We start from the raw sequence: 72,089 nt of genomic DNA on the forward strand, positions 1-72,089 counted from the left end.
CTCCTCTGTGCAAGGGGATGGAATTTCAGGATGAAAACAGGAGGGGCAAAAGTTACTCCACCCTTCTGGAACACCATTTTCCTGATCTCAGTTGAGGCCATGTACTCCTACGCTGAGATAAATAATCAGTCAATTAATTTAAAGAATGTGTATCTCCTGAACCATTGAGAAGATACAAGATAGCAGAATGTACAATTGGTAATGGAAATGCTCAGTTAAGTAAACTGACTTTTAAAAACTCATTAATTGATTTACACATAGGAATATAAATTTTGTTAAATCCATTCTGTCTGTGCTTCATGACTTGTCAGGCACCTTTTGTTCCTTTGTCACTTCATTGGAAGACTCTAACTTTTCCCTTTACCTGAATTATTTTCTCCTTGTTTATTAGCACCAGTGCAAATTTGGCACTAATGTGAATTAGTGTAATTCCCCCTGCCTCCCAAAGGGGGGAAACTTTTCACAGGTCAGTGGAATCTACATGATTCAGAAAAAGCTGGACCTTACTGCAAAATCTGGAATCCAGAGGTTGGATTCATAGAAATCTGAAGTAATTTGAATCTATTAAATCTTCAACAGCAGTTCTTTGCATGGCACCTTGTTGTCCACAAGCTGGGACTCCCAAGCACAACAGAGGGCAAAACATTTTCTAAACCAAGAAATGTTAATACATTACAATGGAGAATGACAAGCAAAAGCCATGATTTCCAGATATAGACACACTTAATTTGTATCTACAATTTACATGACTGCTTGTAGTTTCAATCAGGCCCCCAGGAAGATAGTTACTTTACATGCATCTAAATGGAAGGTCCTGTTTGAGACCATTGGCCATTTATAAGACAGACAGACAGACAGATTAATAGAAACACTCTTCGATTACATAAAGCCTTTTCTGTCTTTGCAAGTAGTTGCTTACTGCAAAGGAATTGGTCCTTATGACATTTGTCAACATGAGCAATTGAATAAGAGAGCGATCCTATGGCTCCTAGGACAGTGACTGGGGGACTATAGGATGCTAACACTTCCGCACTTCAAGGTTTAGACAATGCTAGAACCTTGGAGAGGCGTCTGTGCAGAGCTTTCCCCTTGGTGTTGTGGACAGCTCCACAGTGACTCGGTCTCCTGAGGTAGGTTGCATGATCTTGTGCAGGGTGGGAATGGATGTGTTGGAGGTAGGACAGTGGGCAGAGATGGGATGGTCATGGATCCATTAGATCCCCCACTTTCTTGGCTTTCATCCTTGCCCCTGTGAAAGTAAGCCAGTTAGACAGATTCAAAGGCTAATGTAAACTACAGATGAAAAAGAAATGGAAGCAGAAAGAGAGAGTGAATGACCAAGCTACTGACCCTCTGCTATTCCCATTTCTGTGCTCTAAGAGCGAAGGCCTCTATCCCATGAGAGTCTATCAAATAAGACCCTATTCTAAAATCCAGTTGCCAAGTCATCTGGATAAGAATGCAGATGGGCAGAGATGTCTTTTATCCTTTAGGTTGCAGCTCCTAACGATAAGAGACAAATGGCTGCACACTTGCTGAGAAGACTCCAGAACAAAGAACAACAGTGTGCCCACCCCAGCAGCTCTGCATTTAGTCACCTTATGTGGTGGGACAAACAGATTGCACATTTGTCAGATTTATATCCTCACTCTATAGAAGAGGGAATTTCAGGTCCCTTTTCTGCCACTTATGTGAGAACCGACATCTGCCAAAGTCCCTTCTTCTACACAGTCAGTAAAATGGTGAAATCCTTTCCTGCTTCTGCTTTTTTGGGGTGGGCAGGTGGGACAGAATGGGGGTGCACTTGGAACCCACTATGTCATCTGGTTCCCAGGTAGTTGTGGAGGGTGTTCTCCTATTTCCAGCAGGAGAGATGGGTCCAAATCTTTCTCTTCCCACCATAGGCTGTTCTCACCATCATCCCTGTATTAGTAACTTGCACACTGAAGTGCACTGGACCATTCTGGAGCTACCTTGGAGAATGATTTGGAATCTTTGTCCTGGGCAGAACTCTGTGGCTTGTTCGCTACAAAAGGGAAACTTGGAGAACATATTTCAGATTGCACTAGCTGAAGTGCATTTGTACTGGCATATGATTTAATGGGCTATTTAATTACTGCAAAGCTCCAAAAGGCTTGGTCTTCTCTGTCTTGAGGAAATCTCATCCTGTGCATTCCTAAGAACTGGATTCACACAATGCAACACACAATGGTGGTTTATAAGCCCAGGGTGGCTTGTCATTAACAACCCATGTTGATGGGTTCAGACAACGCAACAAACCACTCCTGGCTTATCATGCTGTGCAAACCTAGTCATATGTAAGTGCACCCATAATGGCAATGCATCATGGTAAATCACCAAGTGCCAAGCAGCCATGATCAATCCAAAAGACATTCAGTTTACTGTGGTCTGTTTCCTCCTTCCCCTGCTCCTTCTCTCCTCCTGGTAGCATCTCTGGGGACATTATGGGGACTAATGTGGCTCCCCTCTTTGACAGCCACTATTGAAAGCCTGTTTTGGCTTGCTGCGCTATGAAAGGGTCTCTGCTCTGTGAACAGGGCTCATACCTTGAAGTCCATGGGGAGGATGGGGAATTCATCATGCACAAGAGAGTGAACAGTAGGCTGGATGGAGCTGCTAAATAGGGCTGTGGTCCGCAACAGGTTTCCCAACTGCTTCCTGAGAGTAAGCCTTTCAGGTATGTAAGGGTGAGAAGGCAATCAGTGGGGTGGTCCTCCAGCTGACCCCTACAGAGCTGATGCCTCCCCATGCCTGAGACTCTTGCTCTCAGGCCCAAATGCGGGGGAGGCAGTCAATCAGCTGGGCAGTGCTGCTACTCCTACCTGAGTGACCTCTTTCAGGCCGGAGCAAGGAAAGGGAGGGCTGGGCTAGGCGAGGCAGCAATGAGGACACCTTTGCCTAGTCTAGGGCCCCCTTCTCTTGCTCATGTTTGAAACATAGAAACAGAGCGAGTCAGAAGGAGCCTTCCGGGCCATCTGGTCTGACCCCCAACTCTAGCCGGCTCCTCTCATTGAATCTGGAACCCGGTTTGTGCCTGCCTGTCAGACCCCTTCCAGTGCTTTCCCCTTTCTTTGGAGGTGATCCAAGCCCAGAAGATGTCTGTGAACATTTCTGGACCCCAAGCAGTGCAACCAGCAACCTCCCCCAGCCACCATTCCCAGCAGCCAACCTACTTCCCCACTTGCTGGGACTTTTGCCTTCTCATGATGTGCCCACAGTATGATAGCCTCAGAGAAGCCACAAGCAAGGCTGCCAGGAGGCTAAACTGTCTCCCCAAGCTGGTTTTCTAGTGCTTAATCAAGGTGGATAGTCAAAGCAGAGAAACCAGACTAAAGTGCACATACCCTCTTCAGGAGTTGGGCTCATACCAGCAGAAGAGAAAGGAAATGGTGATGGGTGCAGAGAAACGTCTGAAGGGCAGTGATGGAAGTTGAGGGTGATGCTGGCAGAGGTCCTTTTGCAAACCATGGCAGTGATGCACAAGTTAGTACTGTGCAGAAGAAGGCAATGGTGAACCACTTCTGAATCTCCTTACCTTGAAAACTGTATGATGAAATGTGAATGTGCACAAGTCTTCCCACAAGTAAAAGACAAACAGGCTGCAAGTCTGTAAAATCTGCTGTCCTCAGTAGAAGCTGGTCTGCTTCAAATGCATTGGACTGATCCATGGATCTGAATCTGCTGTGGATTTCTCCAACACCTCTAACCTGATGCAGCACCCGAATGGAATGAGCTTCGCACTGGAAATGAGAATCTGAAATGGATTTAGCCATCCTCAGTGACTCTCCTTCCTGGCACCCCTGCAAAGCTTTCATTCTCCACCTTTACAAAAGAACCTTTTCTCCCTTTGTCAGTTCACAGTCTAGTAGCTCACCTCCATTTGAAAAGCAAAGCATCCCAATTGCACCATTTCCTCCAAGACAAAAAGATGAAAATATATGATGTGTCAAATCATATATTTAAACTGCCATGCAAACTGTACCCTTCTGTAATTCTTTCATACGTTGTAATATTATTATGCATTTTAAAGCTGGTGCCGTATATTTCAGGGGCTGTCTTGTCTGCAGTGTAGTGTGTCACCACTGAAGAAGAGGGTTGCCTGGCTATTGTTCCCTTGCTAAGAGGAGGGCAATTGCAACACTTGAATTGCTCTGTAGAGCCGCTGGAAGCCTCTACAAGTGCAATGAGAGATCCATATCGGGAATGCAGAAAGGCAGCAGGATGTGGGAAGAATTATGTGTTTGGTTCCATATTCACAGAACCCCTCTCTAATGCTTATCATGGCCTCCACAGTCCTCTCCCCTCCCTCCCCCTCCCCACAGAATGCCCCTTTTACCCTCTCTCTGATGTTGAACTCCCAACCTTGGAGAGGCGGCTCACATGGTTCTTTCCATCCAGCTGTGTGTATCTCAGGTAATGAGTTTTGGGCACAGATTGCTAGCTCCAAGATTGGAGCTCTGTTTCTGACTTTGGCTCTGGGGATCTGAAGTCTCATTATCCCCTTCACCTCCAGTGATGTCTATGGGCAATAGGAATTGGGTTGCCTTAATTTTAGGCAACATGGCTGAGGGTTATTTTATTTTATTCTTTAAAAAGCCTCACAGTCACTACCATCGTGCAAGAAGTGCTTTATAGCATGGTTCCAGGTCCATTAAGCCCATGAGAATGATGCTATGCAGTCTAAAGTTATGGCAAACCAAACTTCTCCACCCCCTGCTATCACAAAACTGTATCGGAAAGGCATTCTACCTTGAGTAGATGTTTTCTTGTCAGCCCTTCCTACTGGAAAGGCCCATTCCAGATCTGTATGACAGCAGTTTAAAAGATGTCATGTAGATATGTCTTCTGTCATTCTTCCTTTCTAAATATTCCTTAAAGCCTTTTCTCTCTCTCTCCATCAAGCAACTCTTAGGCAGATGCATTTAGGCTTTGAGTTCATATTTAGACTGTTATTCAGGTACCTGAAAAATAAGAATCCAAATTGGAAGCATTTAGTCAATTTCAAAACACAAGCCCAGGAGGTAGTTCTTTATTTAGGGAAATCTGCCTAGAGGGAAAATAGCTATTCAGACACTCCAATATGGCTTCTGTGGATAGTGAACTGAATTAGATGGAAGAGAGATTAAAGGCAAAGCACAGAATCTAATTTTCTTCCACCTTTTATCATAACCAGAGCAACTAGCTGAATCTTTCTTTTCTTTGAAAGTGGATACAGCAGAGTTTAAATTAGCGTATGCTAAGTAAGTGTGGGGAACAGATGCTTCTGCATATGTAGCCTTGTAATGCAGTTCAACTTGATCCTCTTGGATGTAAATAAATTAAAGGTATAAATATTTATCTATATAATAGGCAGAGCTATTTATCATCGATGATTCCTCATGCATCTTGATTGGAGACAGGCCTTGTGCAGGCAGCATATTATGCTCCCTGAGCCTCATATTTGGCGCCACCCTTCACTGCTTAGTGGTGTGTGCTTCTGAATCCATTCTACTGCTTTTGGAAATATCAGGAGGATAGTGAGGGGGACCAACCGGAGTTCATGCCAGAATGGAGAGGTGCCTGCACAGACGGCTTTTCTTCCAAGCTGGCAGGAAAGTGAGTCTGGAGAGAACTGCCTTGCACATGTTTCATTTTGTATTTATTTTAATTATTTTAATTACAGTAATGTTTGAAGAAAAGGAAGAAGAGAGAATAGGAAAAAAAAAAGAAAAGAACAAGAAAAGTAACAAAGAAATATCAAGGGATCTTAAACAAGTATTATATAGATTATCAAATATAAAAGATTTTCAGTAAGTCAGTGGTTATAAATCCTTTTATTTCAATCACATTTTTGAAATGTAATTAAAATTCTTTGAAAATGTCTTCTGAATTGCAATTTTTAACTTATTCTCCATTCACTTTGACTCAGCCTACTATAACAATAATGTATGTCATGCACATTTTTGGGAGTGTGCAGGCGATTCTAGAATTGTAGGCAGGTAGGCAAAGCTGGATCTACCATTACAGTGGGATGGTGTAAACTGGTGACCTGCAACAGCAGAGGTTGGACCCAATGGCCTTCATGGCGCCGTCCAACTCTACGATCCTATGACCAGGCACAATGAAGCTCTCAGCAACAGCTAACAGATTTTATTTATTATTTATTTATTAAAACATTTTGAGATGTTGCCTGCAAGGTGCTGTTGGCCACATGGCCTGCTCTGCCCCCATTGGACATGTTGTCTTTAGGTGCAGTGGAGGATGTTGTGCAAGACAGGTTAATCCGCCAGTCAAGTTGATTTTTGTGCTTGGCATGGAATGGGGGGCATTTCCCTCTGTGCTTCTGTTCTGGGATCTCCTTGAAGTCTGGACTGGGCCGTGGGCAGCAGTCTGATGGGAGCTGGGGCCATGGCACCATCCAGGAATCAAGGCAGCAGAGAAATCAGAGCCATGGAAGAACCAGGAGACAACACCAAGCAGCAAGGCAGGGCTCTAGAATGAATGGGGACAGGAGAGCAGAGTGGGGCAGATGTCAGGCTCAAGGGACTGCTAAGGATGCGGAGCTCAGGAAGAGCTTTTTGCTCAAGCAGGGGCCTCACCTGGAATAGGTAGCATGCCTAGGCAGAGACGTCCTTGAGTGGGTGGAGTCAGTCTAGGACCTGAAGGACTTCACTAATACCCACCACTCAGTGGTTGGCCAAGACAGGACAGGTCTAGCCTCCCGACAGAGGAAGCCCTCCTTCCAACAAGGGAGGACTCATTGCATGAAGATTATTCTCTGTCACCTTCCATCATCTGATCCCAGAGGCTGTGCATACAGGGAACTTTGGGGGCTTACTCTCATTTGGGAACTTACTCTTACTCCCAGTGGGTGGCTGCCAGGATAAAACCCACAGATTCTGATTGGAACCTCACACAAGGGAGAGGGTGACCCTTGGATCGGTGACCCCAGCAGACACCAACTTTAGCGATTCCTGAAAAATGCCTAAGATTTTACTTAAAGGGTGCATTTCATGGCAATTTTAATGTAGGAGAGGAAATCATAATGATAACCATAATCAACAACAGCTATGGTGGTCTACAATGGGCAAGCAAATTATTCATTAATTGCATTTCTATCCCCACCTTTCCTCTAAGGAGCCCCACAGGAAAATCCCAGCTTTTGTTTGTTTTAGTTATTTATTAATTAAAACATTTCTATGCCACCCCTTGCCGAAACCTCAGGGCGGCTCACAGCACAAAATAAAATACAATAAAATACAAAAATAACAATATAAAATTAACAATATAAAATAAATAACAATATAAAAGAAGTCGCCCTGGCCAGATAAACAGCTTCTTATTCCAATGACTGTGTTTTGAAAACTGACTGGTGATGCCACTGAGGGAGTGGAAATTGCAAGGTTTGTGTCCTTTATGGCTACCTGTCCCTCCCCACTGGTTTCCTGTTATTCTTACACTCCATATAAAGTGGTGCAGTTAGGAGTGGACTTCAAAAGTCCAGCCCCCGGTCCCCATCCCAGAGGTCCCCTGAACCATCACCCAGAGAGCGGCAAGTGATGCACAACTGTATATTGAAGAAGGATGCTAGCCCAGGTCCCTTCCCTCGGGCCCTGATTGCTGGATCAAAAGCCACCAGAGCATGGAATGGTTCATCTCTTTAGCAGCCCTGGTGATGGTGAAACAAGTTTTGGACTTCTAAGGCACAGTACAACGCAATCTCTTGAGGGTTTTATATTGGACTAGTGATCTGCAGACATACTAGTGGGATAATGGCCAGGTTGCCATGAGAATGTGTAGCTCTGTAGGTAAACACGTGCTTTGATGGCAGAAGGTGGCAAGTTCAGTTCCTGGCATCTTCAGTGAAAAAGATCCAGCTAGTAGACTGTCAGAAAGATTTCTACCCAAGATGCATTGCTTGCCTGCATATTGTGTGAGATGGCTGGGACTCTGGCCTGGAGTTGGGCAGCTACCTCTCTTCTAGTTTAGCATGAGCTCCTTTCAGTACACCTCGATTGTACTACCTTTCCAGGAACCATCTCTCAATTCATCCTCCCAGCTTTGGTCTCCCTGATTAAGGACCCAGACTATCACATGGGAGGATTCCCTCCTATGACAGGTAGCAGTATTTGGATAGTGAAACTGATGGGTGGTTTGCTAGTGTGTCCCTGCGCTGCAGAGCACCCACATGGAGATTCCAGGTCATGCAAATGGTCTCCATAAAAGGAAAGGGCAGCTGTGAGCGGCTTCCACAGGGGCAGCTCTGTGGCTGACCCATGTGCAAAGTGACTGATGAACATTGCAGGGCAGCAGGAGAGAGCTAATGCTTCTGTCAGTGTGTTTTTCTCCTGGTACCACAATGCAAGTACGGTGGGAATTAAGAGTCGGTTTTGAGATCCTGTGAATCAAAATGCAAGCAAGGACCCAGGGGAACCTGAGCGACAATGCTTTTACAGCTCTCTGGTTTCTTTTGTGTGCATATTAAAATGTTCATTGAATCCCATTGCCTGCCTTGCACGACATTGTAAAGCTGTCTCTGGGTGCCAAGAATGTTCAACGTGATATTCTACCATTGTAATAATCATGGCAGAGTTGCAGATAGCAGGGAAAAATTTTAGGCTCCCTCTTTGGGCTGTTTTAAAGTAAACTTTTAAAACATTGAATCTTATGATACATTTCCCCCAGTCAAAGACTTCCTCCCAAGGACTGGAATCACAAGCTTCAGAAGAAAGGGATTGCGGATTTAATCTGTAGGATACTAATGTGTAGCTCTCATGACAGAACTATAGCAATTTGCTCTAGATTTATATGCATTTCTCTCTCTCTCTCTGTGATTGAAAGAAATATTTCTTGCAAATGAAACATTTTTACCCAAAAGAAATTTTTTTTAAAAACATTCATCGTGGTAGTTGCACTTGGAGGAGGTAAAGTCTGGAGAAGGGTTTTGGGAAAGGCTCAGATGACACCTCAAATATTAATTTCCTTAATGATCCCAGTGTGGTTGTTCAGCATATATTTTGTTGTCTCTTTCCCAGGCATCCTGCATAACAATGTGGCTCTCATTTTGGATGGCATTTCCTCCAATGTCTCCTTTTGTACCTTTAATGCTTGCTCCCCATCAGGATGACACCTCTGCAAGCTATCTATAATGTAGATTAAAGTGTTCTCATTTTCTGTACAGCAGTTTATGTGAACCCCCCCGCCCCACCTATGGAAAGGAAAACAAAAAAGAAAAAAGGGCACATGAATTAATTGCCAGAGAGACATATAAGTACTTGCCCTGAGCATTCTCCACTTGTTTTGTTCTCAGGCTATGAAGAAGGGACTTAAAGAAGGCTTTAATGTCCTGTGTTTTCTATGTTTTTTATTTTTAATTAAGTGCAGTGCATATACAAATGTCATATATCGTGTCCGCATAGAAGGAGGGACAGATGGCCGACACCTGTCCCTCCTTCTGGTTTTACCCCCAGCCAGAGGGTTCCAGGTAGTCTTGTCAACCGCCCCCCGGGCCTGATGGTGCTGCTGCTCAATGCCAGGTCGGTCCACAATAAATCTTCCCTCATCCATGACTTGATTGTGGATGAGGGGGCCGACCTGGCTTGCATAACGGAGACCTGGGCGGGAGGGGGGGATGTGTCCCTCTCTCAAATGTGCCTGCCTGGGTATCTGGTCCTGCACCATCCACGCCTGGAGGGGAGGGGGGGCCGCTTTGGTTTACCGAGCCTCCATCTCCCTCACGGGACTTCCAGTCCCTTCAAGGCCAGGGATAGAGTGCCTCTACATGGTGTGTTGGGCGACCGAGACAGATTGGGGATTCTGTTGGTGTACCGTGCACCCTTCTGCCCAACAGCCTCCCTGCCTGAGCTGACGGAGATCTCCTTGGACCTGGTGTTGAGGACCCCCAGGATGTTGGTCCTGGGGGACTTCAATTTCCATGCCGAGACTGGTCTGACCGGGGCAGTTCAGGACTTCATGGCCTCCATGACGGCCATGGGACTGTCTCAACATGTCACAGGCCCAACCCATGAATGTGGACACACTCTGGACTTGGTTTTCTCTACGGGGCAGGAAGAGGGCGGTCTGAGGGTGAGGAATTTATGTCTGACACCCCTGTCATGGTCAGATCACTTCCTCGTGAGGTTTGTGCTCAAGAGTGGCCTCTCCCTCTAAGGGTGCGGACTCAATTGTGTGGGTCCACCCATGGAGCCGGATGGATCCGGACAAATTCCTGAAGGCCCTGGGGGAGTTTCCGGCTGACAAGACGGGTGCTCCTGTCGAGGCTCTGGTCAAACTATGGAATGGGGAGATGACTAGGGCTGTTGACACGATCGCTCCTAAGCATCTTCTCCCACCAGGCAGAGCCCACTCTTCCCCTTGGTATACGTCTGAATTGTGGGCAATGAAGCAGGCTGGGAGACGGCTAGAGCGTAGGTGGAGGAGATCACTGGATGAATCTGACCGAACACACTTAAGAGCCCACTATCGGGCCTATGCTGTGGCGGTGAGGGCAACGAAAAAGAAATTCTTCTCCATTTCCATTGCCTCCTCAAAATGCTGTCCGGCAGAGCTTTTTCGGGTGGTGCAAGGGCTGGTCCGTCCTGGTGCTAAGAAAGATCTGGTTCCACCCTCGAAGGCCCGCTGTGATGACTTTGCCAAGCATTTCAGGGAGAAAATCGCTCAGATTTGTCACGAGCTAGACTCTACTAGTGATTCAGAGGCTTCTGGGGAGATACCAATGTCGCCGTCTGGTCCAAAATTAATGGATGAATTTCAGTTATTGCAGCCTGATGATGTGGACAAGGTGCTTGGACTAGTATGTCCCACTACTTGCCTATTGGACCCTTGCCCATCTTGGTTAATTAACAATGCCAAGCATGGGATTGGGACCTGGCTCTTGGAAGTGGTTAACGCTTCTCTGAGGGAGGGTTGGGTACCTGCCCCTTTAAAGGAGGCGGTAGTCCGACCAGTCCTATAGACCAGTGGCCAACATCCCATTTCTGGGCAAGGTGTTGGAGTGGGTGGTGGCGGGACAACTCCAAGCACTCTTGGATGAAACTGATTATCTGGACCCATTTCAGTCCGGCTTCAGACCCGGGTATGGTACTGAATCTGCCTTGGTTGCCCTGTACGATGACCTGTGCAGGGAGAAGGACAGGGGGAGTGCGTCCCTGTTGGTTCTCCTGGACCTCTCAGCGGCTTTTGATACAATCAACCATGGTATCCTTCTGGATAGGCTAGCTAGATTGGGGGTCGGAGGCACTGCTTTGCAGTGGTTCCGCTCCTATCTCAATGGCCGATTCCAGAAGGAGGTGCTGGGGGACTATGGCTCTACGCCATGGCAGCTATGCCATGGAGTACCGCAGGGATCCATTTTGTCCCCTTTGCTGTTTAACGTCTACATGAAACCGCTGGGAGAGGTCATCAGGAGGTGTGGGCTGAGGAATCATCAGTACGCTGATGATACCCAGCTCTACCTCTCATTCTCCACCAATCCAGGCGAGGCAGTGGCTGTGCTGAACCGGTGCCTGGCCGAGGTAATGGGCTGGATGAGGGCCAATAAACTGAAGCTCAATCCAGACAAGATGGAGGTCCTGTTGGTTGGTGGATCGGGCTTCGGGGAAGGTGAATTGAACCTAGTCCTGAATGGGGTTGCACTCCCTCTTAGGGACAAGGTCCGCAGCTTGGGAGTGCTCCTCAACCCAGAGCTTTCACTGGAAGCTCAGGTGATAGCGGTGGCGAGGAGCGCTTTCTTTCAGCTTCGGCTGATCCATCAGCTGTGCCCCTACCTGGAGAACGACTTCCTGGCGACAGTGACACACGCGTTGGTGACTTCCCGCCTTGACTTCTGTAATGCACTCTACGTGGGGCTGCCCTTGAAGATGGTCCAGATACTTCAATTGGTGCAAAATAGACCTGCCAGGCTGCTGATGGGGACTGGGCATTAGGTTCACATGACTCCAGTTCACCATCAGCTTCACTGGCTTCCCATTGAAGTCTGGTCCCAATTCAAGGTGTTGGTGATGACCTATAAAGCCCTTAATGGCTTGGGTCCTGGTTACCTGAAGGAGCGCTTACATCCATATATGCCCGCCTGCCCGCCCCTTGAGATCAGCGGGAGAGGCCCTTCTCCGGGAACCCTCCGTGAAGGAAATTAGGAGGGTAAGTACTTGGAGGAGGGCTTTCTCTGCGGTGGTGCCCAATCTATGGAATGCGCTCCCCAGAGAGGTCCGTCTGGCGCCGTTGTTATTTGTTTTTCGGTGCCAGGCAAACACCTTTTAATTCAAACGTTATTTTAATTGTTAATATTATTTATTTATTTATTTTATTCTTTGGCCAGTGCGACTTAAATTATACTGTTAAATTATATAGTTTTATATTATGTTTTTTATTTATGATTGTGAACCGCCCTGAGGCTTCGGCGAATGGGGCAGCATAGAAGTTCTCTAAATAAATAAATAAATAAATAAATAAATAAATAAATAAATAAATAAATAAATAAATATCACAGGCCAGTGAATCACAAGTTCTGGATGTATTACCAGGACAATTAAAGCCCAGATAGGACACACTGAAGAAGCCCAGAACAAAGGGGTGCTGGCAATGAAAGCCCAAAAGAGGAGCTGTGGGTAAGGGGAGGAATGGTACCTTTTCATGCTGTTCAAGTTCCATGGAATAGCATCATATGCAGTGCTTTTCTGCTCATGTTATAATACTATTTGCTGGTTTCTCTTGGCCCTTCCTTAGCTTCCTTGCTTTGCTCTGCTTTAAAAAAGACGGTTCAGTGCCTAGAGAATTTATTTGATGGGCATCTCAGAAATGTAAATTAGGACAAAATCCGATGAGGCTGCCTTTAACCCTCCAAACTGGGAGGATTATTGGCATCCAATGTCTAATGGGAGGAGTGAGTAGGTGAAGGTCTCCTCCATGTGCCTCTTGCCATGCAAAATGCTTGGATGGTTACGTTTGACTGTCTAAGTGTTTGGCCTCAGAGTAGGTAGCAAGAAGCACCTGCTGGCACCTCCACCTTGCCTCTCTCACCACCTCCAAAGCTCATCTGCAAACGCCCATTCTTCTCCCACATTACTAGTACAAAGTCTATTATCTGAAATCTTCTTAATGGTTCTTTGTCATTTTAGTTTTTCAAGTGAACTCATAGACGTTTCAGCCCCTTCAATATGCCAGTCTATGTGTCTTGTTCAAACTGACACCAACTGATAGATGTAATATTTACCATACAAATTATTGTAAATATTTAGCTCAATCAGGTTAATGCATTCCCATTTAGCAAAAGTTCAGAGATCATATCCTCATGTGACTCTTCCTGCCATGAGAGGCAATCTCTCAGTGAGTTTATTAAATCAGGTTGCATATAAATGTGAATGCACTCATTTTCAAACACAATTAAGAAGGAAAACTTGAAAGCCTGTAGTAGCTAGCTGCCAAATGCTAAATACTATCCAGGGGTTATCGACAATCTGATTAGAATGAAATGAAGCTGAAATGTGATTGATTTAGGAATAGTAAGGCAGCTATTAAAGAGTGATGACAGCAGAAAACACACATACTAATATCACCCTCAAATGTTTATAATGATGATGAACATTTCTTTTTCTAGATATTAATTCAGTTTCTCTGATCCTCACAAATGGAACCATGCCACTGTAACTCTTAATCTTCAGATTCTTTGGGATAATTGTGAAAGCAATAGGGTTCCCTGATGTACTGTTTCCATTCAGTTTTGATAAGAATTTACCAAAATGGCTCCTCCATATTCAAGCCAAAAATCTTGAGAATAATAGTAAAAAAAGCAATAGTGCAGTAGATACAGAAACTGAGAGATCCATCCAGGACCAGGGCTTTGAGTGCCTTCCTCTTAAAAGTCTCATTTGCATCTCTGTGACTTTAACCATATTTATACTCAAGTGGTCAATTTATACTCAAGTGGTGCAGCCTGGCCTTCTCCAGGTCAGAAATAGTTGCACCTATTGAATTTCACTGTTGCAGAGGGGTGAGAATTTTGTTTCCATTTGGTTTTGATAAGAGTTTACAAAATATCACAAGAATTTATTTCTGAGAGAGGATCAACCAGGGAAGGAATCTGATGAAGTGCCATGTTCTAGCAGCTGCTCTTTAAAGATAATTGCAATCAAAGTACTCTAGAAAGGCATTCAGCGTGCCATTCAGTTTTTGCTAGGTGCCCAATTGTATATATGTCACCTACTCTCATGTTGCTAATTTCAGATTTCAAAACATTCACATTTCCTATGAAAAACATTATATTTAGAAATATCCATTAAATGTAGAGAGGCAAGTTGGTCTGCTATTTCAGCGGTGCCAATTATACTGATGAAGCATTTTTAATCTGATTCATAACTGTTTCTCATTTGATAACTGATCAACCCATTCTTTCTGATTTCTATGTGGACTTCTCCTGAAAAATCCACATGGAAACCAAACCTGCAAAATATAGATTTTTTTTCTATTAAAATATAGAGTTTTTTTCTATGAGATGGTGATAAAGTTCACTGAATTCCTCCTGTTCCTTCTACCAGATGCTAGCTGCCTGCAGCATCTGAACAGCATGACTTCGAGTCCTGTTGCATTCTGAGGAACACAAGTCCTGTTGTACTCCAGCTGTGTCCAAAAATGCCATGAGGTAACATGCTGTGGATCATGTAGGAGGAAAATCTCATCTCAGGAGTCAGGGCTGTACCATGCTTTCTCACAGATATAAGCTGGGCATAATAAAAAAGCAGGAGCTGCCAATTTATCTGCCTTTGTCTTTCTTCTAATTCCAGCGATAGAAGATGGGTGGATTCACAGCTCTCTTCCAGGAGATTCCATGGCATATACAAAGTCTGAAACCATAAAAGACATTGAATGTTCCATCTGTGTCTTCCTTAGAGGAGTGCCCCTTTTAATTAAATGAAGTGTTCCGTCTGTTCGCCTCCTTTAATTTACTGTCTTTAATTTCTGTGCTGACTATAAAATGTGTGAATTCATATATTGGCCCTCTAGCATTTTCACCTTCCATGGCACATCTTCATTCTTCCTCTGTTCACAAGGCCTGTCTATTTCAAGTGTGCAGAACACATTACATTTCCATTGTTTATTTCTATTTTTTGCTATAAATTAGTTCATGGGAAAATTTGCTCTGCCTAATTTTCAAACCTCTTGAAACCTCCCCTATCAGAACAACCAGACTGAGTATGAATGTTATTGGACTTAAATACAAAGCAGAAAATTCTCTTCTGCCTCCCTTCGTCTCATCTCCTCGTCCCCCCTTTCCTCCTAGCACCACTGCTTCTGCTAATAATGTTAATTTTAAAAAATGTTACTCATAAACAGGGTAATAAAGTTCTAGCTCAAGCTATTCTCAGAAAAAATGAGAAAAAAGTGTTACAGCCGGTAAGAACAGTACAGGCAATAATAGAAAGGTGCTATACAAGTATGTCAAAACTAAGAAAAAAAACTAAGAATGCACTGGGATTCATGCTTGAAGAATTGTTAATGTGGAAATTCATATATATATATTTATTGCATTTGAATGCCAGCAATGTGGTTCCAAATCAATAGCTAGTGATTTTGCTTCTAAAAATGGCAGTGGGGAGAAACAAAGATAAAGCCAAGATAAGGAGATTCTGTCACATCCATTCATTTGTGGATGTGTTTGAATGCGTGGACTTCTTATAGAAAGCTAAAGGGTTTCGCTGCTAAGGACGTGGTCCAATGACATTCATTCTGGATGCACGTACGTCTCCATGTTCAAATGCTTACATGCATCCACTGACCAGAGTGAGTCAGGGCAGAGAGATCTGCAGCAATTTGTTCCATACATTTCATCCTGAGGGCTGTGTTCGGCCATCTGGATACCACACCAATGAGAGGGAGGGGAGGATGCTGGAAGGAATTGGTAGAGATCGACAGCTGCAGTATCGTACCCTCCCCACGCCAAGCCTGCTCTGCTCTTTCCTTTCCAAGTGCATGAGTCTGCTCAGAGAGACTGCTGGTGTGGTTCTTTCTGTGCCAGCTGTGAGGGAGGCAGGATGGTGCCTTCCTGGTGTCCCAGCCCCAAGGCTGCAGGACCTCAGACTCTGAAAACCTGGCGGCACCATGGACAAAATGAGGAGGTCCTATGATTACCCCTTAAGTCTATCCATTGAGCCACCCAGTCCAATGTGGACTTACTCTACATTCAGAAGAGGCTTTTCAGGGAGTCAGACTGTTGTTTTTTGGAGACCTGCTACTGTTGCTTTAATGGAGACTGGGCATATAAAGTGCTTCCTCTAAGCTGTCAGCTTCCCCTAATGTGCCACCATATAGAGAGAACTTGTGTTAACCGTTCCCCAGAAAATCTTGAGGATTCAGCATTGGCTTTGATATGATCAGTACAGCAGAACATTCCCCCATGTAAATGTCCAAACGGACATGGGAGAACGCACCTTATGCTGGCTGTTTACCTTAGCCCCAGCATCCTGGTTTTAGAAATAGGTGAAATGGGATGAGAAATGCATGTTGCTTTATTGGTGATGACAGACCTGCCTCTTCAACAATTGTTGTTGTTAGTCACAAAGTCATGTCTGACCCATCGTGACCCCATGGACAACATTCCTCCAGGCCTTCCTGTCCTCTACCATCCCCCGGAGTCCATATACTTACACCAACTGCTTCAGTGACTCCATCTGGCCACCTCATTCTCTGCCATCCCCTTCTTCTTTTGCCATCTATTTTTCCCAGCATTAGGCTCTTCTCCAGGGAGTCCTTCCTTCTCCTTAGGTGGCCAAAGTATTTGAGCTTCACCTTCAGTATCTGGCCTTCTAAAGAGCAGTCGGGGTTGTTCTCCTCTAGGACTGACCTGTTTCACTGCCTTGCAGTCCAAGGGACTTGCAGGAGTCTCCTCCAGTACCATAATTCAAAGGCCTCAATCCTTCGGCACTCAACCTTCCTTATGGTCCAACTTTCACAGTCATACATTGCAACTGGGAAAACCATAGCCTTGTCTATACGCACTTTTGTTGGCAGGGTGATGTCTCTGCTTTTTAGTATGCTGTCTAGATTTGCCATAGCTTTCCTCCCCAGGAGCAAGTGTCTTTTAATTTCTTGGTTGCAGTCCCTGTCTGCAGTGATCTTGGAGCCCAGGAAAATAAAATCTGTCCCACCTCTTTTTAAGTTATTCTCTCTTTAATTAACCACTGGCCTGAAGATGGGACTAAGGAGATGGAAAATGGTAGCAATCCTGTTGCAGCACCCCATGGAATGGAGAGAATGTCCTTCATATATGCTACCTTTTATCAAATATTCACACATGCACATAGACACACCAGCTGAGCCTCTTACAGGCATTGGGCTTTCAACTCAGAAGACATACTGTACAAAGCAATGCTTTCTAAATAGCAGGAAAGTGTATTAGCCTTAGTTTGTCTTGTTATGAAAGGAGTAACTATGGAAAATGATCAAGGGTATTATAAGAACACTGTTGTCCCCTCCAGATTCCACTGCACCAATTCCATTGCATAGCTGGCTTCTGCAGTTGTGCAATGGCAATTCCCAGGACAACCCGAAATGAGCAGAAAGACTTATTTGTGGAACCTGGCAAGTTAGAAGAGCTTGCATAAGGGAGTTCTGTGAACCTGTCTCTTCCCAGGTATGAGTGCCCCCAGCCATTTGTGAGCTTCCCTTAGGTAACACTGGATCTCCCTTATATAACAGTTTTTTCCACTTGCATGACAGAATTGGCAGGACCCATCACTTGTGGAAGGAATCAGCAAGATGAAAAGGAATTGATGAGCACCCCATTGATTTCTGCCCCATGACTACATTCCTGTGGGCACTTACCACCTGAGTGAACATGTAGAGGCAGGAGTCTGTGGTATTTTAATTGTTTATTTAAGATGTTTCTGGCCCATTTTTTCAACATATAATCATCCCAAAGAAGCACACAAGCTATAAAACACAGTAAAGAGAATTCAAGTTGGAGGAAATAAATCTTTACAAAACAGGGTAGAGCAGTAATAGATAGCTAATACAGTAAACAATGTGAAAGTTTAAAATGAGAGAGGAAAATTCGGTCAAATATCTGGGTAAGCAGTAGTTCTTCAGCACCATGGATAGCTCATCTAAAGTTCTGACTGATGCCCCACTGATGTTGCAACCACCAGCCATTCATCGCATCATCAAAGCCATGTGGATGGGTTTCCAGCAAATGCCAAAGATGACCTAAAGTGGGACGCACTTGTGACCTGGAAAACTGCACACAGTGAGCTAAATATTGTTGGTTCAAACCTCAAGAAATCCTTTGCTGAAAAGCACCCATGTGGCACATATCTTCTCAAAATGTACTCCCACTGAAGATCTGCAATCCTACACACATGTGCCTGGTATTCAATGGGGCTTATTTCAGTGTGGAAATGTATAGGATTGTACATGCAATATAGCATGGCACAGACTTCAAGTAATGAGATAAATGCAATCTGTAAGAGAAAATCTCCTTCAGGTGATCTTTTTAGGATGGTAGCATAGGGATGTTCAGTGCTCTAAAGCCTGGGCTTGTCAAGCTTCTCCAAACAGCATCTTGAAGCTTGTCCCAACTTGGGACAGTATCAAATTGCAAGCATTGCTTTTCCCTTTTGAACAAACTTTAGAGCATTTTTTTCAAAATGTGCACAATTTTTATAAGCGTGGATTCTCCTCCTATTAATTAAAGTGCATTTATGTGCATTTTCCAAACACAACATTTTCATGGACATTTTTCATATATATGCGTGTTGTCAAATTCTTCTTCTCTTGCTTTGGATCCATTTCCATGTTCCGTCTGTAAGTACAAACCGAATAAAATCCTCATCAAAAATGAACTGGAACATGCTTAGATATCAACAAGTGTTTTTGTGGTCATGATTCCTCGTTTCTGCTCCTTTCAGACAACAGAAATGGGAACAATGAAAGTATGAGAAGATGAAAAAAATCTTGGCATGTTCCCTTGCCTACAGACAGTTGTGCATGTTGGCTTGCGGGGTTTTGGTGGGAGCTAGAGGACATCAGGACATCTCTGAGGACATCAGGTTGGGACAGCCAATGTACTGAACATGAAGAGCTAGGTATGGGGCTTGCCTCCACAGACTTGATGTTGACACTGTTTCTCACCCCTTTGCATGTTTAGTGATTGCCTGAAAGGAGCTAGTGTCTCCCCATTCCCCCAAGACAATAGATGTTCCTTCTCTAACCTCCAGTGCCCTTCAGAATTCAACTGATTTATCTCAGTGCATCTGCGTGTGGGAAAGAATCCATGGGAGCATAGCTGAATAGCGGAGTTCTGAGTGAGTAGTAGATGCACAAGGTGGAGATGAGCACTAACTTTCTGAGGCAAGAGCCCCCTGTACCCCCACCACCTCTGATTACACAGTAGCCTCTCATTGTGTGTGTGTAATGTAAGACGTTAGGAACATTGTCCGATTATTATGGATGTGGGTGCATATGTGACCTATAAAATCCAATGAACAAATTGCTCTGCAGGGAGAACTATAAAACCTTCCTAGGCATATGAATCACATTGTAGCAGCTGGCTATAAACAGAGTCGTTGAAAAGCAGCTCACCACAAGATGGCAAACAGTCACAATCTAAGAGATTTGGATCAGGGTTTTGTGGATTAACCCTGCAAGTCAGTGTATGTCTTTGTTGCAATGGGGGCGGCATAGAAATGTTTTAAATAAATATATAAATAAATGTCTGCTTAGAAGTAAGTTGCACAGAAATCACTAGGACTCACTCCCAGGTAAGTAGGTATCACAGTGTAGTTGAACAGAGATACTTTTCTATTGAGCTTAGATTGCAAAGAGGACTTTCTTGGGACATCTTAGGTAAGCCAATGATACTGGAGAAAAACAAAGTACTTGTTTTCTTCAACAGAAATTCATTATACCTATGATGCAGGGAATTGTGGTTATTTGTTTATTTATTGCTTAATTTATTTAGTACATTTATATGCCACCTGGAGCCCTTCAAATTATTTGTATAGGTTGATGAATTTGCTTTTCCTTTCCTGTGTTTGCCACTTTAAATTCTCTATCTCCCTTTCCCTCTCCCCCTCCCCCTCCCTGTATATCTTTACACCTTTGTGCCTTGCTTTTAATCAAACGGTTGGCTGTCTTCTGTATTATTCTCAAGAGTTCACTAAGGCACTTGGCTCTGTAGGGAGGTCGGAAAAATCTACAACTGATTCGAATGCGTTCAGATTTCTATGACTCTGACCTGTGGATTCTGATGCAGACCAGGTTTTTCTGCATACATGGACTTATGGGCTAGTTTTTCCCTGGAGGCGGGTTGCAAATTTGTGCAACTTGAATGACATTTTGAAATAGATATATGATTTTATTAATGAGCTGAAAATGGAACAAAAGATACCCGACAATCTGCAGAGCACAGATAAAACACATTTTTCAAAATCTGTACATTCATACTACCCAGCAAAAACTGATCAGAAAGCAAACCTGGAGTTAAAGATGATAAAGTGGAAAGAGCAACAAGAGCAAAGATGCAAAGTGGAAAGAGTTTTTAAAGAAGGGGTCTCGCAAAATGTTGGTTATGATGCAGTGGTACCACATAACCTTTGCATGTAGGTACTAGTCTCAAGATAATTCCACCGCCTTGCTAGGAATGTTTGAAGAATCTGATGGGAAGCTGAAAATCGGATAGCTTTTCATGATTTGGGTGCCTGGATTTGATATCCCTACATGGGTGTAAACTTGTTAAAGTGTGATTTGTGAATAATAATTTTAAAATGCTAAGTAAATTTGCATATATCAGCCAATTTTCACAAATTGGCACCTGAAAAGTACATGGTCCTTGCCTGATTTGTGCAATTTGCACACTGGCGTTCTTTTTTGGGGTACCAATTAGTGCCAGCTGGCTGATTTTACCTAAATTATACTAGATCCATGTGCTTTTCTGGTGCTGATTTATGCAAAACATGCACAATGCTGAGGTTTGTGCAAAATTCTTTAGCATTTTTTGAAATGCTGGATTAACATGGTCCATCATAGAGACAGAAGTATGCAGAAAATAACCCAGCCTGTTCCCCACAACAAACAGTCAAAAGGAAATAGATTTAATAATTTGGCACAGTGCTAGTTCTAGTGGAAAATGGCATTGTTTATAAGCCCTGCTCACCCCAGTAAAACTCTGAGACAAGCCTATGCCATGAGAAAATCCTTGTCTAAAAGCATTTGATTCAAAGGGATAAATTACACATGCAGATTGTGCAGCAAAGCACTGAAAAGGCTGCAAAAGAAATATAAAGGAGATATTCAAATCTGAACAAATGTAGGGCATATGTGTGCCAAGGGCACACTGATCCTGGAGCATCATTTAGCAGTAGAGTAAAGCAGCAGCACTAGATTTGTCTGTTTGGGTGCACATGTGCTGGCCAGTATTTTGCCCTAAGTTGTAAGATATGGGGCAAGGAATGAACGAATCAGCAAAATACGAGCTGACTGAAGCTCTCCAAACTCCATCTTGAATCTTGTTCCAACTAAAGTCCATATCAGATTGCAAGCTCCCTGCGTCTTTATACATACACATTTGTCTGTATTTTCATGCATATTTGCCAAGTCTATGCCTCAATTATTTATGTCTTTGTAATACAAGCACTCTTCTCCCAATGATTATAACGTATTTGAGCATATTTTTCCAATGCATGCATCTTTTCAAAGGTGTGTATGCTGTCAATCAAACACTTTGCTTTGTTTTGTCCATGAATCCCACTGCAAGCTTGGAAATTCATGGACTTTGACCACAGACTGCACCCAAGTCCATGTTTGATCTAGAAGGAGCTTACACATCTCCACTCATTCATCCACCACATTTTGATGTGTGTGTACCATATCAGAGCCAATTGAAAAGTTTCCATTCTCACTAGAACAGCAAATAAGGGACACTAACAAGGTCAGATATCCACCCTCTTGTTTTGTGGCAACTTGTTCTCGAGTAAAGGAGAGAGTTGCTGGGGTAACACAAGTGAAAGGTGCTTGTGGCCTGCCAGCGGACTTTCTGTAGGCATCTCATTGACCACTGCAGTAATTGCAGTCTGTGCCAGATAGGCCTTCACTCTCTCATTATGCCTTTATGCCATTCTTCTTTTGCTTGGTGCTTATGCTTCCTGCTTTGTTAATTAGTTCACTGGTTTTATGGTTTCACTGTATTTAAGGCTTCCCATGAATTTAATTCAATGTTAGTTTTAAGTCCCTCTGCGTGGAAAATGAGAAACAGCATGGTGGCCTAGTCTAGGGTTGAAGACAGCTGAGCAGCCACAAGTCTCCCTAAGTGATCTTGGACTAGTGACACTTTCTGAAGCTGAACCATCTCAAAGGGTTAGGCTAAGGATCAAAAGGGTTAACCTTCTATGACACTCTGAGATCATTGGAGAATGGGTGTGGTATAAATATAAGAAACCTAACTTACTGTCTCATGAACAGAGTTTCATCTTTAATACAGGTGAATAAGGTGAAGGATCAGCTTATTGAACGTGGCAAATCTGAACATCAAAAGAGTCACTCCATTCTGGCTCCCCCTATCTCCTTTTTTAACCTCACCTAAACCTGTCTCTGTCCAAGTTGCATTAATCGTCTGACTCGGTAGGGTCACCACACAATGAGCTCAGCATATCCATTTTGTATGTTGAATGACATGTTGCTGAATGTACTGAACTGTGGTGAAAACTGGTTTTGAGCATGCCAGCGCAAACAATTGAGCAAATGCATGTCTGCCATGTACACGTTTGCTAAATGTGTCTGAAAAGGTGTGCACTTTTGAAAAATGCACAGAAATAAGTTATAATCAATGGGGGAAATTGTATACATTTTAACAAGGTACACAACTGAGCCACAAATCACACTGCAAGCTTGGCAATGTGCAGACTTCGACTGCAGAGTATGTCTGAGCCCACAATCGGTCTGAGAGGTGTAAATTTTGATCGAAACTGAATTGAATCAAATTTCTTGTTATATCCCTACGCATTTCTGGAGGCTGGGGATGAAACAGGTTTTAAGCGCTTCTTGCTACAACTTGTACTATAATTTACCATTGATTTCTCCATCACTTTTCAAGTTCCACCAAGGCCAATAACTTTGCTTTACATGACAGAAAGGAAAGAAATTACAATGCACATGCCTGCTTATGGAAAGGAACATAGAAGATGCAGAAAACACAAAGCCAGCATTCTTTGGAGAAAAGGCACAAGCAAGCCACTCCTGCAGCTGCTGAGGATCTGACATTTCAGTGTCAATGCTATTTACTTTCAATAGCAGCAGCAGCAGCAGCAACAAACAGCAGCAGCAGCAGCACAAGGCGTTCTTGGAACTCTGAAGCACGTGCTGCCCCGTTGCATTTCCCATGGGCTGCTCTCTTCCCTAAATGAACCCACCACCTGCCAAGGTCTTTGGGTAGTCACTAAATCAGTGTAATGGCTACTTCTGCATCACACACAACTGAATTAGAACAGAGATTTCCTAGTGCCTCCCTTGGGAATTCCTTTATTTTGTAATGTTCAGCAGCCACTCTGTTCACTTAATCACTCATCCAAGGAAGTGCTGCCACACATGACTGCTGAGCAGCAGGCTGCAGGTAGGGACTCTTCCCGCCAAAGCCCTCCTGAGCCAGCAGTGATGCGGGTGACTGGGAAGCTTCAGAGCAACTTGCTACCTGCCCAGTGGCACAGGTTGCTTGGGAAATGCCAGGCAGTTTCCAACCACAGCTTAAGGTGCTGGGTCTGACCTGAATATTTGGGCCAGGATATCTGAAGAACCTCCTTCAGGGTCATATCAGAACGTCCTTCCATCAGATGAGGTGAGGAGCCTGGCCACTGAGGAGAGGACCTTTCCAGAGATGGCTGTCTGGCTGTGGAATACCCATCTCAGAGAAGATGCTCTGGTGCCGAAATGGTGCAGGATGAAGGCCTTTAACCCTAGACATTTTACTCCTTTACTTTAAAAAATGTGCCAGTGCCTGCTTTTCTGCACTGCTTTTACTAATTTCATTTAGTTTTACTGTGTTTTATGTATTTTAGACTATGTTAATGTATTTTATGGTTCTAATTGTATCTTGTGAAATGGCCAGAGAGTTTTGGCAATTGGGTGGGATATACTTGCAATCAATCCACCAATGAATATTGTGATGATAATTGGAGGCCCTCTATGATCTATGACCTAGAGGGGCTTGTTTGGTGGCTACTCAGGGCTTTTTCAGTAATGGCACCTCAGAAGTGGAACTGTTCCATCAGGTTTTTAATGTTCTGCAATTTTGTTTGTTTTAAAACCTGCTACTGTTGCATGTTCCTTGACCCAGCAATCCTTGCATTTTCCTTGTTTTCTGAAAGGTTTTCGGATATGCTCAGCAGAGGGCTTGATTTATGCATTAAACAAACAAGCAAACAAACAGCCTCCAGACAGAAGGGCAGTGGAAGCTAATAAAGCAATCGTAGCAACTTCAGTAACAGACACATACTTCAGATGCTTTCCACAAAGCCCCTGAGCCACTCTGTGGTAAGATGATCATCAGCATCCAAGCAAATGCCGTTAAGCAGAAAAACTAAGGGAGGCTGGGTGTGTGTGGCCTTTTTCTTTAGTCATTTCAGCAAAGCTGATCGATTCCAAACTAGAGCTAATTTTGCAAGGGAGGTGGAGTCTGCTCTGTGGATAAAAAACAGTGCTGCAAAATGGGAATGACAGGCTATCAACAGGCTCACAGGAATACTGACACAAAATAATCAAAGCGTCGAGTGCAATTTTCTTGGAGAAATGGTGGTGTGGGGAGGAATGGGAGAGATCTTGATTGCCATGGCTCAGAATCAATATATTGAATTCAGGCTTCATGTTGGAGTAGTTTAAGTGTCCCCCAATATTGTAGGAATTATACTTAAGTTCAGATTATCTTAACACCATGTTACTTAACAGGAGCTTTTTACTCTGAGAGAACAATGCGCCTTACTGTATCACTTTATAATGTCAGGTTATCACTCCACACAAAGCCACCTTTGACAAGAACAACAGGAAAAATATTTTTGTCCATTGACTCTTCCCCCTCGGATGTTCTCCCCGAAGGCCTAAAGCAGCTTTACCCAACCTGGTGCTGGCATGGTGCAATTGCAGACCGGGTTGGGGAAAGTACCTAAGAGGTGAGTAAACTTTAGGAGAGGGATTTCAACCTTTTAGGAAGTATGTGTGGGAGGATTGACAGAAAAAACAGGAAACCATCAAATAGAAACATAGAAACAGAGTAAGTCAGAAGGGGCCATCCTGGGCCATCTAGTCTGATCCATGGCTTCAGCTGGCTCTACTCATGACATGCCTATCATGTGCATGTCCAGCCTTTAAAAATATAGGACATTACTATAACTGCTACAGAGACCGTAAATTCCTGAGCCACTCTCAACAGGGTAACATCTACATGAATGTTGAAGTTTCCCAGTACCACTATGCTTGGATACTCCAGTGCAATGCCCGAGACAAGTTTGTCTAGGCAAGGAAGGACTCTGCCCCAGTCATTGGGATATTGTGAAATGGTGAGAAAGATGGAACCATGATAGGCAACAACCATTTTCTTCAACCTGGTGTATTTCAAATGTTGCTGGGCTGGAATTCTAAACATCAATGATGATTGGACATGCTGGGTGGGATTACTAAATATTGGAGTCTAGCAGCATCCGGAGAGGGCACTGCTAGGGAAGCCTCGATTGCAGAAACTCCTTCTCCTCAAGTCCTGGTTGATGGCGTATGGAAAATCATAGTAGACAATGATGAGTTAGGTTCTTACCATCCACTTTCTCAACCAAGGGGGAAATCTCTTCTAGATATGTTGACTAGGATTGTGATGACTGCCTACTGGCAGTTCATGCGCCCTAAACTATCCATCTTGTGCTGTTCTGTCATCAAACGTCTGATCTAGTCAGGCTTTACACCATGGGAGATGGGAGAATGGCAGAAAGCAGCATAGCCTCCCCTTCCTCCCCATTGCATTCAGCACATAATTTTTTGGTTAGGTGAAGGAGCATCTGCCATTTATTTTTTAAATGGATGGATACCCTTCCCTGCATTAAAGGGCCATTTTGCTGTCCACATCCGCTTTCTAACCCCCCCCCCCATTTCTTCTGCAATTGCATTTGTGTGTGACACAAGATCATACTTTCAACACAGTGGAAACTGTCTTGCATTCTTAGCAGTTGCCCCAACAGTGGGGAATGTGTTTGGCATAAATGCTGGCACAAAACTCCCTGTTCAGCAGAAGTGGCTCTAGTGTAGACCCACTCCTGGTCTCGACATTACATCCAGATGAAATCATGGATGGACTTTTCTCTTCTCTTGTAAAGAGATAGATTTCAAAAATTGGAAAGAGTCTTTCTTTCAGACTGGAAAGTGGGCAGCCACCAGAACCTGCAGAACCTTGGCAGAGAACTCCAGATGAACAGGAGTAAAGGGGAGTGAAAGCTGGTCATCCCTTCTCTTGTGATGGTTCCTTCACCAGCCTCCTCCATTCCTCCTTTTTGTCCACTACCCTTATCAAGGCCGCATCCTGCTCCTCCCGCAAGACCACAACAAGTGAATTCCCAAAAGATCCAAAGACGGAACCAATCGCAACATAAAATGTCGTTATCGCCCACCAACACTTCCTGGGCTTCCCTTTCTGTGTTTCGTAAGGTTTGGGAACTGCATATTTTTGACAAAATAATATGTTTACAATGCCAAAAGTATGTGGGAGTTTTCTATCAAAAACAATTGCAATGAACATGATCTTACCTACACTATTGCAGAGCTCTCTGCTCCTGACCCACTTCCTCTGAAAAGTGCTGAACATCATCCAACTGTAGCTCATTAGACAGAGTTCTATGCTACTTTTTCATTGTCCATATTTTCCTCCGTCTCACATGGTTCTTCATATCCACCACAGCTAACTGAAATAGAGAAAACGCATTCAGAGGCATGTGCTTGGTTTGGAATGGTCTTAGGTTAATTCTGAGGCATCATTTCCCTCCCTTTCCTTTGCACAGGTACATACATAGAGAAGTGCACTCAAAGAGTATCATCCTGGAAGAAAGAGAATCACACAGATTTGCACGAGAAGTTCTGTGAGCAGATTCCTGCCACAATGACACATACGTGCAGATCTGCCCAACTTTCTCTTTTTACATTCTGATCACGCCTCATCTTGGAAGCTAAGCAGGGTCAGGCCTGGTTGGAATCTGGATGGGGGGCTTCAATGTTGTGAACCACCCAGAGAGCTTCAGCTATGGGTGGTATAGAAATATAATTAATAACAATAACAATAACAATAATAATAATAATAATAATAATATGTGTTTCTCATGGAAAAAGACACACACATTAATGTCAGCATTAGGTGTTTCTAAATAATAATAAGGTGATCCCGATTTTTTTTTCAAAGAGTAAGCTTCATTGCACTGCGTTCTAGTCAGGAGCAAATGACCACAATTTAACACAAAGTGACATGTGCCAAAAACCATTGTTTATGGGGGCTAAGCATACACCACTCTGTGTTGAATTTTGCCCAATATGCTTAGAACTGTGGCTTCTCCCATTTCAAATTAACAGTCAGAGCAGCATGTAATTGGAATGCAGTTTCTCTCCAGGCTCATAAGAACAATCAATTTCAAGTCTGCACAACTTGTTGCCCATAAACCAGAGTGCAGTCCACCAGCCATTTATTGACAGACCTACCCTGTGCTGAATTCTCACATAGAATGCAGAACCAGAAAAGTTATCAAGTCCCTGTGAAGTCCGGGGAGGCTGATCTGACCCTGAGCCAGCCCAACTTAAGATGCTAAGATCTCATGAGAGGGATTTAAGCATATTTTTGACTCCTGCACAAGAGACTTTGGATGTAAAATTGAGTGGAACATTCTTGGAAGTGCATTCATTGAATGCATCTAATCTTAGAGACAACTGATTCTGAAACATTAACTGGCAATGCATGGCACTGATTGACTGGAAGCTCTTATTTGCCAACTCATCTACCCAACCGGAGTTTTTCAACATTTTGCTACTGATTTTCCTTTTAAAAATGAGATAAAAACATTTTCAGAGTAAGCTTATGCAGGTTGCAAAGTAGTTAATTTGCACCATATTCAGTGTAGGTTGCATCCATTTATGTGCATAAGACTGACGTTTAATTGATTAAACAGACATATGGTATTTAAATAAAATTGAAAGGCAGACTGCCCACAACTTTCGTGAGAGCAGAGTAAGATCAATACTTCTATTGGCATTAGAATCACTAGACAATCAGACTGCAAAAAGGGAGACATGTTGCAGTCTCCCTGTGGTGATGGCTGTTTCAGTGTTTATGCATATGCAGCATAAAAGCAACTTTGGACTGTGTCTCATCTGAGGCATTATCACCCATGGGGTATTTCAGAGTAGGTAATGAATCGATCATATTTATTTAAAAGATGTATAAGCTGTCTTTTAGAGTAGGGCTTCCCAAGATGGCATACCACAAAATAATAACCACAAATCATAATCAAAACATTGAATTAAAATGATAAAATTGAAAAAATGATAAAATTTAACAGTTTGATATGCAGAATGGTCCCAGAAGGATCATAACCCTATTAAAGGCCAAATAGGTAAATAGTGTAGTTCTACTTGAAAGTCTGAAACAATGGGGTCTCCAGGGCATTAGGTAGGAAAGAGGGGAGATTATCAATATTGCCTCATCCATTGTGTCCACCAGACTGTACCAGTATGATGGATCTTAGCCTGATCCTGTAAAACAGTTCTCAGTTAATTAATTGCATTTTTATACTGCCCATAGCCTGCAGGGTTCTCTAGGCAGTGAACAAGTAGAGAACAAGTTTAAAACACAAAATGGTAAAAGGGATGATCACAGAACAATAAAAGCTACTACAACAGAAATTAGTAGAACTCGAATATCTTTGCTCCCCTTCCCATAAAAGACCTGAAGGAGAACTGGATGGGCAGCCAATGGGCCATGCCGTTTGGTACTGCTGTTTGGCAGCTGCCCAAAGTTGCTACTCTAGGTGCTGGGACCTTAAGTAGGCCAAGAAGTCAAGCAAGGGCTGCCTCCTCTGGGTCGCAGGTATCTGTGTGGTGCACCCTCTCTTTCCCCAGTGGCCTGGGGGTGCTCTGTGATGGCTTTGTTTCATCTCCAAGGACCTATAGGGACATGTTTTAGCTGAAATCCCTTTCATATCTAGGTTGTGTAAATTGGAGTAGAGCTATAAGACAAATTCAAATTTAAGAATTTTTCCAGTTTGCATCTATCACCTCTAAACATAGACCCAGATGCAATTTGTAGTTGGTCTGTACATTTCTGAGCCTGTGACAGTAGAACTTAAAAACAAACAAAAAAGGAAAGAAAGAAAAGAAAGAAAAGAAAGGGGGCACATTAGAAAAATGTGCATAGGCGAATAAGTACTTTTGAAAAATGTGCATGCAAAAATGCATGGATTTTTGTGCGTAATGGAAATGAACAAAGTTCATGATTTTTCATGAATATGGGTTGAAATGAGCTTTGAGATGCAATAAATAAATTTGGAGGAACTTGATGAGATCAAGGTTTGCTGCTTTGAATGTCCTAAATTATAGGAAGTGAAATAGCGCAACTTTCCCCTCAAATCAGAATGGCCTGGAAGAGAATTGAAAAATGAGGTTACAAAGGCTGATCTAGTCATAGATCACAGGAGATTTTCACTGAGTTCTTCTTTCCCCTCCTTGTCCTCTTTTTCCCTTTCCTGATTAGTCTCTGCTGTCCAAGCTGCATGTATTTCCAGCGTGTTCAATGCTGGCACAGCCAAGAGAAGGGAATAAAGAATTGTCCTGACAGGCCCATCCCACTATTTCGAAAGGTTTTATTTCCATTGTGCTACATCAGCTTTCTTTTTATTAAGGGTGAACTTCAAGCATTTAAATACCAAGCCAAAGGAAAGGCAAATGCTTTTAGATCCCAGTCAGGATGGAAAGGTAGTAATGACTAACTGCTTTAAACATAGGCCTTAGTATAGCCAGACTTCCTAAAAGCTCAGGTTTGATTCACAGCTGTATCAAAGGAGTCAGAGCTGCTTTTGAGGTTTATAAACTGAAGAACACCTATTTGCATTAACACAAGAGTTTTAAGATGCATGCAGTGCAAGATTTAAATGGATGAAGAGATAGTGGCTGTATGAACAGAACACAGTAAGTAGCCCGGTGTGGTTACCGTGGTTCATGGCTTTTTGCTATCCTCTGCTTGACAGACGATCTAGTGGTTTTTACTTTACTGTGGTTTCTGTGCTGTCAAGAGCTGGTTTCCTCCCTTGGCACATTCAAGTCACAGACCTTTCTTGCAAAAAGTTCTTTATCAACAAAAGCGTTTTTCAGAAGCACAATGACCCAGAAGAAATCTCTGAGTGTACGCAGAGCAGTTTGTTGAACCCAGTCTGGTACCTACTTCTAGGAACTCTCCTTATGAGTATGTTTGGGCCCCATTCTTTCAGGAGGGGCCTTGTGGAAATGAGCACGCCTCCCACCTGCATGCTGACCCTCTAATTGGGTCTCCCTCCTCTGCTGACATTGTGTCATGGGGTTGAGAACTGTAGCCATATCTCTGTCTCTGAGAAACTCCCCTGTTCCAAGCCCCCTTTGGATAACTGTATATCTGGGTTGTTCTGAAAAGCACCTCCACATCTCTCTTCTCAGTGTCTGGAATTGGCCCAAATTTCAAGACCTTCCCTTTCTCCTCCTCCTACTCCAAGTTCCAATCAGGACGCCTTGGGAATGCATGCCAAGAGCAACTGTCCTTCTCACTCCCAACATCTGCTCCCTGCTGTCCTTCTGCTCCCAACATCTGCTCCCCACCAGCCACTGTGCCTGAAATTCAATCCCTGTATGAAAGCCATATGTTCTACCATTTAGCTATATCCCTAGTTAGTTTAGGGCGAACAAATTCTGAAACAATTTCCCCTAACCTAATATTATCCAAATAACTCTGCAGATGAGCTGGCTCCGTGAAAGAAAGAATAGCATTGGCTTGCATTTTATTATCATGCAGCAAAAAGGAGGGTCAGTGGATGAGTTCACTAACAGCCTACGAGCCAGATGTGATCTGACAATCTCTCTCCTCTTTTGTCTCAGGTTTCACTTATATTCAAATCCTCTCCATAGTTTCCCTTGGTTGCTTTATTCCATATTTTCAGTTATTTTCCCTAATGAAACTATCTAGCAGAACTAATCCAAACATGGGCTTAATTAATCAACATTTGGCAGTCTACAGCTCCACACTCTTGCCCAAATTACTTGTGACAACTTTCTTAATGCAAAACCAAAATATCTACAGGGAGCCTGTTCTTCAATCAGCTGGCTGGATAGAATGTTTTCAATTGATTTTAATATATGTTAATAAAGCAGCAATAAACCTTTTTCTCCCCAGTTGCCCATAAAACATTTTGCTGCCAGAAAAAGTCATTAGTTTGTTTTTAGTGGGATGAAAAAGGAAGGTGAAAACTCTCCTGGCCCAAGCATGGAAGGAGTGTTTATGGCATAAAGGTACCATCCCCCACAGTTAATCACTTATGCCTAGTATGCGGAAGCTCTGGCCCAAAGGACCATCCTTTCCCCATTTCTACTTCTTTTTCTATTGCCGCTGATCATTCAGTGATTTCCCAGCTTTTGTGTATTCCCCCCCCCCCCCGCCCAAAAAAAGGTGGAAAGTTGTCTCCCAAGACTTGGTTACTAGTAGTAAGAGCTTTAAACCGTGATAGGCTTTTTTGGCATTTCATAGAATCATAGAATTATCCGGGTGAAAGGGGCCTAGCAGGCCATCAGGTCCAACCACCTGCTCAATGCAGACTTCAAGTCTCGCATCCATATTCCAACCAGACCTGAACCTGCATAGCTTCCAAGATTAGGAAGGATCAGGCACTTCAATCTATACGAAAGTTATTTTTGGCTTCAGTCTCACCCACCACTGGAATATGGCTCCTGAGAGATTCTCCAAAATTGGTTTTGGCCATTGGGATGAAAGAGGTTCCGCAGCATTGCTGGATAGCATGCTGACAGCTCCAGCCAGGAAGGAAGCTGTGGCTGGAATTAGAAGTGGCCCATGTTCCACATCCACCAATAATTAATGCCACCTGTTTGCTCTCTGAGGACCAGGGTCTTGGGACCAATGTGGGTGAGAGAATGTTGCATTCATGCCTGTCTTATAATCTGGGATGCATCTGTTTTACTCCTGTTGCAAGAAAAGCATTTGATGAGATGCAACAGATGTGTACCCATGACTGAAAGGGAAGTACAAGGCAGAGACTGCTGCAATACAGCAGCCATTTAAGAGAAGACAGCAAAGTGCATCCCTTACATGGCAAACTGAGCACTTGTTTGTGTTCTGTGAGATAAGAAAGCAGGGTACCAATATGGATCTGTGCCTACTTTGAAAGCAAGTTGCATTGCACTCAGCAGGATGAGGTGCCAGGTAAAGGTGCAACAATTGTGAGGTTAGTGCAGAAGCCTGTAACCCATGCTCCTTTGGGGTCTCCTAACCTTTGATCCTGTGGGGTGGTGCTCCTGCCAAAAATTCTAGGCTTAGCAAGAGGAACCTTCCTGAACATGACACTGTGCAGGCACAGCACCCATCTATGTGATGCGGAGAGACCACAAGAAAAAAAATTACTTAAATCTGGGCTCAGGAGCAAATAATGGCATAAAGTAAATCTTTTGGCTTAAACTTTAGGAAATCTTTTCTAAATTAAATCAGTAAGGATCCTGCCTTACTGTATTTTAGAAAGAGCTATACCCTTCCTTTCCATTTTTAATGACCCCTTAAGGTGGCTACTATATCCATTCCCATATATGCCAACCCCTTTGTGCTCAAGTCATCTTTCATCTATGGTGACCCTGTGACGGACAGCCCTCCAAAACGTTCTGTCCATTACAGCTCCATTCACCTCTTCAAAGTCCAAGGCTGTGTCTTCCTTTGTGGATCTTCCTTTATACATCTTCTGCCTTCAACGTTCTCTATCACGATTGTCTTCTCCAGTGCAACTTGCCTTCTCATGCTGTGTCTGCCTCAGTTTTGTCATGTGTGCTTCTAGGAAAAGCTCTGGCTTGATTTGACCAAGGACCCATTTGTTTGTCTTTCAGTTGCTGGAGGAGTGTTTGTAAAGCTCTCCTCCAGCATCACACTTCAAATGCATCAATTTTCTTCCTGTCAGCTTTCTTCATGGTCCAGCTTACACATCCGTAGATCATTACTGGAAATACAATGACTTGGGTGATCTTGGCTTTAGTCTCCAAACCCTACAGTTAGAATTTGCGTACTTCCAAGTCTGAGCTATTTGTGGACTGTACGGAACCACCAGCAAAAACAAGCCCAGGGAAAACCTCCCTAGCTTTTGTCATGCTAGTGGAAAGCCAAAATCTTAGCCAGGAGTGGCCCTATGTCCTCCAGTAGACTGGGTAGGCCGGTATTCTTCCCTGTAAAAATGAATATATAGACTCAAAGTGAATGGGTGAATGCAGACCTCCTTTCAACAAGAGTGGTCTCTTCAACCAATGAATCGAACATATTGTGTTGCAGTCTCCAATAGGTGGCACTGCAGGGATTGAAACCTAAACAAAGTGCATTCAGAATTTAGTTTTGAGAAATGACTGTTGGGGTTTTGCATGGATATGGTTATTGATTATTCCAGAATGAGTTATTGGTTAGGGGACATTACTTTAGTTAATCTATTGTTGTTGTTTTGCAATTCTAGTTCTGTTATGCATAACCTTTAGCAGGCTAATTGAAAAGAAGGTCAGGAAGACACCCAGCAAACACTGAAGAAAAATGATGTGAATATTTGTTTGAACAGCTATTTCAGGTTTTCTCCTGTACCCTATTTACAATAGTATTTACAATCCTTCCTGCCTGTGGACAGTCATACAGGTAACTTTGTTCCAGACTCAGACAAGTGGAGAAACAGAGTATTTTCCACAAAGAGCATCAGAACAGTGTTTAACAATGAGTCAACATATTTCCCTGATCATTGCAATGGAGTAGGGTCCAAAATGTCCACTTTCCCAGTAACTCTGCAGCATGACTTCAGTCTGAGAATCCATTGACCTCATGGACAGATCTACAATCTTCCTTCCAGCCCTTTAGCTCAGCATTCTTTCAGACCTTTCTTTGAACATCTTGATCTCCTTCTGCATAGGATTTTGACCCTGCTTAGCCTGTGTTCACATCCTCTGCCTTAAAATGCATTCTTCCTTCATGTGCTTTGGACAAGGGGTCAGTAGGAATTTCTTAATTCCTCCTGTGCTACATCATTGGCTGGGAAAATAGGATATTGCTTGGGCTGGATGGGTCAACAATTACTAGTCTGTGTCATTTTTGAATGGTTTTTTTTTTTTTTTGGTAAGTCCATTCTGTCCCGTTTCTGTTGTTTAAATCTGCATTTAGATCTGAATTTAGAAACACTTTGATTCTTGCTCATCAAAGAGGTGGATACTGCCCACAAATTTATTGACAAAGTAGGCAGCATCCACTTTGAAGTGGACAGTGTTCACAAATATTTATGCCAAAATGCCAAGTGTTAGTGTTTAAAGTGCCACGAGACTGTTTGTTGTTGCTGTTGTTGTAACTGACTAATGTGGTTACTCAGCTTGAAACTGTAGTTAAAGGTCAGGAGTTGCTACCCTGATCCACTCAAAATGCTGTCACAAGTGAATTTTGGTTGGCGTGCCATGGTTGTACAGGCCCTCATGCCCTCAAGACTTGAGTATTGATCTGTATTCAGTCTTAGTCTGTGCTTAAAAACATTGAAAACAAACGCAGTGACTGAAAGGATAACAATTTGCTATGGGAGAAGCTTATATAGGTCTTACATTGGGACTTCAAGTTAGATGCCAGGCACAATTCATAAAGGCACTTGTCCTGACATTTAAATATGAGTAGATTTTTTTTTTGTTTAGTTGCAAAGTCATGCCCAACCCATCACAACCCCCATGGACAACATTCCTCCAGGCTCTCCTGTCCTCCACCAAACTTCGAAGTCCACCCAAGCCCACACCCACTGCCCCACTGACTCCATCTAGCCACTTCATCCTCTGCTGTCTCCTTCTCCTTTTGCTGTCATTCATCCCAGTATCAGGGTCTTCTCCAGTGAGTTCTTCCTTCTCATTAGGTGGCCAAAGTATTTGAGTTTCATCTTCAGTATCTGGCCTTCTAAAGAGCAGTCAGGGTTGATTTCCTGTAAGATTGACTTGTTTGATCACCTTGCAGTCCAAGGGACTCTCAGTAGTCTTCTCCAGCACCACAATTCAAAGGCATCAATTCTTCGGCACTCAGCCTTCCTTTTGGTCCAACTTTCACAGCCATATATTGCAAATATAGTGAGTAGATGTTGTTGTTGTTTAGTGATGTCATGTCCAACCCATTGCGACCCCATGGAGAACATTCCTCCTGCATTAATGCCATTGGAGGCATCTCAACGGAATCTGGTTAGCCATTGTATTAATAGAATGCTAGGACTGATATGTTTTTGGTCAGATCCAACATAGCTCTTCTTATATCCTTAAACCCCTAAATGGCTAGAGCCAGTGCTGGTCCTAATATGGGGCAGAGTCAGACACCTGCTTCAGGTGGACGATACTAAGGCATAGATCTTTTGCCACACAGCTGCATGCCTCAAGTTATCCTGTTGCCTTTGAGTGTGGTGGAGAACGCTATCCATTGCCAGTGCTGACATAACATTCAGCTGCCAGTCCAGTTGGCTGTAGGCAGAAAAAAGTTTTGTGTCACTCTGGTCTGAAGCCATATTAAACCAGGGAGCAATGCCATACAAGCCCTGTGTCTTAACATCTTTTGGGAGAGTCCTTGTTCCAGAAAACTATGCCATCAGAGGAGCAGACCCCTTTCTTGAGAAGTGACTTCCTTATGAATTTCTGTCCCTAGTAAGTTTCATCCAACTCATTCAGTCAGAAAGTTTAGAATATTGGTGAAAGGGTTTCTGCTCAAATAGCGTTCTGGGCTAATGTAAAGGAGATGAGTACTGAATATTGCATTGCTCAGTCTAAGCAGGATTGTCAAAACATGACATAAGAAATATGCTGCTGTTAGTGAGTGTTCATGGACCTACATAATACTAGAAATGCTTGAAGAATCTTATCTTTATATACCCTCTGATCAAATGTGAGTATCAGATGTAACACTTCTCTGACTCTTGTGAGGCCATTCTCAGCATAAAAAATGCAACCAGGTGTGTTTAGCAATACTTATTTTGATTTAAAATACATTAGAGCATAGTTATCCCCATAATCCTTTGGGGATGCCTGGAATCCTCTAAACTTGGAAGATTATATACATACTAAGAAGAGTAGGAGAGCTTTCCCTGCCCTGCAATGAAGCTGGATGGCCAATTTCAGCTGTTTAACTGATGTGATTCAGAGGAAGGAGGCTGAAGTGAAGCTAGGATACCTTCTGTTTTGGTGGCACTGGTCTCCCTCCATCCCAATCCCGGAGGCAGAGGCCCTTCTCCAGGAACCCTCTTTGAAGGAAATCAGGAGACTAGTTACTCGGAGAAGGGCCTTTTAAGCAGTGGTGCCCCGACTGTGGAATATGCTCCCCAGGGAGGTTCACCTGGCACTGCCACTCTATTCTTTCGGGTGTCAGGCAAAGACCTTTTTATTTTCCCAGTATTTTAACAATTAATTGGTTTTATCTTTGTTTTTATCACTATTTTTCAATGCAGTGTGCTCTGTGTTGTTGCTGTTACGGTTTTTGTTCCTTGGTTTTTTTGTTCCTTGTAAGCTGTCCAGAGACATTTTTAGCAATGGGCAGCATAGAAAAACTTTAAGTAAACAAACAAACAAAACCCTGGAACTCTTGCTAAATTCCTTCTCCAAGATTGCTTTTACAACTTCAGCAAAGCAGCTTGTTTGGTTCTTTTCAGCTCCCACACAGAAACTGTTTTCTGATGTTAGAGGTAGAACTCCAAAAATCCTGTGGTCCCCTAGACACTGTCTAGAGGCCATGGGATCACTCATTAGATGCTTGTATTTGAAAACAGAGGCAAATTTAAGGGTCATTAATAAGGCCAAGGGATAGGTTTCTAGCAATAGCCTAGGTAATGGGGTTGTGGGGTTTGGAAAAGAAGCATTCAATTAGTTTTCTTGGAAACTGTGGCCTATCAAGTGTTATTAAGTTTTATTATAGTGCTTGCTCTTTGATGCTATAATGCTGATTTAGCATGGACCTAATAAAACTAATGCATCAGAATGAGTGAAATCCTATTCTATAAATAATAACATTGGACACTATACCATTAATAAATCAGCTGTCAGCTTCTAGTACAGCACCCATGGGAGCCATGATGCCCACTGGGATCTTTGATGAGGCAAAATCTAATGGGGCACTTACCTTCCAACCATTCTTTTGCATCTTGCTGATTCTCCCATGCAAACAGAGGATTCCTCCATTCCTGTTGTATGAGCAAGGCCCCCTACTTGTCCACCCAAAATCTGGGGCCTTCATGGAGAAACCCTGAACTGAGTAGAAATAGCTGTTTCCTGATGTGGACAATTTTCCTCATGTAAAATCCACTGACCTGCCCTTTCCCAGAATGTAGCACTTGTGCTTATTTCCAGTTGTCCTGAAAATGCCAAACACTTATTTCACCAGTGGTAGACACCATTTGCAGACTAGAATTGGAGGGCACTAGGGAGACATAAGACTCTGCCCATAGTGCCTACCAGCTTTCCACTCCTTGCCTCAAGCCCCTTCTTCACCTTTTTCTTTCCTTTCTCCATTCCTGGCCTTCTTTTCCTCTCCCCTTCCAGTCACCAGCCTCGCCTTTTCTCTCTCCTATATCACTTCATCTTGATATTCCTCCTCCGGGCCAGTCTGTATTCTTGCTATGTCTTCCCCACTTATTCATCTCTAGCCTTGCTCTTTCTGTGCTCCATTAGCTTGCTTTTTCATTTCCCTTTCAGATTTTAGCTTCCCTATTCCTCCACTAGCACCTTGCTGTTTCTCTCTGCTCCCAACCCTCATCAGTTTCTCTCTTCTCAGTTCTCTACTTCACTTCTGACTAGCCAGGTCCCCATGGCAGCTGCTACATGATTGGCCACACCCTCCATGGGAACCATTTTGTGGTGGTGCCCACAGCAGTTTGCGTATTTACAAATACAGCCATGGGTCTAAGAAGGTTGGGTGGCCCTGAGCTATAGGATAGCACATATTGCTTTAACATGTAAACTGCCTGGATTAAGTACACGAGCTTGGTTTTCTCCATTTTCCTCCCTTGTTTGTGCTGATAATACATTATCTGAAGCCTCAGTAAAAGCAACAAAGCAACATTATCCAAGAATTTAGCAGATGAATTATTTGCTGGCCTCTGTGGGCCAGCTCCTGAAGGGAGTGAATGGGGCTGTACTTCATTATTCATTGGCTGTACCATCCAGCATAATTCTTACTTGGCTTAATGGTTCTGTCTAGACCTAGAAGTGCTCATCAGTGGGATTATTTGAAGTGTTTTCGTACTGAATTTCCTGGCCAACCTGGGCACCATGCCCTAGCGATACCGTAAATCCATCTGGAAGCAATACAGGATTAAAAAGTAAAAAAGTAAAAAAATAAAAACCAACAACAATGATAAGATATATAAATATCTTCTTGGCCAAGTTATCCACGAGGCACAAAGAAGAAGCACTTTCAGGATGGCACATTGAGCCACATATAATTAGAGTTTCATGCATGGGAGTGTCAAGCTATTAAATTCCAGGAAATCAGGTTCAGTCAGCATCTTTTGGGGTTGCAAGAATGGCTTCAGAGTCTGCTCACCCCCCTCCCCACAACCTGTGTGCAGCAGCTCAGCTTATTAAAGCTCACTTCAGAACCCGCTCTTTAGTCCCTGGAAGGCATTGGAAGAGCATGCCTTGCTGCTGTGCGTTCCTAGCCTATGCAGCTTCCCCTTCTCCATTTACAACATTTACAGGAGGAGTGGGCACACATAAACGTTTTAATTACTCTAATTGCAGCACTGTCGATATTGACTGGCTGCATCAAGTTCTACATTGCCGTGGTTCTCTCATTAAGCTGACAGTGCGGTCTGCCAAACAGAAGGCAGCAAAGAGGCGTGTGTCTGGGAAATCCATTTGGAAAAGTCTCCCCCCACACAAAAAAGTTTGCTTCTCTTTACTAAATTACTGTAAAAGATTCTTGGCCAGAGGCATGGCTACCAAGATACAAGTATGAACAGGATGAAAAATGAGAGTACCCTCCCCTCTTATGGACGCGACTTGTTAGATCTCCGTTCTCTTAGCATCAAGGAAACACTCACTTCAGAATTAGTTACTCATATCTGCTGCAGACTTTCCATAGGCTTCCTGAATCAGCATTGCAATCACTCTTGATGGGCAAACAAGTCCCAGCAGAGATCTTTCTAGCCCAGATAATTTGAGATGGAGAATCCCTTCGGAAAGAAACTGATCAAAGCACATCTACCTGGGAGTGAGATTTTACTGGGACCTGACACATTCTAAGTTGTCCTCCAATGGATTCTTCTGGCACTGCTTATTTCATACTAGAATTGTTTTAGCTGATGGACAGAGTGATCCTATGGGCCCTAGACAGTGTCCGGAAGGCCATAGGATTTTTTTGGATTGCCAGATCTAAGGTCAGAAAAGAACTCTGAATGTGGATCTGGGGATCCTCAGGAAGACTCTACCCACCCTTAGCCGCTGGTGTGGAAAGAACCATGAGGGCTGCTGATTCAGAGTGGTGAGACCCACGTAAGAGAAAGAGTAAAGAGAGTGGCGAGAGAGGGAGACTAAGACTACAAGGAAATGACGTACCATGGCTGCCATCTAGCCCCCTTCCCTCCTTGTCTGAAGTGTTGCAGATAGATGGCTGAATCAACATTTTAGCTAATTTGATCACATCCCTAGTCCTCCTGCCCTGCATAGGAATCCTCTGAGTTGGGGCTTATGGGTGATATTCATTGAATTGCCGCCTACATTATTTTAAAGCATGTATATTAAACTGTTTATATTATATTGAATTGCTTCCTATTAAATGACTTGTAATTTTGTGACCCACCCAGCAAGCTTTGTCTATCAGACAGCTATTTAGCTGTATAAAATGTTGGTGGTGGTAATGATGATAAAATAAATACTAATGACTATAATTAATACATGCAAATAAGCATAAATATAAGAATAAATGTTTATGCTGCAATTCTCATTACCAAATAGGGTTTTTTTCTTATAATGGTAACACAGCTATGGAATATTTGCTCCTATGGAGTGCAGAGGAATAAACACTGATGACTTTTTGAGAGGCTGGTAAAAACCGTCATTTGTCAAAGGGCTTTGATTGGGCTGTTTTTTCTCATTGTATTATAACTTGTATTGATATGTTTATTTTTCAAGTAGCCACAGAGCCATGAAACCACCCAATGGGGATCTCTGAAACTGACACTACAGGTAAAACTGAAGCCATTGCAATGAAGTGCTCAAGCCACAGAACCTGTCCAGGAGGATACCTTGGTTGATGATATCAAAAGGAGATGAGGATCAAACAGAACTAACAAGGCCTTATTTTCCATATCCCCCTCTCTGTTCAGGTAATTCATAAAGTTAACCAATGATGATTCAGCTTTGTAACCATGCCAGAACCCCAACAGAAATGGGTCTAGATGATTGTAATCTACTAAGAGGTTACTTCTCCCTACTCCCTAATCTTCTAAGAGGTTACTTCTCTGTGGTGGCGCCCCGACTATGGAATGAGCTCCCCAGAGAGGCCCGCCTGGCACCATCATTATATGTTTTTCGGTGCAAGGTCAAGACCTTATTATTTAATCAATATTTTAATACGTATCAATAGTAACTGGATTTTATTGTTTGGATTTTATTAACTACAGCCACCATGGAATAGTCAATTTATTTATTTTATTTTGATTTAGGTTGTAAGCCGCCCAGAGAAGCAAGTAATGGACAGCATACAAATGTAATAAATAAATACATACATACATACATACTCACCTGGAAAACAACATTGCTTTCCATTAATCCCAGTAGCATACTGAAACCCGCTGGATTCCATTCATCTACGTGGACAGACCATGCAAATGGTCCCATAGATAATTAGGTCTTCTATAATTTTATGTTTATGGCCACATACAGGTTTTTGCATTTTGATGGGCTGGGAGGCGACATTCCAGGCTACCCCACAAACTGCTGTCTGTGCTGGAGGGCTGGCACTCACAGCGGCTCCAGAAGCTCCAGAAGTCACCCTTTCCTGCTTTACAGGCTGGTGCTACCTGTTTATTCTTCTGCCTCCAGTGTGCAACTCTATAATTAAATAGAAATAGGCGAAGCAGCATGTGCTTGAAGCACACACTCTTTCCACAGAAAAACAGCATGGAGTGGCTCTTCCTGGAACACTGTGTTTGCCAGAGAATGGGTAGTGGCATGCTTGAAAAGCAGTGTCTGCTTGGAATCTTCATGTGTGCCAAAGTGCAAAAGTTGAGAGTGTACAAAGGGCATGGATGTGTCTAAAACATATAATGCTCTGCTTCCCAGTGCACCAAAACATACACCATTTTTAAGCTTTGGGAAATCAGCTGTTTCTCCCAAGGTTATGTATATCATTAAGGTGGTAGCAGACACATGAATTCCATATGGGTTTCTAGTATCTATTGTATTTTTGTTTCTATTATACAGCTAGACATGCCGGTTGCACTTGAGAAAAAAGTGAGATGCTCCAGGGCAGCATAGTGTGAAGGTTGTTGCTGTTGGGAACATCTTCTTTTTGTACCACCAAACTCTCGAAACTCAAGGTGGCAGCATCTTGTGAAGAAGGACAAAGTGTTCCAAATGCAAAGCCTCAAATGCAGAAATATGTGTTTGTTCTTCATAGGCAGTCGTTACATCTTGTTTCCCAGAGAGAGCTGCTGAAGCTCAGCTTGGTAGGGAAGCTTTCAAATCATTGCTCACCATCCCAGAGGGGTGTGCTGAATTTGGATCTCTCTTTCTCTCTCCCTCACCCACCCCCCGTGCACGCACACGTGTGTGTGCCTGTGCGTGTATGTGTTTAATACTGAGAGAGAGAGAGAGAGAGAGAGAGAGAGAGAGAGAGAGAGAGAGAGAGAGGGGGCAGTCTGCACATGCTCAGAACACTCTATTGGAAATTTCCACATTCCTGTTCTGAGCCTTGGCACTGAAACTAGGTTGGTGGGAGGGGAGGGGTGCTTGATCAAAGAAAGGGGTTTGATAAAGGGACCCCAAAAATGGCAAATAGGGATGGGCAAATATCCCAGGTTTGATTCCACTCAGCTTCTGATTTTTCCTACATAAAGTAAACTCTGTCCTCTTTCTGCATCACCTTGCAGTTTGTTTTCTAAAAATCTGCACAAAACTCCATACACATTTTTCCTAATGCACAGTTTTTTGTTTGCACTTTGCCAGATGAAAGAAACCTTTGCAAGTGATTTCCCCTCCTCTAATGGGTAGCACATTATAAGGATATTCCACTCATGCAAATAACTTTGCAATAGCATAAGGACCTTCCAGCGTAACATCAATAGCGTGAGCTTGTGGAATGCATTTCCAGACACACCACTCCAGGGCTTGCTACTGCTGCTCAAGGATCCCCCGCATGGAATGGAATGGAGATAAGCAGGGTTCTTAGGTTGTTATGTTGTACCCTTTCCTCATAGGAGAGACACTTTAGTTCCTTGCTCATTTTAGCTGTCCTTTTCTGCATTTGTTGGCATTGCAAAGAGACTTGGAGGAAGAATTCCCCAGGCTGCCTCCTATGGATGGGGAAGCCTGAACAGAATCCTTATTGTCCATTCATTATTTCTGCTTAATACATAAAGCAGGACGGCACATGATTTATAACAATGACTATGACATCCCAACAAAATGAGAATGTTTCTCCAAACATTGTATGATAACGCAGAGTCCTTTTTTCCTGGATATTCAAATCCTTTCACATACAGCTATCACTTTCCCTTGGAAATAGACTTATTAGAGCTTCTCTCTTCACTGGCTGGAAACGTGTTTCATATGCATTTTTGCTATGCATTCATATGCAATCCAGATACCGTGCTCTGGATTGAGGATATCCACAGGAAACTTTTAGAGGGAAGAACAATCAGTGTAAAAAAAAAGTACAACTTGTATTGGATTTGTAAAAAGTGAAACCTAGAAAAGAAATCCTGCTTTACAGGACCTGGATGATAAATATTTGACAAGGCTGACTATTCAAAAGAAGTTTCAGGCTTGCTGAGGTCAGCCTAGAAAAACCTTTTAATGGGTAGTACATCATTTGTGCTGAAATTGTCAGATTCTGATGTTATGAACTTGCAGGAAAAATGAAGCTTGTTTATCTTCTATCCACTAATGGTAGAATATCCTTTCTGTAGTGTGATTAATTATTTTTATCCTCTTTTTACTATTTCTATAGTAGAAGCGTGAGACAAAAATCACTAAAGGCTCAATCCTATGCATGTTTAAATAGAAGAAAATTCCTAGAAAACTCTGCTTGTTCCACTTCCCAAACTACCATGACTGAGGAATTATGAGGGCACAATATATAGCCTATATAGAAAAGCTCAGCATGTGAAGTGCAGTATTTTTAAACATATACATAAAGTTGGCCCTGTTCTCTCTTAAGCAGAAGAAAGCATGAGGAAGAACCACTCTAAAGTACTCAGCTAGGGTGAATGGGAAAGGACTTCATTCCTTCACTCACACAATGGAAGCCATCCTGAGATATTGATATAAAGGATGGCATACAAAAGCTTTTAATAAATAAGTAAATTTCCCCACTGAAAATCACCATCTCTGGTTGTGATTCCTGCACAGAAGCTCTAATCCTAACCTGGTGTGGCACCTTCAGGTTGGCTTATAGTAGAGCTGGGGTAATTTGTTGTAGAAAAACCACACAGGAGAGAAAAAAAATCATTAAAAACACTTTCAGATCAGTACTCATTCTGTTTGCTACTTTCTCTGAAGAAGGCCAGGAGTGGAATCAAAGTCCACTATGATCTACACCTGAGGTACTTCTCACAGTGCCACCTCTAAGGGAAGCTTGGAAGGTGGCAAAAATGAACAGCGCCATCTCCCATGTGCCTGCAATTGTGGGATGCTCTCCCCACCTGGGCCTACCTGACACCCATGCACCAAGGTAAGACTGCCTTCTGCTCTCTTTGGTGCCAAGTCTGCCCTCCACTTCCAGTCATTAATGGCCTAGGGCAGGGCATTTTTGCCAACTGTCCTTTTCAGCATTTGCACTGAAAGTTTTTAGCTATTTGCATTGCTTTAAATTTAAATCACGATCAGAAGCATCATGCCAAAATTCACCTTAAATGGTATTTCTGAGAATTTTAAAGTCCATGTAAAGAACAGATTTGCATTACTGAACTCAGCTGACTGGGAACCAAAAGAACTGTGGGCGGAAACAGAGACACACTTGGGAAGGATGCAAAAAGACAATTCCTGTAGCCCAAAGAGAGGGGAGAAAGTCTGGATGAATGATGGAAGAAACAGAACTGTGAAGGAGGTGAGAAGCAACAGCAAAATGTGACAGAAATAGGGTCAGAGTCCTGACTGCATCTTTTCACTGACTATCACATCGAGTCAAAAAGAACTATTACACTGGTCAGAGCAATGTAATAGAAGAGGGAAAATAAAAGTCTACTTCCAATAAATCAAAGGGAAATTCAGTCCTAGATTACGAATGCTGAAAGACTAACAGAGGAACATACTATGTGTCCAGGAGAAAATAAAGAGAAGGTGGACAGAATATATGGAAGAACTATACAGAATTGATGAAGGGATGAAAGGCTCATTCAAAGAGGAATCCCATGAGGAAGAAACTGCAGTACTAAAAAGTGAAGTGAAAGCTGGTGTGGGAAAGCACTTGGGAAGAGCAAAGCATCCAGAGCAGATGGAGTATCAATAGAACTATTCCAAGCTGCAAAAAATGATTCAGTTCTAAATTTAACAAGAATATGCAAAGGAATATTGAAAACAAAACAATGGTCCACATGATGGAAACATTTGACATACTTTCCAATTTCCAATAAAGGAGATGCCAAAGACTGCAACCATCATAGGATGATCGCACTAATTCTCCACACCGGCAAAGTGATACTCAAAGTGCTGCAACAAAGAATTTTCCCCTGCATGGAGGGAAAAATGCCTGATGTTCTTCCTGGATTCTGAAAAGGAAGAGGATTTTGAGATCATATTGCAGGTGTGCGTTGCCTACTGGAGCACACCAAAGACTACAGCTAAGCCTTTGACTGTGTGGACCATGAGAAGGTATGGATAAGTTCTGAAAAAATGGATTTGCCTCGGTGCCTGGATGGTTCTATACACCGAAAAGTCTTCTGTAACACTGGACAAGAAAGAGCCAAAGTCACATCCACTAGGATTATGCTAACTATAGCATCCAGGTAGGCGGAGATATGAGTTACTTTGTTTGTAAAGTGCTAAGCAAATTGTTCACAACAGACTGTTGAGAGGTCTGAGTCCATCTAAAACAGCTTCAGAGAAAGGATATTTTCAGATACAGTTGCAGTAGAAAGGAATGTCTTTGTTGCTCATATCATCACAGAGTAGGTCTAAAGATGGGCTGTAGCATACCTTGGCTCAGCCATAAATTCAAATGAAGACTACAGCCAAGAATTTAGAAGGAGACTGAGACTTGGAAGGACAGCAATGAAGAAACTAGAAAAGATCATCCTCACTTAACAGGGATTGGTTCATGAGAACGTGTCATGGCAGTCCTGTATGAGTTGCACTGGTTGCCAATTGAAGTCCAGGCCCAATTCATGGTGCTAGTATTAACATTTAAAGCCCTAACCATTATGGGGTCATGTTGTCTGAAATAATTCCTTGTCCTGTGTGTATAAACCTGGGCCCTAAGATCATCTTCTGGGATCCTTCTCAGGGAACCCCCTCCAAAGGGAATAAAGAGGGTAGCTACCAGAAGAAGAGCCTTTTCAGTTGTGGCACCCCGGCTATGGAACGAGCTCCCTGAAGAGATGTGCCCAATGCCTACTCTTTATTCTTTTCAGCACAAAACTCTTTTTATTTGCCCAGGATAGTTAACTTTTATTCTCAACATTTATGACATATTTTATCTTGTATTGTTGCTGTACCTCTGGATTGATTTGATTGTGGTTGCTGTGGGCCTATTGTAACCATTTTTGGTTTGTTTTATTGTTTGATTATAATATATCATTCTTATTTCTTATTATATGTTCTTTTTTAACTTTGTGAATCAGAGCACCTTTTGGCTATTGGGTGGCATAGAATCAAATAAATAAATAAATAAATAAATCACTAAGCGTAAGGTCTTGTGCACTTGGAGGCCAAGATAATTCCTGATTAGTATGTGTGGCTGTGAAAGCGGGATAGCGAAGAAAGATGACAGACATTTGATACATTGAAAACATGGTGCTGAAGGAGACCTTTGCAACTACCCTGGACTGACAGGAAGATCAACTCAAGCCAGAATATTTTGATGACCTTGATCCTCATGTCACTATGGAAGGCCCTTTCTGCATGGCATTGGCTCAGCCATATATGATGCTATTTCCCTAAGCTAATGTAGCAAGGATCATTAATGCTTATTATTGTTGCAATTATTGCTGCATTATTGCTTATTATTGCTGCAATAACAAATATTATTGCTATTTGTTACTTTTATTGCAGTATTTGTTAATGTATTTATTTATTTATTTGATAAATTTTAATATTTATATGTATATATTGCTCCATTCCCGTAGGCACTGGGCAGTTTACAGTAAAATAAAACCAACAGTGATTAAAATTAAGACAACTTATCAAAACTGTCATGAGAACTAATCTGGAAAGCTCTGTCAGAAGATATGTTTTTAACTCCCTCTTAAACATGGCAATTTGGGAAATCAGATCCATCTTTCCTGGCAGGCCATTCCACAGCTTATCAAAACCACTGAAAAGCTTCTCTGGGTAGTTGCCATTGCAGTATATTACATTGTTAGTATGCCGTTTATATTGTTTATATTGTCAATGTGGGTTGGACGTGACTTTGCAACTAACAACAGCAACCACAATGCTGTTTCTGCCATGAACCACATTGGGATGATCTAACATGAAAGTTCGGGTGATAGCATTTTAATAAATAAATGGAATAAACATATGTATACAGCACCTTAAGAGACAGTTCTGAAGAAAGGTGATTTAGATATACTTAAGGACTCTTTTGTTGGTGTTACAATTTCACCAAGACTCCTCTTTGATTCTGATCATATTTTTGTATATGGGATACACGTGCAGCCACAAACCTGTTGCTAAATGCATATTTATTCATTTTAATTTCTTCTCACTTTCATGTTCATTGTTAGTGGGCTTGTCATAGGTGTTATGGAAACAACTGGAGAAAGCAGATGGAAGCTTCAAAATGCAACGAAACCAGAATGTTTGTATGAGAGATGCACCTAATGGAAAGATTTCTTTTCAAATATGCTTATATTTTCAAAGTCACCAATGTAGAATGGAGGCCTATCTTGTCAAATGCAGGCATTCTGATTTTGCCTAACTTGCATTTGAAAGCAGGCGGGCTGGCTGAAGCGTCTGCTTTCAAGTGTATAAGGCCTGCCACTAAAAGTATTGTTTAGAATGGTACACCTAGGTAATAGGATAATCATGTTGCAACTAGGTATGGACAAATTGACTGCTTCAGCTATTTCCATATTTGTATCTTTAAATTTCACATGGTTTCCACTCTGAATAAGAGCAAAAGAAGAACCATGGTGGATCACTGAAGGATTCTAGTCCCGCATTCTGTTCACACAATCACTGTGCTGTGTGAAAGGGGAACCTAACAGCAGGGCGTGAGTGTGGCAGCAAGTTTTCAGCAACTGGTGCACATAAAGATGTTGCTTCTGATAATACAGGAAGCATAAAGCCATCAGGCGTAGTATGGTGGAAAGTGACACTGAAAAGTGACATTCTTTCTGATAAATAATCATGCATCTAACCATTGCATTAAACTTCATTGTTTTAATTGACAGCAATTGGGCAATGTCTAGAATGATTAACACAAGATTTCTGAGTAAGCTCCTTTCAGTGAGCTGGGAACAAAAGCTAGATGAAAACTTCTTGCAGTTTGCAAGTTTAATGAAATAGAAGGCTCAGAACCCCAAGGATAAAGGAAGGTTGAGAACAAAGGATACAAATGTTGTTCATTTCTGCTCTTTTTATCTATTTTCTGCTTAGCGTTATCCTCATAACCAACTCCTTGCTGAAGGAGGGTTTTTAGGGGTTTACTTATTTATTATTTAGATTATTAAATTTGTATTCTGCATCTAATTATTCCAACCAGATTCTCTAGGCGGATTACAAGATGAAATAAAATCAAAACATATATACCAATAACAATAATATACACAATATAAAGCTACCCAATAGTATAATAAAAAACACAAGAAAAATGTCATTTAGAACAATATGCACCACACAACATTATACAGCTGTGAGATGGATGGTAATGTAAGGATGGGTAAGTGAGGCAGGGATAAAAGCATGAGAGTGAATAAAGGTAAATCTGCCTTCAGGCTCTAGTGACACCACAATGCTCCACAATGCTCAGGTTCTCCTGGAGATGAGAATAAAGGAACATCTTCAGATGGAGATGGAAGGTTCTAACTGCCATTATTTAGCCTTCATTACATGTTGCATTTCAAAAAGGGCTGAAGAGCAATTCTTGAGCTCCCCCACCCCTGGGCAGCCTGGTTTCTGATGGTGGAATGCTACTTATAGAATGGATTTTTATTGCTTTTGATGAAGGGAAAAAAATAACAGATAGCTCTTTCTGTCATCCCCCAAAAGTCATGGAGAAAGGGGTGTGGAAAGAAGGGCAGGACACTACGATGCTGCTTGCTGCTCTCCTTCCACCTCTTAGGGGGTGAAGCTAGTGGGATTAATTTTCCCAACTCCAGGCAAAGCAGTTCTCAAAAGAAAGCGCAGCCCCTTCCCATTCTGAGTTTCCCAAGAGTAAGCACCACTGAAGCCAATGCAATTTATTTCTGCATATAACTGGGTGGGAGAAATGTGGGAAATACAAAGAGGACAATTTAGAGTGCCATGTGGACTAGTAAAAAACCCTAATTTAGATCCCTCTTGTGACTCAGTTGTGTTGGTTGCATAAGTTAGTCCCATGAAACAAGGACCAAATTCTCCCAGTCAAATAACATAATAAGTTAAAGTTATGCCCAAGCATCAGCATCTCATAGTTACAACTTACAACAACTTTCAGTTATCTGTTGTTGTTGTTTTTAAAATGGCTTCTTTCAGAGCTTCTGTTATAAATAAAAGTACAAGCAGTCTCCCTGCCCTGTCCCACCCGAAGGAAGGAAGGAAGGAAGGAAGGAAGGAAGGAAGGAAGGAAGGTGGGGGGTTAATGGAGAGGGAGGCATCAATGGTTGTCTGTATCCCATTTGTCTCACGTGGAGTGCAACTTTAGCTCCAGGGCTCCAGTCTCTCATGCAGGAACAGCCAAATTTGTAGCAAAGGATTGGGCTGTCCAATGAGTAATTTTCTTGGGATAAATAGACAAGGACTTGTAAGCACCAAAAAAAGAGAAAGGCCTCTGTGTGTAATGGAAATATGACAGATCCCTTATCATTTCCAAGCTTTTAGCTCTTAAAAAACTGAAAATGCACTAGAAGGACTTTTGCATTGATTTCAGAAGGTGACTTGGTGCAAGTAACCTCAGCAGATTTCCCCTGACTCAGCTCCCCTGTCAGATGCTTTCCTTCCTTCCTTCTCTTTTGCTGCAAGAGTGGTTCTGACTCATGTAAGTGAGGGAGCTTTATGAGGCTACAAGAAGATTGTAGTAATTATCCTCTGCTGTATACATTTCTATGAGATTATAAAGTTACTGGGTGTGAATTCTATTACAGAGTCTTTTCCACTTCATGTAGGCGCAGCTTTTGTCCTCGGGTGTGATTATCTGTCTGCTGCTGTTTGGGGCCTACATGCTGATGCTTATTGCATTGACATCTATATCACAAATAGAATCATAGAATATTTGAGTTGGAAGAGGCCACAAAGGCCATTGGGTCCAGCCCCCTGCTGTTGCAGGACACCAGTTTACACCATCCCGCTCAGATGGCTGTCCAGGTTCTTTTTGAATGTCTCCAGTGTGGGAGAGCCCACCACCTCTCTAGGCAGCTGGCTCCACTGTCGTATTGCTCTGACAGTGTGGAAGCTTTTCCTGATGTCCAGCCTGAATCTGAATTGTCACAACTTGACTTGATTATTCCATGTCCTGCATGCTGGTATTAGTGAGAAGAGATCTTGACCTTCCTCTTTGTGACAGCCTTTGAGATACTTATATCATGTCCCTCCCCCCCCCCCACATTTTCTCTTCTCAAGATTGAACATGCCCAGTTCTCTCAGTCTGTCCTCATAGGGCAGTGCTTCCAAACCCTCAATCATTTTTGTTGTCCTCCTCTGGACTCTTTCTAGTTTTTCTGCATCTTTCTTAAATATTGGAACCCAGAAATGGACACAGTATTCCAGATGAGATCCAACCAGTGAAGAGTATAGGGGAACTAGTACTTTTCATGATTTGGAATTAATACTTCTATTAATGCAATCCAAAATAGCATTTGCTCCACATTTTTGCAAAATGCATCACATTGTTGCCTCATACATAACTTGTTGTGCATAATAACTCCAAGGTATTTTTCGAAAAAGTTATTCCCCATCTTGTATTGATGCATTTGGTTTATTTTTGCTAGGTGGAGGACTTGGCACTTGCCCCTATTGAATCCTATTCTGTTGCTTTCAGCCCAGTGTTCAATTTATCAAGATGGCCCTGGATCTTCATTTTGTCTTCTAGGGCGTTTGCCATGCCACCCAGTTTTGTATCATCTGCAAATCTGATTATCCTCCCTTGATTCCTCACCTAAATAATTAATAAAGATATAGCAGAGCACTGGGCCCAGGAATGAACCCTGTGGCACCCCACGAATTGCCTCCATCCAATTTGAGAAGATGCCACTGATGAGCACTCTTTGTGTCTGATTCAGCAGCCAATTTTGGATCCACCTAATAGTTTTTCCATCTATTCCACTTTTTGCTAAATACCACAGCAATGGAGAAACAACAGATAAATCAAAGAGACTTGGAGGGTATTGGTGCAAAAGAGGAAAAGCACACACATATCCATTATTTGTGTGCAGCATGCGGGGAGGGTGGAGTGCCCTGGACTGCTTCTGAAGGACTGCTGTGTCTTCTGCTTGATAGTCTTGCTTTAAGGACATGTTTGAATCCACAACTGCAGATTTCAGGTAGATTCCTCAATCTAAATTCAGTAGCTCTCAACACATATTTTATTATTATATGGATTATATTTGATTTTTACTATGTGTCAATCAATGTAGAACTGCGCACAAATGTTCATTTGAAATTCTTCATCTTGTTTGTAGGCAGAGAAATGGTGGGGGGCAATTTCACTGGGTTTCTCCACGGGGAGAGGAAATTCTAAAACAGTTTCTACAACCTCACCATGGGTAGAGTTGTAGAAACTGGCAAATGGCAGCACCTGCACAACCATGTTGGCCATCTGTCATGCACCCTTCAAAATATCCCATGCCTAGCATAATTCTGGGAAATTGTGGGGAGGAGAGAAAAGTTGGCCACCACAGATAAACACACTCAGCACAAGTCCAATGTATGTAGCACTTTGCAGAGTGTTTCCATGGTCCACACTTCCAACATGCTTGGATATTACTGGGAGTCCTTTAATATACCATCCATGTTTCAATAGGGAAGATGCAAGAGAAGTTAGAATGGGAATGAAAGACTTTGGCCGTCATCTGGGAAATGGGCCCAACAAATGTGATTGTATGTATGTAGGGTTCATTACAATTGAGGACAGAGGTGTTATGTCAAAAGTATGAGAAAAGGAAGGATTTGAAGTAAGGGAGAGAGGTAACAACCTGTAAGTTTTCTGGGATAGTGGTGCCATCAGGGTAGGATATTGGAGCCAAAGTCCTGGGCCCCACTTACCTGAATTGGCAGGAGGGGCCCAAAGATACCAAGGTTGGCTTACCAAATGTTGGAGCAAGACAGGTAATAAACATTGCCATTGAAAGAGGTCACATCCCTAAGGCATTTAAATCCAGTGTTTAACATTTACCAAATTGTACTAGTTGCTTTGGAAGCACTTAAACACCTGGTGTCCAGGGATTAGAACACTCAAAATCTGTTCAGAGTAGGGAGAGAACAGTTGTCATATTCTTTATAGACACTTTGTGTTGAAGGATTTGATAGGCTTTGTCTACTTTCATTTAGAGCCCATGATATCTCCAAGCCAGGCAAAAGAAGCAGCATGTTTGTCCATGTCCCAATTCTCCCAAAGCATTTGCTCCATCAACAAAAGAATATTCGGTATGAACAGAAGAGTCCAAATGTGTTGTAAGCTGCCCCGAGGCTTTGGCAAGGGGCGGCATAGAAATGTTCTAGTATTAATAATAATAAAAAAATGAGAGAGATTATATTATATACCCCCACAGACCAGGCCAAATGAGTGGTTGTTGTGCAGAAGTCAGACATCTTTTTACCACTCTCAGTAGCCATTGCTTCCCATACTCCAAGTTTATTGCAAAATTGCACACTGATCTGTGGAAAGCTACAGCTTCAACGTGCTGTATGTAAACCTGCCCAGTATCCACATATGGTATCCTGGCCAGACTCAAGTGGGCCAGGAGTTTATTGCTCCACAACTGCTATTTCAGATATAAATTCCAGAGCTATAATCTTCAAATAGCTTTCTGAGATGCTGTTCTTTGCTTGTAGAATCCTACAAGGACACTCTACCACATTGCACAAAATTATAGACACCATCACCTGGGGAGGTTTAGGTTAGTGATAACTGACTCTCTGCAGGGAAGGTGGACAAATTGGGAGAACCCCTCATTGGATGCTGAGGCATCCTGGGGATTCCTGATGGCCATCAGGGAGTTCCTAGTTGGCATGAAGCTCTTGCTGTTCCACAGAGCGAGAGATGACTTGGGCCATGGACATGATGGCTCTGATCCTCCAGCACAGAGCCTTTCCTCTCCCTGGTATATTGTGAGCAAGGGGCAGTGAAGCAGCTTTGATGACAAGCTAAAAGGCAAGTGGATGAAAGCCCAGTCATGAGCATAGCCAGCTGAGTGAGTGGTTCTAAATATTTAAAATTGAAGGACTCGTTTGGTTAGCCAATTGTTCTTGAAATGGTTTTCCTGTCAGGAAACAATGGCTTCCAGATAATTTGTTGTGTACCAGCTGTTCAGTAGTTCACTCTCTCTCAGTCAAATAAAGTCAACTGGCTGTACTTTCACACCATTACTCAATGACTAAAATATTTTAGTACTGAAAACACCCAGAATGTTGTGCTACAGATCTGGAACAACAAATCCTTTTATTTCCAATTTATGAACTTTCCATGATTCCTCCTAATTTCCAGTGACCACTTCACAGCTTCAACATCTTTGCTTTTCTCTGGAAAAGCACGGGGAAAACTATTTTTCAATGGTGGGGAGCAAGGTGTGCAAATGTTCAAACAATTTCAACAAAATGGTGACAGTAATAAAAATGGGTTTCCCTTCCCCATTTATTTTGCCCTGAGATGGCCAAAGGAAGTAGAGAACTGAGAATCAGGGTGAAATCATTATTGCATAAAATGCAAACCTGCTCTGGACCTAGCCTGCCTATGCATTTATATTGCTCTTATCAGCTTGACTTCAGAATGATACTTAACAATGACACCATGGGTTAAATGGATATAAGGTGGCAGCCAAACAGAAATGGTGCCTCTACAAAGACTGGGCTATTCGGGCGTCTTAGAAACTGGCCTCACACAGGACATATGTCAAGAGCATCCACACATCTGGAATGAACTCCTTGCCTACTTAAAGAGGATGAACATAACTCATTCTTAATAGAGTCCAGAAGGCAATAAAGGTTAACTGCACAGCACCATGGCAGCTATTAGAAGGACATGCTCAAACCTTAAAAACCTCAGTTAGATTAACTGTTTGGGGATTTGGACTAGATAGTCACAATCCTGCTTTTGTGCATTCTATAAAGTATAAATGTTGCCTTGGTTGCTGAACTGGCTGAACCTCAGTACAACCCAAGGGTTTTTGACAATATTGGAAATCAACTAATTCATTACCTGTGAAAGGAACAGTAGCTCGTTATGATGTAGGAACCATTTTCTTGTGAGTATCAAGGGGAACGTTCATCTTGTGTATCTTGTTTTCTCTCTCCACCAACCTGTCTGCTTCTCTTCCAGCTCATTAAGATATGGCCCACTTTGCTCCTCTTCTGTTATACTTCCTGTATATATATATTTTTAAACCAACTTGAAACTCTGCTGCCTTGAACTTCTTTCCAATTACCATCCCTTCCATTGTTTTTCCTTCACATAGAATATGTCTACAGCCTTTCCTTTATTCACACAGGTGCCATAAACCATTGCTTAAACAAGAGAAAGGAGAGGGAGAGAGAGGATGAGGTAATGGCTGTCATGTACTGAAATGTAAGATTATTTGATAATTCGTTATGAATTAATCTTTACTTCCTTCAGTTCTCATTTGGCATCTACTCCCATTAAGAGTCAGATGAAAGGAGTTTTGGACATGTGAGTGCAGCAATAAAAAATGTATCCTGCAACAGGATGAGGTGGGGATTGGATGTTTCATATTTTATTCCGATTTAGCGACCTGGTTTAATGAAGTGATAGTTAGCACAGCTGGGTGTACATAGCCCCAGTGTCGAGATGTGAAACTGAAAAAGAAACCTCACTGCACTAAACATTTAGTTCCTTATTGGTGTGTTGGTTAGCCAGGGTTCATGATTCACCAGCTGCTGCCCAGATTGTGAGGGAAACTCAGTCAGACTGGCCAATAGTGGTGGTGCCTAATATTGGCATCACCATCACCATCATGCACTGATCAGTTATTAATTTAGCCCAGAACAGGAAGAGCTACAACTGCAGCTGAACAAAGTGGAGGAGGAGGGATGTGTCCTGGGTGGAAAGCCACTCGAATGCTCCTGGAAACAGAAAGAAGTGAGGGAAAACAACGGATCCAAAAGAAAGGATGGGGTGGGGAGAGGGAGACAGATGAAAATAAGGGCACTGGATGCATTAGAGTAAGGTAGTGGAGAACTGCTGACCGTGGAGATCACTTTTCAAAGCTCTACCTTCTGGGGTAGATGAATTCCCATTAGTTATAACTGCATGGATTGCCCTTAGTATGGGGAATCCTTGCTGTTTTCTCCAATGCACTTTATCTTAGACCTCACTTAACAAGAAATGACACCAGGCACTTGGTTATTACTTTTATCCATTTGTAAGCTGCAATAAACCCTGTAAACCACAGAGTTAGCCTATCTTTTATAAGTGGTAACAGCAATGGAAGTAGCAGAAGGAAAACTACTTGAGGGTCTTCATGAACCCTCTAAGGGCAGCCTACCAGAGACTGGCTGGTGGGACCTCACTTATCTCAGTAGATGGATGACCAAGTAAGACCGAGCTATCAGGCCTCCTTTGCTGACCTTTGTTAGCGAGAAGGAAAATGTGTTTAGGCCACCAGTTGCACTGAAATAATTTTGGAGAGTTGCAGGCCACAGTCTTATCACCATCGATGGTGGAGGCTTCTCCGGAGCACTTGGAGGCTTCTGTGCATACTGTGCCTCAAACAGGGCATGGGAGCTGCAGTCCCCACTGCTGCCATGCCCCATGCCCTTTTCAGTTGTCAAGACAGAGCACTGGGGATGGGGAGGAAAGGAGTCTGGGACACCAGCCGGAACTGGTATAAGCCCTCCGTACCAGGTTTGTTCCTTCCCTACCTCCAATACAACCCCGTTTCATTCCTTTGGCAACCTTGTGGGAGTCAGCCAGTGTGGTTCTTTCCATATTGGCTGCAAGGGAGGGAAGTGAGGTGGGACTCAGCCTTCGGAGTCCCAGCTCTGAAATTGCAGGATCTCAGAGTAGCAACTCCATAATCCTACAGACATGCCAGGAAACAATAAAATTGCACCCATAACGTCTTAAAGTTACAACTTGTGTTAACTCTAAAATGTAACTATGGCACTACAACACTGAATGTAGCTGTTTATTTAGTATACAAAACACTTATGCTCCTAAGTATTGTTTAAAGTTTTATTTAATATATAACTGTGTTTCATCTGCGCTGCTTTTCCTCTTGGCCTAATCAGAAGTCTAGCATCTCCAAATTGTGTTTCATAATTTTGTCTTGTAAAAAGACCGCAAATTCCTCTCCCCAAAGCTGAGCTTAATTCCGGTGTAGCTGCAACTATCTTATACCCATCGGCTAGTTCGTCAGCGCCGTTCTGCAAGTTAAGAGTCTATTAGATATGCTTAACAGGGTGGTTCTTTAATTTGTAGTTCTGTAGTTAATAAATGATGTTATTAAGTTACCAGGAAGCACTCCCCCTAATAAATTACAAAAATAACTGCTACTCTAATACATCTTACTGTCAGGAAGTGTTTCTTAGCCTTCTGACCTAAATGCTCCCTCCACTGCTCTTTAAGAGCAGTTTCAGCCCATTAGTCCTAATTAAGCTTCTTTCTTGCTCTTGTGATCCACCTACAATGTAGTGAAAAGTCAGTTTTTTTCAGGCTTTCTGTCACACCCCTTCAAACTTGTCAAAGCAGGGAAAATGCTCCCATCAGCAGCTAGAAGAGTTTCATTCTGCAACAATGGTCCATTGCACTGTCATGTACAATTTAACCCCACATCACAAACTGGGAATAAACCACAAACCCAGCATCGTGACAGGGCTCCGTGTTTTATAGAGCATTCTGACAGCTGCTGCTGAAGTTGTTATTTGGGTTGTTAGAGGGGATCTGAAGTCTGCTTGTGTGCATCTCTGCGTGGACACGGTTGGGCATCTGTGGTAAGCATTGCAGGATGGATGTGGAAAGTTGTGTTTTCATGGAAAGATATGTAATATTGAGTCAGAGTCTCCTAACCTTAAGCCTGACTTGTGATTGACAGATATTTTGGACTTCAAACCCAATCAGTTCCAGTCAACACAGGCCATGATGAGGACTGCTGGGAATTGGAGTCTAAAACATCTGGACAGCTCCAGGTTGAGGAAGCTTGTTTAGAATTTCTGGACACACCAGTTCCTGCTGTCCACTTGCTAAGTCAGTTGGACTTCACACAGTTCCTTTGAGCACAAAGTAGCCCCAGTCGGTTGCAGCCTTGCTGCATCTGTGCTCGGGAATGGGGATATGGGACATCATATGGAAATTGTCGTTCAAGAGAGTATGTCTTTCTTTATGGATCTTTTCACCTAATTCCCAGCCACAAAAAGCTCAAATTTAGCTTTTGAGAAAATCCAGGATAAAGTAGCCTGCAGCTGAGAACTGGTTTATCTGGCCTTGCATTATCTCATCTAGAGCCCATGAGTCTTCACTGCTGGGTTCCGTAGCCCATCACTCCTTAATTCCAGGGGTTTATGTGAGCAGACTGTGCACTCTGTCACTGCATTATGAGCCTTCCCTACATTTCTTCATGCATGTGGAGAACATCTGGCCACCCTTTCCCTCAGGTTAGTAGCGATATTTAAAACAGCATTGCACTGAGTATTTCTCCCACGGTATCATACTCATTTATTCTGAGTGATGTTGAAAAGAAATTTGCAGAAGAAAAAAATGGCAAAAAATATTATGGGTTCATAGAATCATGGAACAGTGGAGTTGGAAGGGGTCACGAAGGCCATCGAGTCCAAACCTCTGCTGTTGCAGGACACCACGTTACACCATCCCACTCAGATGGCTGTCCAGTTTCTTTTTGAATGTCTACAGTTTGGGAGAGCCCACCACCTCTCTAGGCAGCTGGTTCCACTGTCCTATTGCCTGACAGTCAGGAAGTTTTCCCTGATGTCCAGCCTGAATCTGGGTTGTCGCAATTTGAGTTGATTATTCTGTGTCCTACACTCTGGCATCAGCAAGAAGAGAGCTTGACCTTCCTCTTTGTGGCAGCATTTCAGGTACTTACAGAGGGATATCATGTCCCCCTCCCTGCCCCCAGTCTTCTCTTCTCAAGACTGAACATGATCAGTTCCCTCAGTCTCTCCTCATAGGGCAGTGTTTCCAAACCCTGGATCATTTTTGTTACCCTCTGCTGGACCCTAATTTACCTGCATCTTTCTCAAATCTTGGTGCCCTGAACTTGGGGAGTTTATGCTTACCTTGTGCAGGAGGTGACCAAAGAGTGTGCACAAGTGCTCTGCTTTTCATTGCCCACCCATCCTTCTAGTAGACCGTAGCCTCCTTGCCATCTCACACATCAGTCAAAGCCCTGAAGAAGAAGAAGAAGAAGAAGAAGAAGAAGAAGAAGAAGAAGAAGAAGACATAATGAAATCCTTCACTGGTCTTTTTTTAAAATCAGGAAGGCTGGGCAGCAATGGAAAGACTTTACTCTTGTCTACCTCACAGTCATGGACACACCACCAAATTAAATTCAAAATCTGTTGAATTAAACACCTTGAGAATGAGTTAAAAAAATAGGAATGTCCATCAAGTGGGAAGAACATTCTCAGAAATCCAGACAGATTTTGCCATGGCACTGGTACTACCTCTTCCCTGCAGGTGGACACAAGACTGTTCCTTCACACCTGCTACAGTGTTCTTTGGGATTTCGATGCATTAGAAACATCTGCATTAGAGACAAGATGTATCCACAGCCAGCCCTCATGAAGTAAACAGCTTCCATAGTTTACGAATGTAAATATCACATAGCAGATGGCTTGAAGGTCTCAGGCAACCAAAATAAAGAACGAGCTGTGCAAAAGAGAAAGTAAGGTAACACAGACAAACTGTTTAGAGACAAATCCACTGGTTTGAGCTTTTCTGCTCCAGCAAGTTGGAAAGGTAGCTTTCTCTGTGTTGCACTTACATAAGCAAAAATCATACAATCTCTCTTAACTTTTTTTCAGGCAGGCGGTTGCTTGGCTTTGCCAGACCGCCTCTTTTATACACATCTGTCTGAATGAACCTTGCTTTTTTTTTTTCTATAATGGCATGTTTCCAGATTCAGATGCCTGCCTGTTTCCAGATTCAGATGCCTGCCTGTTTCCAGATTCAGTTCCAAGCTTTAACACCCCTTAGAAATGTGTCATTTAGAAGATCCTGGGGAAGGTGCTGAACCTGAAGAATGAAAACTATAGATGAGAAAAAAGTGAACCCTTTCCCTGTTTGTCTGTCTGTCATCCTTTCTTTCTTTCTTTCTTTCTTTCTTTCTTTCTTTCTTTCTTTCTTTCTTTCCTCCCTACTTTGCAGAATTTCTTGATATTTTCTTCTCCATTTTCTGTGTGCATGTTTGGACTCTACCTTCAATCTCCTTTCTTCCACCATTGTCCAGAATGGGAGGCAGAGTACCCATGCAGATGCTGCTGTGTTGTGTGGCTTGCAAAGGCGGCACAAGTCACCCCCCCCCAAAAAAAAACCCTTAGAGGGGAAAAATAGAAGAAAGAAGCTGTGCAAATGATGTGTTACAAATGGTGGAACTCTACCTGCAAAAATCTGTTGGAGAAGTTTTCCTCCCTGTGGACGTGTCCTTCCAATTTCTCTGCCCACAAAGAGAGTAGAGAAATGATGAGGCCACTTTCATGCAGCGCTGTCTGAAACATGCTGAACAAGAAGCAATGAGACTGCAAACATGTGAGCCCCTTCCACTGGGGCAAGATCCAGACTGCTGGAGACTGAGCTGCTTATGCATCCCATGGCTGAGGTGCTCCAATTGCAGATTTACCTCTTGACTTTGCAAATCAGTTTGATGCTGAAGTGACCAAGAGACATGTGTGTGCTTAATTCATGGCATAAATGTGCCTATTAAGAAGCCTATAGGAGCCCATACTGAGCAGATAATTATTGCCTGTCGGGTTCTAAGAGTAGGCAATTGATCAGCTCGTGCCTGGCATTGCTCAAAACCTGATCTAACAGGATTTTCCTTCACTGTCCACCTGACAGTTGCCTGACAATTAGAGTCAGCAAATCTAGTCACAGAGTAAAAGTTCTCGATGTCAGAGGTCAGCTGTGTCTGAGTAGGTCAGCTTCGATAATTTATTATGTGCTGTCTCTATGAGCTTTTCTACATGAGGTTCTTAATCTGCTGTATCAACTCTAGGCTGAAACACAGAACTGAAATCCAAACACGACCCAAGGAGCTTTTCCACTACAACACCCTTCAGCAGAGCTGTGCTACAGTGGAATAATTCAGGGGATTTTCATTCAGTTGCTTTCACAAGTGCTATCCCATTTCACCCACTCTATCCCCCCCCCCATAAAAGAGAAACTATTCTGGCATAGCATATCTCTTGCTAGAGGTCATGTGTTAGAAATGCAGGCAAGGAAGAAAGCTTGCGTGGAGCTTGATTCTCAGTGCTGGGACCAAACTGAAAACATACAATGCTTGACAGCCTCTTTCAGGAAAGCTTAATAGCCCTGTTTGAGCATTCAGGTAAATGGCAATATGAGCTTACCAGCAGGCATTGCGTAGCCCCACTGGCAAAATCATGTGCCTAATAGGGCCCTCTTGGTGGCATCCACACAGCGGCTGCAGAGAGGAGACTTTTTCGCATTCTGCTGTACATACCAAGATGGGCATCAGTGCTGTATGCTGCTTGAAGGGGTCACGGGAAGTCTGGAGCACGGAGGACCAGGAATCTATGAGCAGAATGGAATCTAAGATGTGTAGTCACCTATTTATGTCTCAGGTAAAACCGAAAAGCAAATAATACATGATATATATGCATCACAATTGCCTAATTGAAAAAAATCACAAGGTAATATAATATGATTATAAAAGAAATATTTGTTCCCTTGCAAAATTTTGACTGTAATTTCTGTTTCAAAATGAGACCAACACATTCCAGTTATTTATTTACCTCAGGCTTGTTTATTTATTACAGTTCTAGGGTGCCCAGTAACTGAAGGTTTCTCTTCCTTTCCTGTCGTTAAACCTTATCATATGCTCCAGTGTACATCCTGGGTAATTGCCATTTTCCATAGTGTACTCTGACTTAGCTTGTCCACTGCATTCAAGTTGGGGATCAGGCTTGGTCCAAGTCCAGTCAGACATAATCCCATTATCACATTCAACACTGGATATTAAATAGCTCCATCTAAACTTAATTCATGTCTTTAACCACCTATATGTCTCTTTAAAGGCATTGTTCCCTTTGTGGGTTGATATAAAACATTTGAATGCTTATAGTAAATTAATATACCTTGTATTGTAATATTGCAATTTGAATCTTTTCCTCAATCCATTATAAATTCCTGCTCAACAGGAACTGCAGTCTTCAAAATATCATAATATTGAGAAAATAGACCCTTAGCATTATAAGTATTTCATTTGCAAAATGTCACTTCTCTTTCTACCTGACTTTTCCTAACCTGCATCATTGCCTAGGAAATGTTGGTATACTGGATCTCTTAATTCCTTTCATTTGCATGCTCCATCATAGTTAAGAAAGTAGTTATTTCCCCCCAAATAGCAATAATAATTTAAAGCTATTAAATCCATGCCTCACCAACACAATAAAAACTGCCACGTTTTTCCATTCATAACTATTCATATTGGATGAAAAAACCTGAATTTCACATGTATGGTAATTGTCTCTAAACTGGTGATCAATAACTCATTTTTTTAAAAGCCTCAGCTTTGTATGTGACAGCTGTGATAAAGGTGTGTACTAGGACAGAGGTCAAAAATAAAACTGCCAGTATCACAATGCCCTTATGCGAATCTGTAATAGGAGCATATTTGCAATTTTGTGTAAAGTTCTGGTTCCCCATCTCAAAATGTATATTGTCAAGCTGGAAGAAACAGAGAAGGATATTCAAAATGATGACTGGGTGAAATGCCTTCTACAGGGTAACAGACAAAAGCAGTTGAGTGCTAAATTAGCCTAGGAAAAACACTGGTTAAGTTCGATAAAGCACTGAATATGTGGAGTAAGTGGATACAGAAAGGTTCCTTCCTCTGTTATACCTGAGCACTTTAAAGATGCACTCATGTAGAACAAATTTATCAATGGAGGTGTTTTATTCATAATCATAATACCTATATGAAACGACCAGCTTCAGAAAAGACTCGCTGCCTCCAAGTATCTGGATGGCCACCGTGGGAAATAGGATGCTAGACCTGCTTATCCAGCAGAATTCTTCTTAGCTTAAAAACCTGATATGCCTGGAGAGATGTACAGCTCATCCCCTTAACCATCTCCTAGTCACATTATAAATGTGATATGCTAGGAATACTGTAAATATTTTAAAACTCTCTATTTTTAAACCTTGGAAATGAGATTAAGCCATTACCTATAGCTCCTTTTGTTTCAGTTCAGTCAACTGTGGCTCAATCAACCCATAAATAATTGCTCGGCTTTGGTCTGCTTTATACAACATTACTAAGGGTGCAGTCCTATCAACTGCTCCACCAGTGGCTGGCAGCCTCCAGAAGAGGACATGTTCACTGTTGTGTTGTATAACTTGTCATATGGGCAGGCGGATTCTATATCCCCCCTCCTGGCAAGCCCATTCATCACGCAGAGGAGACCCCGATACCTGATGGAATGTCTTTCCTGACCTCCAATATGCATCTGAGCTCTTGCTCTGCCTGTCACCTTCTGGAGGGAGGCAACAAGAAACAGGGTCCTCTTGGTGGTGGCTTCCAATTATGGAATGATCTCCTTACTGAAGCCAGTCTGGCATGAACTTTGTCATCTTCTCAGTGCCAGGTTTAGACTGCTCTGTACTCCCAGACTTTTATAGATATGTGCTGGGACAGATCAGCTGTTTTAACAGGTCTGATTTCAATTGAAATTGTTTTACATGTTTAAACGGTTTTAAATTTTGCATACTGGAATTTTGTGCTGTTTATTAGTTATTATTACTATCCTTAACTTCATTTCTATTCCAACCAATAGCTAAAGCCTTTGTTGTTGTTAATCACATTTCCATACTGCCTGTAGCCAAAGCTCTCCAGGTAGTTTGTGACAACAATTCATAGAATCATATGCACAAGTCACCCATCCAGATTCTAACCAGGCCTAACACGACTTAGCTTCCAAAATCAGGCAGAATCAGGCACTTCAGACTATATGGAAGCAATATTGCTGTGAACTGCAGCTTATCCTCAGCTACTGAGCAGTATAGAAATGAAATTAATAGTAATAATGAGAATTCTACTCAAGATTTGTTGTATTTTATCCTGCTGTTTCTCTATGGAGTTCATAATAGAATACACAAGCTTAACTTAATTTTCCTAACTACCTCTGAAGTAGCTTAGGCTAAGGGTTAACAACTTGCGGAAAGCTTGCTGGTGACCTTCATGTCTGACCAGCGATTTAACCCTTTAACCCTCCTCTCATGCTCACCTGATTTTCTAGTGCAGCCTTCCCCAAGCAGGTGCCCCCCGGTTGTGTTGAACTGCAATCAAGCTGAAGAATACCAGGTCAGGGAAGAGTGGTCTCATGCAGCTGCTACACCATTCTGGGTGTGTTCTTACATTGACTCTCCAAACACCGTCCTCTGAGAAGTGCTGTTTTCTGTATCAACAGCATCTTGAATAGAAAAGTGAAATTAATTATGTCTTTGTGCCAAACTAAGGAAGAACAAAAGTGCAAGAGTCGTTTCCTTTCCATCCCTTTGCATACCCGTTCAGAAGTGTCCCATCTTCTGCTTTGTGACACTATTTTCAATCAGATAATGCATAAGAAGGCGGATTTGACAGTTCCCTTGCTCTTCCTCTCCAGTGGGCTCCTTGTGTGTTCTGGCTGCCTTGTGTTTTCTCTTCCCTCCTTGGGGAAGCTGTGCTCTCCTTCTTCTGCTCAGTAAACCTTCTGTCAGGACTGCAGGCAGGACTAAAAACATCAGGCAGTATGCGGATGTTTTGTTCCACTTTAGCTGATGGAAATAAAATGTGTCTTTGTTCCAATTTATGTCAGGGGCTTTTACTTAGCATAAACCTCCCCCATCCTTCAGTAACAAACAATTGGATTTGGCCAGAAAGCTCTTCTGCGCATCAATATGTAGCATGAGATTTCTTATTTGCATGTTTAGCTTATTTTTAATGCGTTGTTAAATTCAGATTTGACCCTTTAAGGGGAATGGGAAGCCAATGAAGCATATATTTATGAAGTTAGGTACTTATCCTCAACCTTCCTTAAAAGTATCATGTACAGTGCAATTAGTGGCCAGAAGCATCAAGCTAAAACTCTACTGCAAAGCTCTAATACAAGCTAAATGACAAAACTGACAGTTCACTGAACTCACAATTAGCTCGTGAATGGACTGCCCGTTATGATAAGTGTAGTGCTTAAAACTGCACTATATTTTCCAGAATATCATCTAATTTTCAGCATCATTGTTAAGATGCATCAATTTTTCATTTGGTGGTGTGAGAGTTGTCTTCATTATCACATTTCCTTTATTCTTTCCATAGTATTGACATTTACTTCTCAGTGATAGCGCCCACCTGCAGAAAAATTCCCTCATGTCATTTGGGAGACAGAAAGTTTGGTATCTTTCTAACACCTTCTGAAAATGTACCTGTTTATTCAGGCTTTGACTGTCTTGTAATTGTAATTAAATTTACCATGTTGTTTTATGTTATGGTCCTGTACTTTGCTGTATTATTAGTATTGGAGTAATTGTAATTGTAATTGTGTTATATTGTATTGTTCCTAAAATGTATATTAAATGTGATTTTCATTGTGAATTTAATATTCACACAGAAACCACTTAGGGATTTTAAAAACATTTAGTGGTATATGAATAGTAGGAATAAACAAATGAATAAATGATTTTTTTGTGAGATGGGAGAGGGTACTTTTGCATGTTCTTCTTTTCTGTGTCTTCCTCTTTCTCTAGCCTGTATGGATCCATTTCAGTTGGGGTTCAGACCTTGTTTTGGCACAGAAGCAGATTTCGTTGCCCTGAATAATGACCTCCTGTGCTAGGAATGAGATGGGGCAGTTAGACCTTCTTCGTATTCATGGACCTCTTGGTGGCTCTCAGTACCATTGACCATGGCATCCTTCTGGAGCAACTCTCTGAGCTGGCAGAGAGCACATTGGTCTGCATTCCTGCTTGGACGGTAGGCTCCAGAAGGTGGTTCTTGAAGGATAGTGCTCTGTCCCTTGGATCCTCCAGTACAGGGTTCCCCAAGGATCAGTCTTGTCCCCCATGCCATTCAATGTCTACATGAAACAGCTGAATGAGGTTGGGATTTTGGAGTGTGTTGGGATTCTGGGATTCGGGAGTGTGTTGCTATCAGTATGCTGATGACATGCAGTTGTATTTCTCCTTTGTATCTTCAGCAGGTGAGGCTGTGGATGTGCTAAACCAGTGCATGGCTACAACGATGGACTGGATGAGAGCTAATAAACTGAAGCTCAATCCAGACAAGACTGAGATGCTTTTAGTGGGTGGTTGTTCTGACCAAATGCAGGGAATTCCGCCTGTTTTAGACGGGGTTGCACTACCATGAAGGAGCAGGTTTGTAGAGTGGGGGTGCTCCTTGAGCCATCGTTGTGACTTCATTCCCAGGTTCTTCAGTGACTCAGGGTGCCTTCTACCATCTTCATCTGGTGGCCCAGATATGCCCCATCTACTCAGAGGTAGCCTGCTATCAGCAATCTATGCTCTGAACAAGATTACTGCAATGCACTCCATGTGGGGCTGCCCTTGGAGACTGTTCAGAAGCTGCAGCTTGTGGCAATACAGCAGCCAGACAAATAACAGGGACCAGACGGGCTGATCATATAACACTAATCTGAACAACTTGCACTGGCTATATTTTTCTGAGCACAATTCAAGGGACTGGTTTTGACCTATAAAGCCCTACATGGCTTGGGACCACAATACCTGACAGAATGCCAACTTCTTCTTGGACAATGGAATCAACCTGAGGCCTGCCTCCAACTCTGAGGGAGGCTTGGTTGGTGGCAAAAAGGAGAAGAGCCTTTTCAGAAGTGGCCCTTCTCCCTCCATTGTGGAATGAGCTGCCCACTGAGGTCTGCCTTACTCTCTTTTTGGTGCCAGGTCAAGACTTTCCTCTACTGCAGGGTGTTTAATCAGTTGGGGCTTTGTTCGTGTTTAATCCAGGTTCAGTTAGTTTTTATCTTGTTGAAGCTATTGGAATTTTATGTGAGTTTTAAAAGTTGCTTTAAATTGTTTTGTATAGTTTTTTCCCCCTAACAGTTTATATAGCGGTGCATTTTAAACTGTTTTTAATGGATTGTTGTAAACCATCCAGAAAACTTCAGCTGTTGGGCAATATAGAAGTTAAATAAATGATGATGATGATTTAAAGATGAAGAACAATTAGACTAGAGAGCAGGGAGCTGGAATTAATTTTCTGGATTAGTATGGTGTGTTCTTTTGCTATCCCATGAGAGCTGTCCTTCTCTCATAGGATGGCTGTTTACTGGATTTTATTGTGGCTAGTTCTCGATTTGAAAGATTGTCAAAGGACAATCCCCTGCTTAAAGGTGTCCTTTATTTGAAGGACAGCTCAGTCCAAGTCTGCAGAATCAGAAGAAGAACAGTTAAACACCCCGACAGCAGTCTAGGGACGTATGACTTTTGTTAAATCCATTCCATCTGTTTCACAGATGGTCAGGCATCTTTCATTCTGTCATCTGCTCATTGAAGCAATCAGATTTTTCTCATTTCTTGAACCTCTGTACACACTGGAATATATGCACTCATGGACATGTGCATGTCTGAACAATCCACATTTTCATACTTTAGCCCATAGGGTGAAGTTTACATTTGCAATACTTTAAAAAAAAGTGTGCATATTAACATACCTTCCAGCAACTTTTCTATATCTGGTAAACTAAACCCCCCATGGGTTTTTCTGGGATCCCTACAGGAGTCATACTCATCACTGCTCTCTATGGTGCAGTGATACTATGGTGAGATGTAGTACATTTCTGTGTGCTTTAATGCTTTCCAAAATCATGCTGTGCATATAAATTATCATATGTAAGTCCACATTTCCCCTTGCTCTCTGTTTTAGTGAGTTGCTGTCCTGTGTGGAAATACCAAACTCATTTGCAGCTCCAAACACCAACCTGAACATAGATCTTGTGCACAAAGAACTTGAGCTAGTGGGTCATCTGAATGACACCCATCGAGTTCAGTTCCTCCAAGGAAACAGCCCACTTCCCTTGCAACCTCAAGCCGTCCCTTTTGAATGGTCTGCTGGGGGAGGGGGGGCTTGCCCTCTCTGTTTCCCATATGCAAGGGTCTGATCAGGCTCTATGTAAGTTGCTAATTACTTAGCAAAAATATGCTCCTGGATCGCGGCCACACAAGTTCTGTTCAGGTCTTTGCTTCAATCTGGCAGTGCCTGAAAGAAAATTCTACTTGCATTGACCTGAAGGTGAGCAGCATTGTTCTGTGCCAGAGGAAATCCTGCCAAGGTGGGTTTACAGTTGTGCAAAGAGTTTTCCTTGCATCCCAGCAAGCATGAATAAAATTCCCTTTCAGACCTTGCCATAAGTCAAAGAAAATAAGGGATGATAGCAAATGCTTCCTTTGCAGTTTGATGTCTCTTACCTGAAAACCAGATTTTTATCTCTGGTCTTCAAATTAAATAGGGTTACAGATGGTAATATGACCCCCTTCCACAAGATCCTGGTGCATGGGACATTTCAACCCAGGAACAACAGGAAGGTCTGAGGTTGCATCATTCGAAGGAGGAAAAAGTGATGGCCCCAAATTTGACACCCAGTTGGAGGTGGGAGGTACTTGACTAGATATTTGCTAGGTGTCTTGTTGCCTTCTAGGAAGAGCAGACAGCAGCAAAGGGTGCTTTTCTGTACCTCATGGTCTCACTTCCATTCGTCAGCCAAAATGGAATCTCACAGAACATCAGAATGTCAGATACTTACAGAATGTAAGAAGTATTGATGATACAGACTGGTGGTAGCTATCTCAGGTTTCAGGCAGGAGTTTTTCCAGCCCTACCTGGAAATGCCAGGGACTCACCTGGGAATATTCTTCCTGCCAAGTGGTGCTCTTCTATTGGTGAGCTGAAAAAGGACAGGGTGCTCCTGCTGCTACTTTTTATCGCATGGGGGAAAAAATGAACCACTGAGGGTTTTTTTGCCTCCTTGGATTTTTCTCCATTCAAAGCATGGCCTCTGCCAGGCATGATTTCCCCTCTGTGATAATCAAGAGGCTTGGCAGTGGATTGGATTGCAAAGATGGCAGTACAGTGTGATATATACACACATATCATTCTATTTCAAGAGCCCGTGTTTTGTTTTGAAGAGAAGGGAAACGCTAAGTAGATAAATATGCTTTTCAATCTACCATCTTGTGGTCTACGCTCATAGCTTATTTCCTTGGTAGTGCAAAATGCTGAGGCAGAAAGAAAGAGCTGACAGCCTCATTTGGCTAAGATTAAGTGCACACACAGTCGTTTGTGTATCACTGATCTTTCTCCAAACTAAACAACTCCACCTTTCTTTTGCCTCATTTGTTCCTGTTCATAAATCTTAGCACAGAGCCATCCACCACCATTGCTCAGGAGGATGTGGAAGGTAGCGGAGTGCATCCAGTTGGCCTTGTCAGGGATACCATGGAAATTCCAACATGACAGCTATCGTTGGATTTCATCTTTTTCTTATTTTACTTATAAAATAAGTAAATTAGGTACTTATTTTACCTAATTTTTGAAAAATCTGGAATATTTTCCTGCCTGGGTTTATCAAAACACTTAACTTTGAATTGTGCATCACAGGGATCCAAATTTGGTATCCGTCATCAGATATGATATCATTTTTTAGCCTTAGAGCTCTTTCTTGAAGTAAGCAATGAGACTATAGCATTCACTTTAACTGGATAATTTATGAGGATTTATAACCTTTAAGCTTTTACTGTCAGGTCTGCGATGATAAAAAAAAATTCACTTTTTTTGATGTCCATATTGGGCTTCCAGAAAGCCAGGTCTGACACAATGGTCCCCGATAGAATGAATGTAAGCTCAGGAAACCTTCATTAATTTCCTTCATTAATAGTCCAGGACTATTGCATATTTAGATGTAGATCTCTTTGAATTCAGAGATATTTACTTCCAGATAAGTGGGTACAGGGATTCAGGCTTGGTTACATCCTCAGACTACTTTAATCATCTTTTTTTTGTGTACTCTTTTTGTCCTTTTTTGGCAATGTATTTCCATTTTTGTGGCAATGCATAAGTGCCCACCAAATCTGCTGGAGGCATGTTTGAGGAAAAGAGGAGGAGTGGTATGATTACCTTTTCTTGAGTCTGAATGATAAGTGTTTTTCTGAGCTATCAGATAATTTTTGAAAAAAGGCCATGTTTTTTCCAAGAATCTTCTGCAATGCCCAGAAAGAGTAAGTTCAATTCAAATTGAGATGGGCAGGTTCTCTACCTAATTTAATGGGCAGGTTCATCAACTAATTAAAATGGCTTCATATCATAATGGATTTTTTTTGAACAGCTTTCCAGCATTTCTGCTAAATGCTCGTTCGATTTAATTTGTTTAATATAAGTGTAAAATAATAAAAGGCAGGGACAATTAAAAGGCCTACGAAAAACCATAATGTTCACTTAGCACAGATTCAATCACACTTCTGACTTCCATTTTTTTAAGTGAATGACTCGTTTTTATTAGACGTCTTAATTAGAGTTTGTTAATGGAAACATTACGCAAATGATTCTCAAAGATTCCCTAGAAATGTTATGAAGTGTGTCACTGAAGGAGAATGACTCTACCTCGGGCACAAGTACTTCCAGTAGGAGGTCTGGGAAAAAAGCCATACATTTATGTATGGATAGATAATTTACAGGGAAAGCTCTTATTGAGAATAGGGACAGATATCTGTATATTTGGTTAATGCAAACACACAAACACCTAACTCCTATCTGGACCTCCTCCAAACATATACAAAAAGCATAGAGAAGGGAAGGGTAGGATGGTATCCCGAGCCCATCCTGATGCTGAGCGCATAGTGGTGCTCTCAAGCCACATGCATGGGTGTTCCCCAGGCTCTCTGCAAGGGTACCTCTCCATCTGTGAGACCCTCATAAATAGGTATTTCATGTACCTGGCACCTCTATGCAATCAGAAGTGTAATTGTGTTCAGTTCTGGGCTCCACATTACAGGAAGGATATAGCCAGGTTAGAGTCAGTGCAGCGTAGAGCCACAAGGATGGTGGCCAGATTGCAGGGAAAGCTGTATGAGGCGAGACTGAGGGAACTGGGTCTTATCAGTCTGGAGAAGAGGACATAGGTATGTGAGGCGTATCACATGGAGTTGGGTAGAAACCTGTTCTCCCTGCAGAGGAAGGCAGGATGCAGTTCAACAGAGCCAAGCTCAAGGAACCCAGGGTCAATTTTGATGCCAGGAAGTCCTGACAGCTAGGACTCCAAGAGTATGGAATGGGCTTCCACTGGAGGTGGTTGGGGTGTTCAAGGATAGGCTTGACATGCGGAGCTGGCTGGAGCTGGGGGTCAGACTAGATGGCCCAGGAGCCCCTTTCTGACTTGCTCTGTTTCTATGTCTTGTGGAATGCTTACATGTGAACAACCAAGTGGGCTGAGTCTGTGTCTTGGTCTACCTCTTTCCTCTCTTTACCTTTAGTATGCCCATGCAGAACAGCAATGGTTTGTTCCTGGCTAGATCAATTTGATATCTATTAGGGTTGCAAGCCTACAGCACCCACAGGACTCTTCACTTTCAACCATTCCCCCTCTACCATCAAAAAATAAGGCTCCACATACAACCATCCATGCCAGCTACTTTTATTTAGCTCTCTGTCTTTGATAGCTTCACTCCAGCCCCATACACTGAACTCATCCTAATGTCTTAATCTCCCTTCAATTTCTCTTCCTCTACCTCTGCAACATCTCCCATAGCAAGACAATGAAGCACAGGTGAAAAATGTCATAAATAAATTCAGGATGATTCCTACTCCAGGTTGAAGCATTAATTTGGGAGCATTTAGCACAATAGTTTTGAAGACAGACTAGCAATGTGTGAGGAATCTGATTTAGGGGTGGGATCCTGTGGATCTCCAGGCAGTTTTCTTCACCCTAAGCCAACTTGTGCTGAACAATTGTGTGGGTGTCTGGTAGGAAAGAAGTCCTATGGTTGAGCAAGGATAACTAGCAAGGCCAGCTTGTGCACACCCTGCCTGTCACCCACCACCCACATTTCTGCTGTGCAAGCAGAAAACTGCTTCTTCACACATAACTTGTGAAGAGAAGACTTGTGAGGGGGCATGATATCCCTCTAGAAGTACCTCAAAGGCTGTCACAAAGAGGAAGGTCAAGCTCTCTTCTTGCTGATGCCAGAGTGTAGGACTCAGAATAATCCAAGTTGCGACAACCCAGATTCAAGCTGGATATCAGGAAAAGCTTCTGCACTGTCAGAGAAATACAGCAGTGGACCCTGCTGCCTAGAGAGGTGGTGGGCTCTCCCACACTAGAGACACTCAAGAAGAACCTGAACAGCCATCTGAGTGGGATGGTGTAATGTGGTGTCCTGCAGGAGGTTGGACTCGATGGCTTTCATGGCCCCTTCCAACTCTACTATTCTATGATTCTATAAACTTGTACTTTGCACAAAAATAATTCAGTGCAAAGAAGGGTCCCAGTACCATTCTTGAGTGTTTGTGGACTTGATCTTGTCTCAGTTCATTTCCTAAGCCAGGGTCAACTGTGAGAAAGAAGATTGGTGAGTGGAACCATGCTGGATTCTAGCTGGATCTTTGCATCCTTAATATAGACAGATATGTACACCCATTTCCAACAGTACACTCATATACTTTTTCCTTTCCTTTCCAACACTTCAACTTGTGTTTGCCTCCCAAGTAAGCATGCATAGTGTGTTGTGATGATAAAAATCAATCTGCTTGGGTATAATTGGCAAGGTGGGGTGCAATCTTATTCATACACTTTATGTGGGGCTGCCCTTGAAGATGGTCTGGATACTCCAGTTGGTTCAGAACAGAGCAGCTAGAAAGTTAACA

The 72,089-nt window shown here is 42.5% G+C and overlaps 1 long non-coding RNA gene across 1 annotated transcript; it reads right to left on the minus strand.

Moving 5' to 3' along the window:
• Nucleotides 1-24,597: 24,597 nt before the first annotated feature.
• On the minus strand, nt 24,598-44,851 carry LOC123018925. The gene is made up of 3 exons (XR_006413833.1): nt 44,684-44,851; nt 26,413-26,418; nt 24,598-24,608 (listed from the first exon to the last, which is right to left on the minus strand). It is a non-coding gene; the product is annotated as an uncharacterized LOC123018925 (long non-coding RNA).
• Between the last annotated feature and the right edge of the window lie 27,238 nt (nt 44,852-72,089).

This window comes from Varanus komodoensis, unplaced genomic scaffold (assembly GCF_004798865.1).
Source record: "Varanus komodoensis strain SLA01 unplaced genomic scaffold, ASM479886v1 scaffold1, whole genome shotgun sequence".
NCBI lineage: Eukaryota > Metazoa > Chordata > Lepidosauria > Squamata > Varanidae > Varanus > Varanus komodoensis.